The sequence below is a fragment of the Pistacia vera genome, unplaced genomic scaffold (assembly GCF_008641045.1).
Source record: "Pistacia vera cultivar Batoury unplaced genomic scaffold, PisVer_v2 Contig692, whole genome shotgun sequence".
Lineage (NCBI taxonomy): Eukaryota > Viridiplantae > Streptophyta > Magnoliopsida > Sapindales > Anacardiaceae > Pistacia > Pistacia vera.
Window position 1 is genome coordinate 722,781 of NW_022196548.1, and position 60,948 is coordinate 783,728.

General features: G+C 35.4%; 6 protein-coding genes across 6 annotated transcripts; 3 read left to right on the forward strand and 3 right to left on the reverse strand.

Moving 5' to 3' along the window:
- The first annotated feature begins 4,688 nt into the window (after nucleotides 1-4,688).
- Nucleotides 4,689-5,973, forward strand: LOC116113910 (caffeic acid 3-O-methyltransferase 3-like). Its single transcript, XM_031400066.1, has 4 exons — nucleotides 4,689-4,774; nucleotides 5,110-5,423; nucleotides 5,507-5,571; nucleotides 5,719-5,973. Exons 1-4 carry the CDS (start codon nucleotides 4,689-4,691, stop codon nucleotides 5,971-5,973), a joined length of 720 nt encoding a protein of 239 aa, XP_031255926.1.
- A 4,536-nt stretch (nucleotides 5,974-10,509) lies between these two features.
- On the reverse strand, nucleotides 10,510-11,449 carry LOC116113925 (protein LIM1). Its single transcript, XM_031400081.1, has 2 exons — nucleotides 10,844-11,449; nucleotides 10,510-10,749 (listed from the first exon to the last, which is right to left on the reverse strand). Exons 1-2 carry the CDS (start codon nucleotides 11,151-11,153, stop codon nucleotides 10,733-10,735), a joined length of 327 nt encoding a protein of 108 aa, XP_031255941.1. The 5' UTR covers nucleotides 11,154-11,449; the 3' UTR covers nucleotides 10,510-10,732.
- Nucleotides 11,450-11,569: 120 nt separating this feature from the next.
- Nucleotides 11,570-15,801, reverse strand: LOC116113924. Its single transcript, XM_031400080.1, has 7 exons — nucleotides 15,423-15,801; nucleotides 14,166-14,339; nucleotides 13,997-14,089; nucleotides 13,847-13,915; nucleotides 12,701-12,907; nucleotides 12,066-12,191; nucleotides 11,570-11,927 (listed from the first exon to the last, which is right to left on the reverse strand). Exons 1-7 carry the CDS (start codon nucleotides 15,687-15,689, stop codon nucleotides 11,763-11,765), a joined length of 1,101 nt encoding a protein of 366 aa, XP_031255940.1. The 5' UTR covers nucleotides 15,690-15,801; the 3' UTR covers nucleotides 11,570-11,762.
- A 1,937-nt stretch (nucleotides 15,802-17,738) lies between these two features.
- Nucleotides 17,739-32,908, forward strand: LOC116113932 (clustered mitochondria protein). The gene is given in 29 exon segments (XM_031400089.1): nucleotides 17,739-17,877; nucleotides 18,282-18,540; nucleotides 19,526-19,587; nucleotides 19,862-20,051; nucleotides 20,130-20,270; nucleotides 20,362-20,518; nucleotides 20,652-20,845; nucleotides 20,944-21,045; nucleotides 21,796-21,931; nucleotides 22,075-22,203; nucleotides 22,682-23,060; nucleotides 23,216-23,320; nucleotides 23,464-23,582; nucleotides 25,102-25,210; nucleotides 25,333-25,428; nucleotides 26,285-26,419; nucleotides 26,510-26,680; nucleotides 26,839-26,925; nucleotides 27,382-27,516; nucleotides 27,830-27,985; nucleotides 28,312-28,380; nucleotides 29,079-29,237; nucleotides 29,699-29,755; nucleotides 29,839-29,879; nucleotides 30,712-30,831; nucleotides 31,195-31,504; nucleotides 31,590-31,697; nucleotides 32,153-32,224; nucleotides 32,367-32,908. Coding segments are annotated over 28 exon segments (4,242 nt in total). The 5' UTR covers nucleotides 17,739-17,877; nucleotides 18,282-18,311; the 3' UTR covers nucleotides 32,841-32,908.
- A 5,253-nt stretch (nucleotides 32,909-38,161) lies between these two features.
- Nucleotides 38,162-42,653, reverse strand: LOC116113933 (chaperone protein dnaJ GFA2, mitochondrial-like). The gene is made up of 18 exons (XM_031400091.1): nucleotides 42,582-42,653; nucleotides 42,389-42,482; nucleotides 42,150-42,227; nucleotides 41,951-42,036; nucleotides 41,768-41,851; nucleotides 41,625-41,663; nucleotides 41,291-41,389; nucleotides 41,044-41,097; nucleotides 40,872-40,959; nucleotides 40,715-40,779; nucleotides 40,474-40,548; nucleotides 39,616-39,688; nucleotides 39,250-39,341; nucleotides 39,069-39,140; nucleotides 38,780-38,836; nucleotides 38,627-38,675; nucleotides 38,381-38,447; nucleotides 38,162-38,258 (listed from the first exon to the last, which is right to left on the reverse strand). The coding sequence occupies exons 1-18, from the start codon at nucleotides 42,645-42,647 to the stop codon at nucleotides 38,162-38,164; spliced, it is 1,335 nt and encodes a 444-aa protein (XP_031255951.1). The 5' UTR covers nucleotides 42,648-42,653.
- A 10,458-nt stretch (nucleotides 42,654-53,111) lies between these two features.
- On the forward strand, nucleotides 53,112-60,726 carry LOC116113911 (clustered mitochondria protein-like). Its single transcript, XM_031400068.1, has 15 exons — nucleotides 53,112-53,177; nucleotides 53,909-54,043; nucleotides 54,134-54,304; nucleotides 54,463-54,549; nucleotides 55,006-55,140; nucleotides 55,454-55,609; nucleotides 55,936-56,004; nucleotides 56,703-56,861; nucleotides 57,323-57,379; nucleotides 57,463-57,503; nucleotides 58,336-58,455; nucleotides 58,819-59,128; nucleotides 59,214-59,321; nucleotides 59,777-59,848; nucleotides 59,991-60,726. Exons 1-15 carry the CDS (start codon nucleotides 53,112-53,114, stop codon nucleotides 60,462-60,464), a joined length of 2,160 nt encoding a protein of 719 aa, XP_031255928.1. The 3' UTR covers nucleotides 60,465-60,726.
- Nucleotides 60,727-60,948: the final 222 nt, after the last annotated feature.

A 60,948-nucleotide genomic window follows, 5' to 3' on the forward strand; every position in this document is an offset into this window, starting at 1 on the left:
TTGCTTTCGTAGGAAACCTTTTTGATAATTCATTTATCGATTAAATGAATCATCTGAACAATTCATATACATACTTTATTTTAAATGCATTACTGAATAAAGGAAGCAATTTATATATATGAATTGAAGAACTCTTTCTTTTATTATTTATGATATATTGATACAAGATAAAAATGCTCTGAAACCGACAACATGAACGGTTTCTAGGGCATATAGCAATATATACTAACACCTTAAGTGTTGAATGCTATGTAGATGCGAATTGGGGAAGTAATTTGGATGACAGAAGGTCAACAAGTAGTTACTGCATTTACCTAGGACCTAATCTGATACAGTGGAGCTCTCGCAAGCAAAAAATTGTTGCTCTCAGTTCTACTTAAGTTGAGTATAGAGCCTTAGCCCACACAGCCACTAAAATTGGTTGGCTGCAAAGTGTATTTTCAGAATTGGGGTTGAAAATGCCTATTGTTCCAGTGATATGGTGTGATAATGTGAATGCATGAGCCTTGGCAACAAATTCTGTTTTTCATGCAAGAACAAAACATATCAAAATCGATCGATGCTCACTACATAAGAGATCAGGTTCTATCAAAACAAATCGTTGTTCAGTATATTCCTTCAAAACTACAAATTGCAAATGTTTTGACTAAAGCATTGTCTGCTGCTTAGTTTCATGAGTTAAAGGGTAAACTCACTATTGTTGTAGTGACTGAAAGTGAGGGAAATTCGAGCTATACAGAGGCCTCTTGTTCTGCTAATATGAGTTCATCTTAATAGTTGCAATTTTCTTCATAGCATGTTCTAAGTTTCTACTAGATTAGTTTTAACTGCTGCAGGTTTGAGATAAGCTGCAGATTTTGGTGTTTCTAGAAATTGGTTGGTGAGCTATAGATTAGTTTTAACTACTACAGGTTTGAGATGAGCTGTAGATTTGCTCCAAGTATTAATGTAGAGCTACAGGTTTAATGGTTGTAGTTGATTTGCACTGTAGATTAATACAGGTTGATTTGAGGAGTTGATTGTTGCAAGTTTAATGTGCAATTTTGAAGTTTAACGTGCATTTTTTAAGTTGATTTGGGGTGATCTAGGAAGTTTATTTGAGGGGGAACATTGAGATAGTTGAAAAGTAAACCAATTTTGCTTAGGGGGAAATATTAGCAAAAGATTAAAACGATGCCGTTTTTGCTTGGCATTTTAGTAAACCAAAAGTGACGTCGTTTTTACTCATCGTTTACTTGACTCTTTCTCAATTGTATGAGATCAATGGTGCTTGTACTCTCATTGCTCCATTAGAAACAAAGCTACTGAAATTTTGTTTCTTTGTATTCTCTCTAGAAACTTCAGTTTATCTTTCTCAAGCTATCAATTCTCTCTGGTGTTTTCTCTGTTCTCTCTGTTATTTGCTCTTGTTCTAGCTTTGGTGAATCTTACAAACGCATTTTGTCAATTTCTCATTTCGGCCAAAGTCAGTTTATATATGGAGATAAAATACTCTTTGGAGAGACTCAGGGTTGTCGCTGTCCCATATGCAGATCGGTGGAAATTCATGAAACGTGAGGTGGTAGATGATGGGTGGTGAGTTTAATTTTATTTTTATCCAAAATTTGCTGGTAAAAACGTAAGAATCGATATAAGAACAAATTTCAATGCAAAAATTGTTAGGCAGAAATACTTTATACAACAGTAGAGAGTGCAATCGGATAAGACCTTAATTTACAGAGTAATTCTTTATTTCCTTTATTAATTTGCTATGAGCAGCAGTTAAACAAATGCTATTTGCTTCAATATACATTTGCCCATGCACTGCATACTTGATAACATATTTAAGCAAATGGGTTGAAGAGAACCTCAACCTTTGCTAAGCAATGAAGGGTTTAGTTTGAAATCAAATAAATATATAATAAAAATTGTTCTAGTCATTGCACCAACAGGATGGTGGTCTGGTCAATCGTGAGAACGTATTGGCTACTTTGATCTATCAGATAAGCAAATTGTTCAAAACAATTCACTCCGACTGAGGGGTGGTATGGTCAATCGTGAGATGAGCAACACATTTGAGATCAATCAGGTAACGAAAGGGCATAACTGGTGACTATAGTCGTGTGCTAAAATGTGGAGAGGCGAGGAGGTGAACCACCATATCGTCAGCTGATATTAGTCTTTTTAATGGGTACAATTTGCTAATTAATTTTCACAATCCTTTCTGATAATACTTGTGATATATATGCACACTACAAGCAGGGGCAGGCCGAGGCCGTTTGAGGCCTACCCTCAAATAAGTAAATAAAATTTTAAAAGTTTTACTTCTTATTTTATGGGATAACCAAATAATAAGTGTGAAGAATCCAAGAACAGAGGCCATTTTCATTTTTCATTACCAAATTTTATGCAACAAAAACCACCCCAACTTTAATGATGCAAAAATGCCTCTGCAATACACCATCTCTTCCTCCTAACTCAAAAGCTTTTGCAGAAACAATTTCCTGGCATGTCCTCTGAAATTTAGTAAAAACATTCAGTTTCGACAAGAATTCTCCTAAAGTTTTACAGATTATCATAAAGTTCTCCTAAAATTCATCAAGAGTATTAATCAAAAACCACTTTTACAGGTGACCTTTACAAATTTTCTGAAATAAAAAAAAGGCAAAAACTCATACAAATAATTGAAAGAATGATCATTCTTTCAAAACCGATAATTGTTACTTTTGTGCAACGATTCAAGACTTAACCTCTGAACTTAAACTCACGCTTGCTTTTCTTTTCAATTTCAACCTCTGAATTCTAAAGTATTCGCTCTTTTCAACTGTTTCTTGCATGTTTGGTTGCCGAGAAAATGAGGTTGATTTTTCTACTTTTTTTTTTTTTTTTAATGTGTTAGGTTATTTTATTTTATTTTTGTGCTCCGAATTCTTAGTTATTTTTTGTTCGACTTTTGTTATGTGTTTCCTTGATGAGAAAATGAGGCAAAGCTTTGTTCATTATTTATTTTTATTTTTTTTAATGTCTTTATCTTTGGTAATATTCTCTGAATTTTACGGTTTTTATTTTATTTTATTAAGTTATTTTTAGTTTGTTAGGTTGATGAGAAAATGATGCTAAGTTTTGTTCACTTTTTTTTACTGTCTTTTTGTTTTGTATTTTGCTCTAAATACTACGGTTTTTTTCTTTTAATTTATTAAGGTGGTTTTAGTTGGTTAGATTGATGAGAAAATGAGGCAAAGTTTTGTTGTTTTTTTGCGTCCTTTTCGTTTAGTAATATTGCTCTAAATTCTAATTATTTTTTTTATTTAAGTATATTTTTTGTAGTATGTTTGGTGCTGAGCAAATGAGACAAAGTTTTGTTAAATTTTTAATCTCGATGGTTAAGTTTTGATTTTAATAGTTGGATTTGGAGTTATATAGCTTAAAGTTTGACTACTTCTCTAATGATTTTAATTTAATTCTTTGTAAACATTTATGTATTTTACTTGTGTTAGAGTTGTGATTGGACTTCAAATTTTTATAAAATATTTTTGGTGGATTGTGGTTCCTATGAACTCTTTTGATTATACTGGATTTAAGTGGGTTGTTAGATTATCGTGGTTTTTTGCTCTTTTCACATTTAAGAGGTTTTTTCACATCAAAATTTTTTTGTGTTTTCTTGTGAGTTGGATGTGATTTTTAACATATTTGCTCAAAGTTTTGCTTCTCATGACATTATTTAAGTAGAAAAGTATTGTGTTATTACATCATTTCTTTTTAGCTTCTTAATATTATATTATTTTCTTTGCTTAAGGTTTAATGATTCTTTTAAAGTTTTTACTAGCTGGTTAACAAACAATGAAGGAGCCGCGAAGGCCTCCTCTCAACAAAAATCTTGGATCCACCACTAACTACAAGTGGATGTGATACTGTATTAGATGTATCACATTCACCAACATTTATTATTATTATTTTAATAGAAGAGTTTACACTTCAAAGTACTACATTGAATATCATATATATAGATTGATGAAGTGGATAAAAGTTTAGTAGACTTAAAAGAGCTGAAGTCTCCATGAAGACATTGAAGGCTTTCCTTGAGGGAAACTGATCTCTATATATTATCTTCGTCAGTTTGTACAGCTAGCTCTAGGGGTCACCAGTTCAGAGAGACTTGCTCCCTATATACAAGCAAGCATTATCACAATACTTTGCCCTAAACATTTGTCGAAACGCGTAAGTTTCTTGGCCTCAATCTTCGTGGTTTCGTGGCCGCGTGCAGTTTTTCAAAGAATAATATCTTTATGCTTGTGTTGTTCATGTTACCAAGTGCGTATATACATTGTAAAACTTCAGCCATCATAAAGTGCAGAAAATAAGAAAGTGGATAAAATCAAAATTTTCTAAAATCAAGATATACAAAATAAAAAAGTAAAATAATGCAATAACTTTATTTCCTATACACAAATGTTCTGGGTAGAAATTCATAAAACATGTAAATTACACTGAAAATTCATCCTTTATTTCCTATATTTGCTATTATAAGCACTTAAGCAAAAGTTATTTTATTCATTAAAATTATATACTTGTCCCTGCACTGCGTGCTTGATATCATTTTTTATCAAACGGGCTGCAGTGAACCACTGGGCGACACTGAAGTTGCGGAGACAAGGTCATTGAATTGCCTGATCCAACTTCAAGTGTAATCTTATTGCGCACCTTCGAAGATGGCAGCATTGAGAAACTTTACGCTCTTACACCAGCCTCTCAACTCTTTGTCAACAACAATGATGAACTCATCAGCTTATCTGACGTATCGGCCCTTCGTTACCACCCAACTGCGCTGCCAGTTTGGTATGGATCAGGATCCTTTTCTTATCTGGGGTTTTTACTTGAACAAATAAATGCTTGGGATTGGCAATTACTAAATAGAAATGTAATAACTAAATATATTTGAACAATTGAAAAGTGAAAATTCACGCATACCATGAAATTCTTAAAATTTCACGAAAGCTCAAATTAGGAGAGGATCCAAATTCATTGGTATATGCATCGAAATGAAATGTATTCAAAACTTAATTTCGTAGTTTTCTTATTTTTTTTCTTTTTTCTATTGACTTATTAATCTCTTATTTGTAAAATGTACAGGTTGAATATGAATGAAGGGATTCTCGAAGGAGCTGGGGATTTGTTCAAGAAAGTTCATGGTATTAACATGTTTGAGTACATGAGCAATGATCCAACTTTCAGCAATATTTTTAATAAGGCGATGGTTGGTATTTCCCAATTTAAGCTGAAGGGGATTCTAGAGGCATACAGAGGATATGAGGGACTTGCATCATTGGTTGACGTTGGTGGTGGAACCGGCAAATGCCTCCACATGATCACCTCTATGTACCCTCACATTAAGGTCATTAATTATGATTTGCCTCATGTTATACAAAATGCACCAACTTTTCCTGGTATTCATTTATATATATAGATACTCCCAGATACCTAATCAGAGTTATGTACAATTTTAAAACAGAGTAAAACTTTTGTGCAGGTATCGAACATGTTGGAGGAGATATGTTTTCAAGTGTCCCAACCGCAGAGGCAATTATGTTACAGGTTTGTTTGCAAATTAACTATTATTTCACTAGAATTTGACATGCAACATTCAATGACTTAATTGGTTCACTTCCTCTTTCTTTTACAATTGTTCTCTTTTTTTCAGAGTATAGTTCACAATTGGAGCGATGAAAACTGCATATAAAGCTGCTAAAGAATTGTTACACAGCACTGCCAAAACATGGAAAACTGATTATTATAACTGTAGTATTGCTAGAAGAACCTGAGTCAAACAAGTATTCTATGTATACTTCTAGAATTGACACGGCAATGATTGCGCATTTTTCATCTGGGAAAGAAAGGACAACAAAAGAACTTGAGAGCTTGTGCCGAAAAGCCGGATTTTCCAACTTTCAAGTAGCTTTTCAGGGCTTTGAAGCCGTTATAGAATCTTATAAGTAAGGGTGTGTGCGATCAACCTACGAGCGTATTTTCTTTCTTTTGAAATAAAATCAAATACCTCAATGCCGATGGGTATGTCATATTGTACTGCATAACGTGTATAGTACTAAATAAAACTGTACAAGGTTTGGTGTTAACTTTGTATTGTATTAGCTAATAATACAAGTACTTAACCAATACTTCTTGTACTATTTAGTACTCTTAAGTTATCATCTACTTAAAAGTTTAAACTATTAGGTGAGAGCTCAATATAATATTAGTAGGCTACCGCATTAAGAAACTGTTAAAATCAGTCGTGTATCTCAACATTATTTGTGTTTATGAAATTTTATGGCATATATTAGTTATGGTGTTCTGATCTTGAGATTGATTCAATCTTCATATTATGTTATGTATATATTAGCCTTTAAGTCTCTACTTACGCAAAACCTCATTTACTGGAAAACTGTACTGAATTATTGTTGACCGGAATAAAAAACAAAATAACATAATATGTCATATATGTTATTTTGGATAGGATTTTAGAAATAATATTGGGTAATTGGATAGGGGAGTATTACGAGGTAAAATTTAAAAATTAATGAAAAAGCCCCTAGGTTTGCTAATTTAATTAAACACCCTAATATATAAAATAACAAAAACACCCCACCTACCTACAGTGCCAGATTCCGGCCACCACCGCCAAAATCTGGCCTGAAAATTTCGTTGTGACACAGACCGATAGGATCTATGTCGTAACGCGTCGCTATGGCCTTTTCCGGCCAGATCCACCACGGGCTAAATATTGCCATCAATAGTCGAAAAACGTCAAAAGAAGTCAATCTTTGGCCGTCAGTGATAGCCAAAGATATGACCGTTGTTTTCGATCAACGATGGCCAAGATTTGGCCGTCGTTGACAGTCAACGACGGCCATTTCTTTGGCCATTGCTGACGCCCAGATCTAGCCTTTTTCGGTCAGATCGGTGAACTTCCGGCCATTTCTGGTCGACAAGTAGGCCATTGTATAGACTCCGGCTACCACCGACGATGGTTGCCGGAATCTGGCAAGTATGGGTTAATAGGGGTGTTTTTGTTGATTTTTAAACTTTTTTCTGGGGGTATTTATTGAAATTAATAAGCTTAAGGAGTCTAAAGTAATTAAAAAATATATAGTAATATCTTTGGAATAATGTACCAAACAATATTTGGAGAATAAGATTGGGAATATGGATATAACTACGTGCCAAACAATATTTGGAAAATAGAATTAGGAATATGAATATAAATACTGAACCAAACGCACCCATAGAAGTTGATTCAACAAAATCTGTCAGTATCTTTTCAAATTAATTATTTATATTTTTTTGAACATCAAAACAGGTTTATTCAACTTTTTCTCTGTTAATTTCTTAAATCATTCTGACATTGAAGGTATTAAATAGTTTTTCCAATTGTCAAAACTACAGGCTCCGTTTGGTTCAAAATTTGGGGGTTTTGGGAAAAGTTTTTTGAAAAAAGTTAAAAAAAAATTGAATTGGGCGGGTATTACGATGTAGAATTTATAAATTAATAAAATACCCTTTATGTTTGTTTTTTTACAAAATACCCCCTATAATAAAACATTAAAAGTTAACAAAAATACCCCTAACCCACCCTCAAACACCCCCAGCCGGCGACCACCACCGGAGGTGGCCGGAGTCACCGTATGGGCGCATGACCGGTTGGATCTTGCCGGTCATGCGTCGCTATGGCCTTTTCCGGCCAGATCCACGGTGGATCTGGCCGGAAAAGGCCAGATCTACGGTCAGATCTGGCCGTCAACGGCCAGATCTGGCCGTATTTACTCTCAACGACGGCCAACAAACGGTCGTCGTTGATGGTCAACGACGACCGTTTGTTGGCCGTCGTGACCGAGTGTTACGGCCAAAGATCTGGCCGTCAACGGCCAGATCTTTGGCCTTAGATCTGGCCTTTTCCGGCCAGATCCACCGTGGATCTGGCCGGAAAAGGCTAGATCGGCGCACTGCCGGCCAGATTCAGCCGGTAGTGCGCCATTCTACCAGATTCCGGCCATTTTCCGGTGGTGGTGGCCGGAATCTGGTAAATTTGGATTATTGGGGTGTTTTTGTAATTTAAAAAAAAATATTTAGGGGTATTTAATTAAATTATCAAATTTAAAGGGTTTAAAAAAAGTTGAATAATTTTGGGAGTAGTATTCCCAAAAATCTGAAATTTTGGGTAATTTACTGTTTAACTTTTTTGGGAATACTAAAAGTAGTGGCTCCGTTTGGTTCACAATTTTGTGTTTTTGGGAAAAGTTTTTTGAAAAAAGTTAAAAAAAAAGTTGAATTGGGCGGGTATTACGATGTAGGATTTACAAATTGCGAAATACCCCCTATGTTTGTTTTTTTACAAAACACCCCTTATAATAAAATATTAAAAGTTAACAAAAACACCCCCAATCCACCCTCAAATACGGACAGCCGGCCACCACCGCCGGAGGGTGGTCGGAGTCGTCGTAACAAAAATATTAAAAATATTTAGGGGTATTTAATTGAATTAACAAATTTAGGGGGTTTAAAAAATGTTGAATAAAGTTGAATAATATTATGAGTTTTTGGGTATTTTACTGTTTAACTTTTTTGGGAATACTAAAAGTAGTATTCCCAAAATCCAACCAAACGAAGCCAGTATTCCCAAAACTAAAACAAACGCAGCCACAGAATTTCATTATTGGCTCTAATCTTCCTCAAAGAAAGTATATCCCAAAAATCCGCTAATTTCTAAACATAAACATTCATTTTTCCTTCAGATCCTGAAAGAACAAGAATAATATCTTATCTCGTTATTATTCTATTTATTGGCTTTCCTGGACCAAAAACGCTTCGAAAAGGGAGCCGAAGGATTGGACTCCATTAGACATAATCTGGAAAGCTTCGTCTCGTAAAATCCGCTACAGGTTTGGCCTCAAAGTCCAGCCTGAAACGCCAGTGGGAGATATATTGATTCAAAGGATCCTAGCACATGTAAACAATGCGACAATTACAATTCCAAGATAGAGAAAGTGTTAATAATTACATGGAGAGTGCGTGGCCATAAAACTTGGCGTAGGAAGATCTTGAAGACCAGGAGATTTGATCACTTTGCACGTAAATATTATTCTCAAGATCAGATACAAATTCAATGGAATTGTTTGATCATTTTTCATGTTGACCTTAAGCTATAGTTTTATAACCCTGAGCACATGACATATTTATTTATATTGGGGGGAAAAAAAGCGATAGTGTTATAATTGTCTAATAAGTCTTTCTGTAAACTTAAGCTAGTGACGTCGTATATTACAAATAGGCAGATTTTCATATCATGTGATATATTATTTTATTATAGTTTATACTGTAGAAGACCTAAGGTTAAGTTTCATGGTTATTTACGAGTCAACGGGAGTTTTGTGAAATTGTATTCTAACAAACTCGAGAAAAAGAGAAAGTGAGAGAGACCCTTATCTTTCCTAAGAGATTAATTAAGAGGAATGGTTTTTTAGACCCCATTTAATAAAAGAATAAAATTCCATCTCTCAGTTTACCAGTAACCTTGGCCTACCTCTCACTTTTCCATGACCATGATCTTTGAATATACAATTATATTGAAATTTCTTAGATTTTATTCAAACATTTGAACTAAAAAGCAGATACATGGTAGCACAAGAAAAAGCTATGTGAATTCAAATCTATTTGCACATAATCGTGTAGTTTAGTTTGCAAATGAAGTGCCACAAAACAGAAAAAAAGCTAGCTTTTATCTACTGGTCCAAAGGCTGTAATTTTCGAGAGCCAAATCCAGGAGATTTCCAGAGAAACAGGCATGCAATGAGCTTGCCTCAACAACTTCTGTGTCGTCCTGTGGTTCACTTCAACCCATTTGCTCAAAATATGACATGGTTTAGGTATTATTAACTAAAAGAAATAACATAAATTAGAATCCGTGAGGTCTTTTTCCTCGTAGTGATCGATCTATATAAAATGTGAAATAACGTACTTACAAAAAGTTCAATCCTCAATAATAAAAGCTTCCAATTGTCATGTTACTGCTCGGATTAATCATGGGATATGCCTACATTCTAATCCAATAACTCAATTGATTCTGAATAAGTTTATCTTTTATGTTCGAGAAATATGCTTAAAAAAGTAGTTGAGATTAATTTCTAATTATCAAGGACGGACATAATTAAGAAGATGCTATCTTTATTGTTCTGGTTCAACTGGTGAGCTCCTTGAAGAAGAGAAGGGTGGAGATGGATAATGCAGACGAATAAAAGGATCCTGAAGGGATCTCGCATTTCAACGTTAATGGTGACCAATTGCAGGAGATTAGATTTGCCAGTATACTGCAGAGTCTCACTATGGTGCTAGCTAGATTATATTTTCTCGAATCAGCACTTGTGTTAGAAGAAAGTCTGTTTAATAAGAGTAGTCAGATCTCATGAATTAGGATTCTTTTATGTATTTCCTTAGATGGTATCAATTATAGATAAGAAGCATAAGCATACTCTTGGTGGTAATAGTACTAATTATATATATAATTAACAATAACAATGAAAATCAGAAGACACAAACCCCCATAATTTAGTACATAATTAACCCTAATATTATCATACTGTCATAGCCCTAACATCCATAATTAGTGGGACGAAAGCTTCTTGGAGCCCTCCACACACTTATTCTTCAAACTTCCCCTGCCACACTGAAATCTTCTTCTCTTTCTTACTTTCTACTTCTACTTCTACTTCATAATATCACCTGCAACACATATTTGAATTAGTCATAATTTCATTTGTATCAATCTGTGTTTGTTTGTGTGTGTGCTTGAGAGAGAGAGAAAGAGAGAGAGTACATGGTTCAAAGTTGGCAGTGCACTTGTCAGGGAGCTGCATGGCCATGTTTCGGTCGATGCCAGCGATGGGAGGGCCATTGACGAGAGTACACAAACAAGGCTGGCCGAGAGTTTTGACAGCGTTGCAGCAAGCATCACTTGGAGGAATGGGGCTGAAGGGAGCAACTGCTGCCCTACAAGGAATCAGCTGGACAAGTGCAGAGAAAAATGTGTTACCGCAAGGATGGCTCTGCCCTTGCTGCACCAAACATGTCATCACCAGAACAAACACCAGCATAATTGGCAGAGCCTTAGAGTTAAAACCCTTCATGTTCGAATCAATTACTTCAATTTTTTTTCAGTGGTGAAGGCTTAAGTCTGTGAGAATCACATATATAGGAAAACAGAGGCCAATGCCATATTGCACCTCCTTCCTAACTCTTAACCTAAAACCATTTTGATCATGCCACCCACAAGTTTAACTTGACAGATTGGTTGCACAGTTGGTGAACTCAAATTTCATGATACCTCGCAGCCCTGATATTTATTTTGAATAAAAATGCTCACCAGTAATCAGCTTTCCCAAGCTCACAAAAAAAAAAAAAAAAAAAAATCAATTTGTCCATGGTTAACTGCTTCAAAAACATGATTACGGAATGTTATGAGGGATAAAAAATTTCTTTATGGCTCATAACCAATGAAAAAAACACGAATAACTCCATCATAAGCTTCTACAAGAACTTAATGTGTTCACTTTCTATCAAAGATTCATATAATTCAGCACATTTATGCAGTTCTTAATTAATCTGCAAGAATATGCAGTAATATAATAAATGAAATATCAGTATCATTTTCTTCTTTATTGTGTAAGTCATTTCAACCCGACAAACTTGGGGTGCTGTTAATGTCTTTGATAAACAGCAAAGCAAATTTGTACATATTATAAGTTATCAAGACTCCCTTTACTTCCTTTTAAATTGATTACGGCGAGCTCTTGTTCAACAAACTCTCCTGCACAAATAGGAGGATACTTGCTGGCAAGAGGGGATTCCGCAAAGTGGCCTAAAGGCTTCAACACAGCATCTGATGCGATGTGGGCAAACAGCTACATATGACAAAAAATAACCATAAATAAGCATCTTGGGAGTTAAGAAAAGTCCATTACAACGAACTCTGAAAATGCCACTTAATGAAAATAAACAATGAGCTAACAGAATTGATAATACGTGTTGGCAACACTCACCGTTGAGGATACTCTCCATAGGCTGCGGTTTTGCTCTGATGCTAGTTTGATTGCATTGATTGTCCTGCTCATGACAATAACTTCATGCATGCCGGCAATGCAGTCTCCAGCAGTCAACCATTCTATCTGCACATATACATATACCCAGTACAAAGAGAAACAACTCAAGTTAAATTAAAAACATAATGGATCATTAGTGTATCAGTCTAAGCACTCAATTAATGAGGTGTGAGGAATCAAAATACAAGCAGTGAAAATCCATGTTGCAGAAGAAAGGAAGAATTTCTAGCACCCCCAATTAAGACATAATTCATTATGGTATACATATGTATAACTACTTATTTAATCTGTAGCATTATGGCTAAGTAAATGAGCCTCAATATACACCATATGCAAGTAACTAGATAAAACTCTGACATCTTAAAGTAATTGGGCAAAGCATAACTTCCATGATGGTAAAGGTATCAGTCTTTAAGATTGTCAAAATCCGACATCTAAGAATGTGACATTACTGTTTTCTTAAACATTTAGATTAATTGCTTTCTGTAAAAGCCAGCACATTCAGGTGGTGAACTAGTTTCTGCAACCAGCATCCTAGCAATTCATCAACAGAAAAGCAAAGATCATGCTCTTACCTGCTTTCCTGTCTGAATCAAAAGGCATCCTACAGGAACCTTCACTTCAACTTTTTGCCCATTCCTTAGCCAAATGTTTAGACCAGGGAATCTACTTCTGCCATGAATTGTTAGAAAGTTAAGGTCATAATGATATCCTGCAAACACAGTGCCCTCCTGACCATAACGACTGAGGTCACTCCCAGTTGGAGCAAGTAGATGTGGTCCCTGCATTTGAAAGGAAATAATATCAGCAGCTATAAAGTGCATAAAGTAGATAAGGACAGAAAGTTCTTTGATAGATATGAAAGCAATGTAGAGATAGAAATAAAAGTAATGTAGTGATATTAAGTGCCACTTGCAGACAACAGTAAGAAGGCAAATAATTCTGGGATAGAGAATTTATTGAGTAGAGAACCGAAAATACTAGTGAAGGCAACATCTAAAAACAGCTAAACTCTTAACAGAAACTGAAGCATCCAATCAAGTTATCAAATTGTTAGAAACTTTCAAAATATGGTCAGACCAGATTATCACGGAGGTTCCATTATCTATTTAATCCAGCATCAAATCATTTTCACTTATTCAATATTACCTTTTTTATCCATAAGATGTGGGCCTCTCAGCCTGGCCTATGAGATACAAAAATCTCATCTGGCTAGTTGTGACAAGGCATGAACAAGAATTCATATGCAACAGATTAAAATAGTTGATTCTAATTGCTGAATAACTTGATAATTTTTCTGGAAAACAAAAGGAGGAGAAAGATAAAAAGAAAGAACCAGAAACAAAAAGGTCAAAAGGAAATAACACAGTACTTCAGTTCTGGCATTTTATTGTAAAATCATATATAATCAGAAAATGGAATTAGAATCCACTTTGTAAGGATCCATGTGCCATCATTTAAAATTACAAAAGCCAAAGGAAATTGCGTATTCCCACTTCTCGGATAAAGTAGAGAAATACAAGCAGTGTGATAGAATAAAGTAAACTTGCAATCAAAGCTCTTTTAATAGCTGTTTGATTAGACCATTGACAACATAAAAACCTTTCTTATTATATTCTGATTTTAGTCTCAAAAACAAATTAGCAGCAAAGAGTTTGAGATAGACTTGAAGACACTAAATGATACAACTAGTTGAAATAGAACTGGTAAACATTTTTCACCTGCTTCATAAGAGAAGTGAATGCATCCTTTGGCAAGCCAAAACCAATAGCTGCCATTTCAGCAACAACCTGAGCCAAGAATTAAGGTACAAGAAATCATTAAATAATACTAATCAGCTTTACATAAACCAAACTGCAGAATTAACTCACCTCTATGGCAGATATCATTTTGTATCCCCAGGAGTCCATGGTATCTTTCCACTCAGGAAAGCCTTCAGGTATGACAGGCTCTGAATTAAGTTCCTGCACAAGAGAGATGGAAATTAGAATACAGTAGGCAAATTATATGAATATAACTGAAACAGCAGCAAGGTGAAACCTGAAAGCGGGTGTTTGACGGCCGAGGACCAACTCTCCACATGTATCGCCACTTTGGATCTGGTCCCCTTGGCAAGGATGGCTGAGACTCTTTGGGCATTACTTTTAGTTTCTCTTGCATTTCCTCATCAACCAGGCTTCTTGGAACTTCTACTCCTTCTGGAGTCACCCCAACCTATTAACTCCATAACACCAGAAACCTATTTAACATACTTATGCCACATACATCAATTTGAACTTACAAGATGAACATTAGCAACTAGAAAAGCTGTTTCATTTCCATCTATTCTTGTGAAAATTCATTCCTGTTAAATAAAATTTAAGCATCTTTATCCAGTTTCCAACAACATTTCTCACTTTCTGCTAGACTATTAAAAGAAAGCGACTTCAACTCCTTCTATATATGCATCAAACCCCATCAATAGTTAAATACAAAAGGGAAAGAACTCTTTACTTTATTTTAAACGATCACAAACAAGCCAAAATATAACTAAGACAATCTTTGTACATTAGGTACTAAACTTACATAATTACTCCACTGTTTAGGAACTAAGTGTGATCAATACATTCAAGACAAAAATTGAAAATTTCTCATCAACATGCCACTGGTTATATTGATTATTAACATATACCCATTAGAATATGTTCTGCCTACAACCAAAGATAGTCAATCAATATTTTCGATTTTTAAAGTAACCGAGCCATTTCATGTAAAATACTGCAAGGATATTCCTTACTTCTTCCAAAGCTTTCTCATCTCCAAAAGAAACATAAAATAAAAAATAAAAAAACATAGTTCCTAATTCAACTCGTGCCATGCGAATTCTATCAAATTTCCAAAAAGACCACTACATCAGATTTTGTTAATTTTTTTTCTGAACCTTACAATGTTCTTTTGCTAATCATGTTACAAATCTTCCTTCATTTCCCACACTTTCACAGCAACCAAACAGAAACCAAGAAAAATTCCATTAATAGTATATTCCCACATTGCAACGCAAATTCAAGTTCACAAAGAAAGAATCAAGATTTTCTATTTCCTCCACATTTATTCAATTGAACCTTCCTCTCTTACCCCACATCTCCTCAATAACCAAACAAAAACATTAAAAGTTCAACTTTTTAAATGTATTTTTTTTCCTCCCCACTCAGTTTAGTCAAAATTCACTCAACTTTCTCACTTCTTAACAAATCTAAAACCAGAAACATAAAAAGCTGAAAGAAAATAAAATCTAAAATAAAATTATAAGTCTCAGACCTGGTAATGCAAATTGGGCCTCTCCTGCAACAGCTTGAACTCCTTAGGACTCTCGAAGTACTTCTCCATCATATCGATGAACCGATCGTTGTCCTCCACCGTACATCTCGGATCCTTCACCAACAGAGCCCCCGTTTCTCTCAGAATCCGACTAACTTCCCGGCACAACTGACCGAGTTCACTTGACACTTTCGCCACGTCATCGTCTCCGCTCGGTTTGCCGCCGGCTGACAAATACGGAGCTAGATCTATCACCGGTAGATCCATCTTTGTTTTCTTTTTTTTTCTTTTTTCAAATTAATTAATTTTTGCTTTCGGAGATTTTAAAAAAGTCAGAACTCGGAAAGTGAGAAGAAAAGCTTGTGGTGATGGCGGGAGATTAATCTATTGCTTTTATATGGTAACTGATTAAGCCTCGGGAGACGCGCGATTCTCCTTTTTCAATTTAATTTTGATTTTGTAATAAATGCAAATTTTCTATTTCGATATAATTTTATTTTATTATACATTTTCCAAATTATTTATAATGTAACGTACACGTATACTTTTATTCTATTATAAAGTATCACGCAAAGGGTTATAATAAAATTATTTATAATATAATAAATTCTGTATATACTTTTTTAAATTATGAAAAAAAAAAATTCTGGGTCGAGACCCGCCTTCGTGACCATTTTTCTTGCTAAACTAAACCCTTCATTGTATTTCCTTTTTTTTTTTTTTTTTAATCAAGGTATTCCGTTAACTTATGTATATATCAACTAATTCATCAATTAATCTTTCACTTAAATTATGAATACTCATATGAGGTCTCGCATCGACTAATCTCTCCACTTATCCCTACTTAAATTATAGATGTTCAAATAAGGTCTTGTATCGACTAATCCTCCCACTTATCTCCACTTAAATCGTGAATGCTTAAATGAGGTCGAGAGATTGTATTTCTTTTTTCTTTTTTTTTTAATCAATGTATTTGGGTCAGCTTATGTACATATCAACTAATTCATCAATTAATCTTTCACTTAAATTACGAATGCTCATACGAGATCTCGCATCTGCTAATCCCTCCATTTATTCCTACTTAAATCGTAGATGTTCAAATGGGGTCTTACATCGACTAATCCTCCCACTTATCTCCACTTAAATCGTGAATGCTTAAATGAGATTAAGGGAAACTAAGCGTAGCAATCCACCGTCACAACCGTCCAATTATCATTAGAAAAGACTAGTATAACAACCTTACATCACGACCCCTCACTTATCCTCACTTAATTAGATAAGGAATCGAATTTGAAATTGTATACATATTCACACTATTTCCAATCCACCTTAGCCATATGGACAATCAACAAATGGGTCCTAATCGTATTTCATATCAAGCAATCTCACAAAAAGATAAATAAAAATAGATTTTGTGTGGAAAAAAAATGGTGAGTTTGTTGAGATAAATCATAAATGTATTAAGTTCGGGCTTTAATAAGGGAAAGCGTTATTTTCCTTTAAAAGCGGGCAAAATTTTACGTTAACCAGGTATACTAATTATACGTAAGCTCAAGTATTTAGTAATATGTTAATCCGTGCAATCTTTAAAATCTGAATACAAATATTATTTCTAGGTTAAACCATCCCACTACGTCAAGTAACAATGCTTTTCTTTTCATTGATAAATTGGTCATTTTCCTGACTTAAAGCCGTAAATAATATAAATATTTATTTATAATCAAAAGTAAATCACCTTTATTATTAACAACTCATCAATTTTTTGCACCATTAGATTAAGCGAATGCATGGCTAAAGAAAGGTAATATAGGCTGTCTCCAATTTATTAATTAATGTTGTACATAATTCTTCAATTTAAATATGGTAATATTTTGCTTCTCTAAGTTGGATTCGCATATTACATGGTCAAGCATTTACATGACATTTTTTTTTTTAAATTAAAGTATACAATATAGGAAACAACACTATAAACAAAATATTTAACAAAAATAATTTCTTCCCTTTTTAGCAGAATTATTAGAATATAATTGTAATGCATATGAAAAATCGAGAATCGTAACGGGAGGCGACAAAGAAGAAGTATGAGTTGATAATCCGTGAGACAAAAAAAAAATTATCAACAGAAAAAATAATGATAATAAAGTATTTAAAAACGATCATAATTCAGAGTAAGATAATAAAATTCAAATTAATTTAAAATTTAAAATCTAAAATTAGATGATGGGTATTGAATCGGGTCCAAGCTCAATACGAAGCCCAAAACCAAGCCCAAATAATTAGAAGTTTGGCACCCCTCGTTATGATATTAAAGAAAATCGCCGCCTCACACTGCTTCTCCGTCTCGTTGCTCCTCCCTTTTACCCTCCTAAAACCCTCACCAGCTATTTATATTTTCATTTATCGGCTCTTTATAATACTCTCATACATTCCTGATTTAATTCCGAGCTCCCGATTGGTAATATATTTACAAGCTTCATCTCCTTTTCCATATTGAAATTTTTAATCAGCTAACCGGTTTGTTAAGCTTGTTAGAGTTTGTTCTGATTGTATAAGTTTTAAGATAAATTTATGTTCTGATTAGTTTCTTTGTAGAGTCTTTTTGGCTGTGAATTTGAGCAACGTGAATTTGTGATGCTCAGTATTTGTTTTCAATGTATTAAGTTTTATATGATTTGTTTTTTTTTTTTATATATTTATTCTATGAAGAGGAGGAAACTACTGTGTTTGTTTGTTTACTTTTCATTATAATGTATATTGATTTGAAGTTGAGAAATATCTCATTCGAAATTGTATTTTATATTTGAATGAAATATTTGGACTTCTTGATTGTAATACTTATTTTTAACTTCTATTTGATAGTTAGAAGTTCTTGATTGGGAGAGTTGAAAGATGGCGGGGAAATCTAACAAAGGGAGGAATCGGAAAGGCGCACATGCTGCTGCTACCATTTCTTCAGAACAGGTAGTGTCATCAGATGCTCCTGTTAAAGATAACATGACTGTTGTGGAGTCTGCAGACATTGAGGCTAATGGAGTTCAAGCTGTGAGTGAAACAACTGATGCTCATCCGGAGGTCAAGGAGGCTGAAACAGAAAATTCAGCTAACGAACCAAAACAAGGTGAAGTTAATTGCATGTTTATGTAAAACAAAAATGTAGGTTAGCATTTTGAGAAATATATAATGGTCCCTAATGGCTAACCTTCAATGAGTTTGGGATTGTACTATTATTAAAAAAAAAAAAACTTATTAATAGAAGAATAAGGAAGTTCTAGTTTAATTTTCATTTGCTTTACGCTAGCTTCAAACAGTTAAATTCATGTTTATCTTCTTATGCTGCATCTATTTTATAGCTGACAAAATTGATAGAAGGATACAATTAGGTTAATGAGAGAGCTGTTTCATTATTTTGATGATGGAAAGGAAAGACACGTCTCTATATGTGCAAATATTATTTATTCATAAGTTAACAATTTGGCTATTCTAGCATATAAATTTCCTTTTCATAATTACATATCTAATATATTAGGCCTGTCTTAGTTTCATTTCTGAGACTTCTAATCTCACTGTCTCATTGCAAGTTTGCTGCCTCTTCGAGTTTGTCTTTGTGGTATTCAACCTGAAGTATATTTATGTTAAAATTCTATTGGAAGGTATTGTTCGTGCATATGACTAAAGGTTAGAGTTAATTGAATTAGGTACTTATGTTCATAACTCAACTGAACTCAACTATTGCAGAGTTCCTTTTTTTTTTTTTTTTTTTTTTTTTTTTTTTAATCTGCTATTTTGAGTGCTTTTTTTCATTTCCATTTCAGCATTATGGCTTTTTGCTGCTAGCATCTAACACTTAACTTTATTTGAGGGTTTTCTCAGAGAGATGACCTCTTATTTCTGGCACTTAGCTTGAGGATATTTTTTCTTAGATGCATAAACATGAATTTGTTTCACAAGTTCTAATCAACTCACTGTGCCTTGTGATAATTTATATTTGTCCATCTTGACCCTGTTTTGTGGTTTATGAGATCTGATTTTTATTTTTATTTATTTATTTATTTTTTGGGTATCTATTGGACATCATATATGTGATTTCCTTTATGCGATTGCAGGTGATATTAATCTCTATCCTGTATCTGTCAAAACACAAAGTGGTGAGAAGCTGGAACTACAAGTAAGCTAACTTATTCAGGAATCAGTACCTGTTAGTTATACGGCCTTTTGGAAATTATTATAAAATGAAGAACAACACAGCACAAGCATCTGCAGCTTAATTTTGTTCGATGGCTTTATTTTTTCCATTTACCATTGTGGAGGTTGTTTAGATTCTTCATTTTTGGCATATGACTTGTTTGTTTCCTAGTTATCCACCAATTACCATATTCTTGAATCCACTTTTGGCAGCCTACTTAAAACTTCTCAGTTGTTGAATCAATTTATATTCGCAGTTGAACCCAGGAGATTCTGTCATGGATATAAGACAATTTCTTCTTGATGCCCCAGAGACATGTTTCTTCACATGTTATGACTTATTGCTGCAAACAAAAGATGGCTCAACTCATCATCTGGAAGATTACAATGAAATATCTGAAGTAGCTGATATCACTACTGGCGGTTGCTCCTTGGAGATGGTTGCTGGTATACTGACATTTCTTCTCATTTATTTTTGTTTGTAACATCTACTTGTGGACTCTAACATGTTAGTTACTTTGGCAGCATTATATGATGATAGATCTATCAGGGCTCATGTTCACCGCACAAGGGATTTGCTTTCCCTCTCAACACTTCATGCCTCACTGTCCACATCACTTGCATTACAGTATGACCTGTCACAGAAAAAAACTTCAAGTTCAGGAGGTTTGCGATATTAAGCATTTAGCGCCCCTCTTTTGATATTCATTGTATCTGAGCTCATCTCTAGAATGATTGGATTTTTGCTATAATCCAGATACTGTTAAAACTGATGTCCCGGAGCTTGATGGTCTGGGTTTTATGGAGGATGTTTCTAGCTCACTTGGTAAATTGCTGTCATCTTCTACACAAGAGATCAAATGTGTGGAGAGCATTGTATTTTCCTCCTTTAATCCTCCCCCAAGCTATAGAAGGTAGATATGAAACTTTGAGGCACATGTAAAAATGTTTATTTATTTACTTACTTACTTTCTATACTTGCATTTCTTAAAAGAATTGTGAAATAGGTATTAGAAAAATAATGTGTGGTGTTTTTCTTGTCTTCAGGCTTGTTGGGGATTTGATTTATTTGGATGTAGTAACATTGGAGGGAAACAAATATTGCATAACTGGAACCACAAAAATGTTTTATGTTAATTCAAGTACAGCAAATGTCCTTGACCCTCGGCCAAGTAAAGCTACTTCTGAAGCAACTACCCTTATTGGGCTCTTGCAAAAGATTAGCCCCAAGTTCAAAAAGGGTAACTAAACATGTTCTGTAACTTGTTAAAGCTTTGAGGTATCAGGTGTTATTATATTTGTCTCTAATTTTTATTTCCTTGTGTGTTGTTATTTGAAGCATTCCGTGAAATCCTTGAGAGGAAAGCCTCTGCACATCCGTTTGAAAATGTTCAATCTCTGTTGCCTCCAAATTCATGGCTGGGGTTATATCCAGTTCCTGGTAAGTTAATTGTTTTAGAAGTTTATTTGATGTTCTTTATGCGGGGATACAATCTTGCCCCTTGGAGTTGTGAATAGCATGCTTCACAAACCAACATAAGACCCTGTACACAGGATGGTATAATATTAGCTGAAGAGAGTACATGTATGATCATTTCAGTCATTTCCTGAAGTTTCCATTTTACTTGGCTATGATGCTTTTTCTGTTGCTGATTTGTAACAATCACTGCAACCGTATAATTCACTATTTCCAATGACCAATATGCATTTGTAAATGAGCATATTTATCATTAATTACTATAAGAAGTTCAGAGTTTATTCTTCTCTCTTGTAATATGAGTATGTTATGTGATTTTATATGGTAAAGTCTGCTTTGAGGACATGTATTATGGTTAAATTGTGTTGAAATGTGCAGTCTTGTTTAGTTTATTTGAAAAATTGGTTAGTTTTATTAAAGGTTTTGAATCAATGACGGTGATGATTCTAACTGATGCTTACACTTCTTAGTTGTTGTCTTGATTTATTTGTTTGTTTGTTCTAGTGAATTTTGGATTACATGTGTGCATTGAGTTTAGTTTGTTGATGCAATGGGCATGTATATTCCATACAGCAAATCAATTGTTTTTGAGATGTTTGATAGTTTAGTATTGATACAGCAATACAGGGGTGCTGATTTGCATGCATGTTTGGCAATTTCATGCATCCATGAGGTTTGTATCATATGATTGTTTTGGCATTGTTCTGTTGTCAGATCACAAGCGTGATGCAGCTAGGGCAGAGGATGCACTGACTCTTTCATATGGTAGTGAGCTAATTGGCATGCAAAGAGATTGGAATGAAGAATTGCAATCTTGTCGGGAATTTCCCCATACAAATCCCCAGGAAAGGTATATTTGATTATTTATCAAGTGTTTTTTTTCCACATATAAAATTCATTTAGTAGCTTTAATTTGACTATGGCTTCCATAATATAAGAGTTAATTGTTTCTTTTAGAGGATCTCCTCCCTTCTGAAGATGATTTTGTTGCAGGGTTTTGCGGGACAGGGCTCTGTAAAAAGTGACTTCTGATTTTGTTGATGCAGCAGTCAGTGGTGCTGTTGGAGTCATAAGCAGATGTATACCCCCTATAAATCCAACTGATCCAGAGTGCTTTCACATGTTAGTGTACCTGAAGAAATTCTGTAATCAATTTATAGGTTCTTTTTGCTTTTGGTTTGTTTACAATGCTTTATTTATCCAAAAAAAGAAGTAAATCTATTGTATTGACTGCTTTTCAATCTTCATTATATATAGGTTTATTCAACACTCATGCATATATATGCATATAGGTGTATGAATGTTTTTGCTTGATTGGATGAATGCTTTAATTAAATGTTTATAAAGGTGACAACTGCTTACACCTGTTACCATTCTAGCCCCCTGTTATTACTTTTATGGATTACATTATACCACTTTTTCACATATGGAAACACTACTTTTTGCAATGTGTTATTTCCATTTTATACTGTTTGATGTGCTCTTTGTTGTATACTATTTTTTTTTTTTTTGGAGTGATTTTTTAAATACATCATATTATTTATTTTCATTATTATGTCTATTGTGGAGCTAAAACTGTCATATTACCTGTGGATTTTAGGTATGTTCACAACAATATATTCTTTAGTTTTGCGCTGGATGCGGACCTTGAACAGCTGTCAAGGAAATGCTCATCTGTTACCAAGTTAAATATTGAGGGCATTGGTGCTTCAACCAATTTGTCTGAAAAGGTTTCCAATGATGTTGTACAAGGGGTTGGGGGAATTTCCAAAGGTGAGAGTACGGGGGAACCCAATGGCGTTGTGGAGTTGACTCAAGTACCTGCTGAAACCCAGTTGGCTGAGAGTGAGCAGGCTACATATGCTTCTGCAAATAACGATTTGAAAGGCACCAAGGCATACCAGGAAGCTGATGTCCCTGGACTTTATAATCTTGCTATGGCTATAATTGATTACAGGGGTCATAGAGTTGTAGCTCAGGTGTGTATAAACCATGAGTTTACCTTCCTTTTATTGGAAGGTAATGATCATTTTAGTAGTCAACTTCTTGAACAGTTCTTTTGACCATGTGCCTTTTCAAATTTACTTAAATGCAACACAGTATCTTATATGTTTCTGTGACCATTCTTTTGTAGAGTGTTTTACCTGGCATTCTTCAAGGTGACAAATCAGACTCCCTTTTGTATGGTTCTGTTGACAATGGCAAGAAAATATGCTGGAATGAAGATTTCCATTCCAAGGTTAGGTGGAATATGAAATTTCACTGACTTACTGTTGTGAAGTTCCTCATTTACATTTGTTAATCTTCATTTGAAATTTGTGTTCCTTTGGGTCTCAACCCTTATATTTGCTATATAAAGTTTCGAGAGGTATGTTTCTTCAGGTTCTTGAGGCTGCTAAACGCCTTCATTTGAAGGAACACACAGTCCTTGATGGATCTGGAAATGTTTTCAAATTAGCTGCTCCTGTGGAATGCAAGGGCATTGTTGGGAGTGATGACAGGTGATTAATCTCCTGAGTTGGTTTATCTCTAATCAAAGAGAATTTTGATTATTGCTTCACAACTTTGCTGGAATTATTGCCCTTCTTTGTGGTGGTTACCTATTTTTATAATATGATTTTCAACTTTTGAGTAAATTAGTTTTGGTTATGAAGGTCTTTATTTGGATTTTAAAAAATTGTTTCATAGCCCGATTTTGTTGCTAAAAGATTAACATTTTATTTTTTGTATCTATTAAACCTCAATTTCGTGCTCGTATACAGCTTTATTGCTTGTATTTGGGATGTTACAGTTTACATGCTTAATGATAAATGAATAGAATCAACTGCTTATCATGTTTTCTTAAAGCAGCTAGGTTTCTGTGTTTTTTTTTTTTTTTTCTCTCATTTCAGGCATTATCTTCTGGACTTGATGAGAGTAACTCCTCGTGATTCGAACTACTCTGGACCTGGGTCCAGATTTTGTATTTTGAGGCCAGAATTAATTACTGCCTTTTGCCAGGTATGAAATATATATTATTTGAAAATAGAAACATTATATTTGGTCATTCTATACATATATATATATATTATGCCACGTATNATAATTGATTACAGGGGTCATAGAGTTGTAGCTCAGGTGTGTATAAACCATGAGTTTACCTTCCTTTTATTGGAAGGTAATGATCATTTTAGTAGTCAACTTCTTGAACAGTTCTTTTGACCATGTGCCTTTTCAAATTTACTTAAATGCAACACAGTATCTTATATGTTTCTGTGACCATTCTTTTGTAGAGTGTTTTACCTGGCATTCTTCAAGGTGACAAATCAGACTCCCTTTTGTATGGTTCTGTTGACAATGGCAAGAAAATATGCTGGAATGAAGATTTCCATTCCAAGGTTAGGCGGAATATGAAATTTCACTGACTTACTGTTGTGAAGTTCCTCATTTACATTTGTTAATCTTCATTTGAAATTTGTGTTCCTTTGGGTCTCAACCCTTATATTTGCTATATAAAGTTTCGAGAGGTATGTTTCTTCAGGTTCTTGAGGCTGCTAAACGCCTTCATTTGAAGGAACACACAGTCCTTGATGGATCTGGAAATGTTTTCAAATTAGCTGCTCCTGTGGAATGTAAGGGCATTGTTGGGAGTGATGACAGGTGATTAATCTCCTCAGTTGGTTTATCTCTAATCAAAGGGAATTTTGATTATTGCTTCACAACTTTGCTGGAATTATTGCCCTTCTTTGTGGTGGTTACCTACTTTTATAATATGATTTTCAACTTTTGATTAAATTAGTTTTGGTTATGAAGGTCTTTATTTGGATTTTAAAAAATTGTTTCATAGCCCGATTTTGTTGCTTAAAGATTAACATTTTATTTTTTGTATCTATTAAACCTCAATTTCGTGCTCGTATATAGCTTTATTGATTGTATTTGGGATGTTACAGTTTACATGCTCAATGATAAATGAATAGAATCAACTGCTTATTGTGTTTTCTTAAAGCAGTTAGGTTTCTGTGTTTTTTTCTTTTTTTTCAGGCATTATCTTCTGGACTTGATGAGAGTAACTCCTCGTGATGCGAACTACTCTGGACCTGGGTCCCGATTTTGTATTTTGAGGCCAGAATTAATTACTGCCTTTTGCCAGGTATGGAATATATATTATTTGAAAATAGAAACATTATATTTGGTCATTCTATACATATATATATATATTATGCCACGTATCTTATGCTCCATTCTTGTGCTATTTTGGTATTATGGGAGAAGGCTGAAGCTGCTGGAAAATTGAAATCTGTGTTTAAATCTGAGGGCAAGGCTGATGCGACATCTGATTCTATAAAAGTGGCTGGTGCTGAAGAGCCAGTAAGGATTTTCCCTTTATGAACTTAGCACTTGTTTTGTAGAATGTTCTTTAGATAATTGCATTATAACATATGCTGTGTAACTGTCATTCATGTTACTAAGTGCACATTGTTGTGCATTCATGTCACGTCTCTATGTTTCACTTCATTTTTTCCCACCAATGAGCAAAATAGGAAACTCTTATCTCTGTTATAGTGTCAGTTGGCATGCTAATAGCATGGCGTTTTACGTTGTAATAGAAGTCATGAATTCCTCACTGCCAAATTTCTCTTTAGTTATTTGCATTGAAAAAAATAAATACGCAGGACTTAAAATTCTGGATTCTGGTGAGGTCAACTGACATGGAGTAAGAAGACACCCTCCTGCTTATGTAATTGGTTTCATTTTTCCACATGAATACACTTATGATAAAGAGATATTCATGTAAATTATTATTACTTTTTTGGGTCATGGCATTTTTGCTTAAAAAGTTATCCTTACTCTTGGATTAGCAAGTCACATTTAGTGATTGCAACTGTTATTTATCTTCCTCTTGGTCTAAAATATTGGCAGTAACTAGACGATGAAATTATTGGAAGAATTATGAGCTCAATGTCCATCCGATGTTTCATCCTGATTGGATTTAAGCAGCAAAAGAAAATGTGGAAAATTATATTGCAAATATTATGTGCATTTATTGTATTCTAGATATTATGCGCATTTGTTCTTTCTTTGGAATTATAAATATTCATTTTTTTAGCAAGAAACGCACAGTAACGGAAAGTAATCATCTGCATTTTTTTATGTCTACTCAAGATATATTTGTTAAGTGAATCCAAATAAATTGATTCATGTGGCTCATCTTGTTGATCCTTAGGATACAACAAAAGAGGAGAAGATTGAGGCTGTCCAAGAATGTGCTTCTACACCTATAGAAAGTTCTGAATCATGCGAGGAGATACAATTTAACCCCAATGTTTTAACTGAATTTAAGTTGGCTGGGAGTCAAGAGGTGTGTTTAAAAACTTAAAATGTTCTTTTCTATTCAATGGTTTGATATGCTGAAGTTCTTTTATGTTGCTCGTTTCCTTTGTTTTTCCAGGAGATAACAGGAGATGAAGAAAATGTAAGGAAAGTTAGTTCTTACCTTGCAAATGTTGTGCTTCCAAAATTTATACAAGACCTTTGCACACTTGAAGCTTCACCAATGGATGGCCAGACACTGACTGAAGCACTGCATGCTCATGGAATTAATATTCGATATATTGGGAAAGTAAGTTTTATATGTTTTAGTTGATGCTTTGAAACCCTAAACCCTTGAGCTATTTATTTTACCCTACAAAAAGGAATCTAGTTGATGGCACACAGGTAAGCTCTTTCCTTTTCCGTTTGATTTTTCTGCATGTGTTTTAACACGAGTAATTTTGCCAGGTAGCTGATGGGACCAAGCATTTACCACATCTATGGGATCTCTGTTCTAACGAAATTGTAGTCAGGTCCGCAAAGCATATCATCAAGGTGATTTCATTTCTTATCTACTTCAACATTAGTTGATCCTTGGAAGGGTTTTAGTATCTGTTTTTATTTATTTTTATAATTTTTAATGAAGTTTTTGTGAAAGTAATTGGAGGTTGAGGTGTGGCGTTGATCTATATACTGAAATTGTTAAATATGTGTGTAGTTTAAATATAGACATGGATTTTGAATCAAGTGTGAGCCATTTCTTGTTCGTATCATTTTTCACAAACTACACAGTTGTTGGAGGTTTTGGTTTTAGCACTTTGAAGTCCCAAGTAAAATAGTTAAAGAAACAGTTTGATTTTGTTGCTTACTTGAACTTGAAACTATTATTCTGTTCTTTTGGCATGTAGAATTGATTAATATTGAACAGTTATTGTGCAGACCCCGTCTTCGATTTTATTTTGTTTGTTTACCGGGGGTTTACCTTTTTGCTACCCATTTCTGGTTATGCAGGATGTTTTAAGAGATATAGAGGATCATGATCTTGGCCCAGCACTTGCACATTTTTTCAACTGTTTCTTTGGAAGTTGTCAAACTGTTGGGGGCAAAGTTGCTGCTAATAGTATGCAGTCCAAAACCCAAAAGAAAGTATGTGACTTGTATCCTTCCTTTTGTAGTTTTCTCCATATATGTTTTTGTGCTAAGCTCTTATATGCAGATTTGGGGTTCCGTACTTTTTTCTCTTTATAATGACTCTGTAGTATTACACCAAACTGTATACCGAAGCTTTTTCATGGTAAAAGAAGTGTTTTGTTGAACCAGCATATTTATCGGAAAAATGTTCAGTATGCTCAATTTTTATTTTTATTTTTTTGAATTAGTTTTATATCTATTTTTTCAATTTCATTTTCTAGGTTAACCTTAAGACTGGACTTTGTAATTTATTTTCAAGTATTTACAGGACCAGGCGAGCCATCAGTCTGCAGGCAAGTCCTCTAAGGGCCAAGCCAGGTGGAAATCTAAAGCTTCTGCTACAAAGCATCATTCCTCTTATATGAATATTAGCTCAGAAAGTCTATGGTCTGACCTCAAAGAATTTGCGAAGTCGAAATATCAGGTATTAAATTCTTATTTCTAAAAGATGCTTATAGGAGTATGAGACATCCTTTGGAAGTTGGAAGCTGTTTAAATTCATTTGGTTAAGAATGAGTTCATTTCTTTCCACCTTGCTTATCTTAAGTTTTGAAAATTATGATTGCATGGGGAGATGTTCTTTCAAAAATGTCAAGTTTGGATTAGGGATGAAGGATGAATGTTTGTTAGACTGGCATGTTCCTTGTAATCTTGATCTCTGGGAATCTCTGCCATGTACACTTTGTGATGTTATTGCTGGTTATGTGTTTGATTTATGTTTCAAACTAAACGAATCTCTGTTTGGTGTAGTTTGAGTTGCCTGAGGATGCAAGATTGCGAGTAAAGAAAGTCTCAGTTATGCGTAATCTTTGCCAAAAGGTATTTTGATAACTCTGTAATATTCGGGTTACAAACTTTGTTTTTACAATCGGGCTTCTCTGTTCTTTCAGAATATTATATAATTGCTGTTCACATGCTATTATTTTCCCTTGGTGAATGGAATGGTCTTGAGACCCATCAGGGCAGGCCTGATATGTATGAGAGTCAAGAGATAAATTTTTTTATTTTTTTTCAATTGTAACAAAGAAGCCTCTAGAAATTAAAAGATTGTAAAAGATGCTTTTTCAATCTTGATTAATGTAATGATTGGATCATTATGGTGACACTTTGCTGAACATTAAAAATATCTGCATGGTTGAACATGCTGAAACATTAGTTGGGCTGTCTGCCTCCCGGCAATTCTTTTGCCAAATATTTTAAGCACTTCTTTACTAAATTTTCCTTTAGATGATTTCTTGATCAATGGTTGTGGATTGAGCCAATATAATTTTGCCTTTGCCACAAGCTGTTGGTTTCTTCATATTTAATGCATGTTGTGTTGCATCTCTATTAACTTGTCAGTATTAGCTATAGTTGCAATATAGCATGAGCTTCACATACTTTTTAATACCTTGGTATCTGCCTTCTGTCTACTACTTATGTTTCGTATACTTAAATTTATGTTCTAATTTGTTTTGTCTTGAATGTGCTTCTGGACTTGAGTTTGAGCTTCTATCTTAAATATGGTTCTTTAATAGGTGGGCATAAGCATTGCAGCTCGCAAATATGATTTCAATGCTGCAACACCTTTCCAAACTTCAGATATCCTTAATCTCCAGCCAGTAGTGAAGCATTCAGTTCCTGTATGTTCTGAAGCTAAGAACCTTGTTGAAATGGGGAAAGCTCAATTATCTGAGGTAATTGTGCTCTGTTACGTTATTCATGACCCTCGGCAAGGGATCCATAATTTGGAGTTATCAACTTTGTCAAATTTAGAAATTGAAGAATACTTGATTTCAGAAGTATATTAAAGTAACTGAGGGAACTCCTGAACATTGTTCTAGTAGTGGAATTAAGCCATATATTTCTTATAGCTGGCATAATACATGTTTGGATCAGATTGCTGACATATCATTATTTGTTAAATTAATAAGCATACATTTGAAATTCTGAATTATATCAATAGTGTGGAAGTTAATGATATTTAGTAATATGTTAATTGTACATAATGGTTTCAGTCACGTGAATTATGTGCTATATTAAGATTTGCTACTGCATGGTGATATGTAGAACTCTGATCCAAGCGCTGCTAGCCGAACATGATCTGATAATCTTTTTGGAGATAAATGTGGTTAACTTCTGCCACTTTCTGTCTCAGGGTCTGCTTAGTGAAGCCTACACATTGTTTTCTGAGGCATTTTCAATACTTCAACAGGTATGTTCATCACTTTTTGTTATGTGCTTTTTCAAAGATTATTGTGTGTGTATATTCTCATTTCTTTCTTGAATGGATTTCAGGTGACTGGTCCAATGCATCGGGAGGTTGCCAACTGCTGTCGGTAGTTACCTCACTTCAATCATTATGCAATTTTTTTTTACCTCTACACATGCTAGCTTCATATTAGAATCATCATAATCATGCTTGTTTACCCATACTTTCTATTGTAGCTAGGACTGCAGGTGAGTTGAACTTAGTAACCTGAATATCTTAATTATTAGAGCCTGGAGCTTTAGCTCAACTCATGGGCTTGAAATTTACAGCTGAAAGCTAGGATGCCTGTATGCTAGGTTTATGTTTAAGACAAATGGAGCATAAAATCCCCTGGTCTTCACATCCGATGAAGAATTTTGAAAATAATATGATGTAACCAATATAATTATTGAAAACAAAATTGTTCCAGAAACCTGGGAACAAGGTAGCCCCCATGCTGTTGCATGCCGTTAAATGACTGCTTCAAATTATGAGAATGAGTGAAGGACCATTTTTATAGAGCCATGTCTTCCCATCCCTTATATTTTTTATGTTCAAAAGAGTCATTTTAAAAATTCAGAAAGTGGCATTATTATTTTCAATGAAATATGATTTGCTTGGATCCTACTGAGTAGAATTAAAACACTAGCAGTACTATAGATAACTAAGCCGGCTTGTGAAGGGAAGCAGGAGTTTAGGTTTGGGATCATTTATTTAGATGAGCTTGATGCTGAGTTCAGGCTTAGATTTTATGCATCAATGAGCAAACTGGGCTAAGTTTTTCAAAAATCCAAGGTTGTCATGTTGAAAAAGTCAACTATTGTAACTGTTTATGTTAACACTGTTGCTTTCATAGTTAATAAACTGTGCTGCTTGATGTATCTGTGGCAGTGTGCTGAAACTCTTTCTCAAATGTTCAGGTACCTTGCCATGGTTTTGTATCACGCAGGAGACATGGCTGGAGCCATTATGCAACAGCACAAGGAACTAATTATAAATGAACGTTGCTTGGGTCTTGACCACCCTGATACTGCTCACAGGTACTAGTCATTATGTTTGCTATCTTCATTTTGTTTACTATCCTCATATTGTTTAGTGAGTTTTTAGCCATGTACTATCTTCTTTAATATTAACTTCAGAATGGAGTTACTTTAGATCTTGAAATTTTTATGCCTATGATTAATTATTATGAACTAAATGAAGTTGTAAGTTCATAAATGGAGGCAAACATCTGATAAAATTTTACATGTATCCTTTAAATTGTGTAAAATGTGAGGCATTTTCATGTCAGTTGTGATAGAATGATTTTGAACTTCACTTCCAACCATCAGCATAACTTTCCTCTCATTTCATCTTTTCTGGGCAAATTGTCAACTCATTTTGGTCTTTGATATGTTCTGCAGCTATGGCAATATGGCTCTTTTCTATCATGGACTTAACCAAACAGAGCTTGCACTACGGCACATGTCCCGGGCATTGCTCTTGCTGAGTCTTTCATCTGGCCCAGATCATCCTGATGTGGCTGCAACTTTCATTAATGTTGCAATGATGTACCAGGACATTGGGAAGATGGACACAGCTCTCCGTTATTTGCAAGAGGCCTTGAAAAAGAATGAGAGGCTTCTAGGTGAGGAGCATATACAGACCGCTGTGTGCTATCATGCCCTTGCCATCGCATTCAACTGCATGGGTGCCTTCAAACTGTCTCACCAGGTTTGTCTTATAGGAATTATTTGTCTGGTTTATAGTGAACTGCTATCAAATGCAGCTGACTGATTTGAGCTTTTGTTATTATCAGCATGAAAAGAAAACCTATGATATACTTGTCAAACAACTTGGTGAGGAGGATTCCAGAACAAAAGACTCACAAAATTGGATGAAGACATTTAAGATGCGGGAAGTTCAGGTAATAGCATCTTAGAGCAACAGAAATGAGAAAGATGAACCCCTAGTCTCTGTCCGTATATATATGAATATTTGTTGTTTTTTTTCCTTATTCAGCCTCTGTTTTTATAGTAGTTTTTGTTTTCAGAAGTAAAGAAACTGTGTCAGTTGGAAAACATGCAGTGCCTGCCTTTTCAGCAAGGATATCCATATTTTGTTTGCGGAAGTGTTTCTAGAAATTATTAGGAATGATTACATTATAATTTGCTTTGCATTTCTTTTTTCTAATTTTTTAAAATTCATCATTTCATGTGTTATGAAAACCCCTACTTGACTACTTGGAGAATAGTTATTAATTCTGGCATTCTAAACAGATCCCAGCTCCAAAACCATTGATTTTTGAGGATAGAGAATGGATAGTGCTCCCTCTCCTCTTATCGTTTTTTGGTTTTTGAATTCTTAAATTTCTTGTCTCAGATGAATGTACAAAAACAGAAAGGACAGGCGTTTAATACAGCTTCGACACAAAAGGCTATTGATATCTTGAAGGTATTATTTACCTACTTGATCCCATGCTGGCATCCCTCTTCATTTATTTATTTTTTTGTTTCTTATCAATAATTAAATCTTTATCTTAAGAAATGTTGTGATCAGTTGTGGCCATGTTGATTTGAGAACTTTGCATTGACAGGCCAATCCTGATTTGATACATGCTTTCCAAGCTGTAGCCGCGGCTGGAGGGTCTGGAGGTTCTGGTACTACTGTCAACAATTCACTTAATGCAGCAGTACTTGGTGAGACCATTCCTCGAGGAAGGGGATTTGATGAAAGGGCTGCTCGTGCAGCAGCTGAAGTAAGAAAAAAAGCTGCAGCAAAGGGTCTCTTGATTCGCCCACATGGTCTTCCAGCCCAAGCTTTACCGCCACTTACTCAGCTCCTTAACATCATAAACTCGGGAATTACCCCTGATGCCAATGGTAGTGGGGCCACTGATGTCCCAAAGAAGGAAGCCAACGGCGATCCTTCGAATGACCCAGCAGCAGCAGATGCCAAAAAGGATATATCATCATCAGAGCAAGGTGGTCAACCTCCTGCCGGGTTGGGCAAGGGTTTAACATCCTTAGATTCCAAGAAGAAGAAAACAAAAGCAGAAAACAAAAACTAAATTAACATCCTGAAGTTTTGAAAGGTAGAGATTCAATTATTTGGCTAAAAGATCCGGAAATTTTAACAAAGCTTGGAAGTAATTTTTTTTCTTTTGCCATATGTTGTGGAAGTAGCAATTTTTTTTTTTTTTTTTGGGTTTCTGAAAACAGTCTTAAGAGAGAGGAGCCACCCCATCTTACAAGGTAGAAGGGAATATTGAAATGTGGTAGTGAATCAATCTGTATCTTAAATTTTTGCCAATAATCTGGGTCTTCCTGATAGATTCATAAACTGCCATGCACTCGATGCATGTGATTCGAATAGTTTGATATAATATATTTATTTTTATTTATTGAATCTCATCATTCCCTCGTTGGGGGATTTGATTTAACACAAGAGTTTTGCAATTTTCACATGACTTTGAGAACAACATTCTAAAAATGAAAGTATTCAAATATTATGTATAGAAAAATTGCATTACCATTACCATTCTTAACAACCTTCAAGAATTAATAAGAAGGGTATATTTGTTCAACATAATTATTGTTAAGACGTTTCAAATCAATAAGGTTTTTTAAATAAGCTCATTTAAATTCCTTTAACCCCATTCAAACTTGAATTTTCATCAACAATCATGGGTTATGGAAGAAATGGATGTCGAAGAAAAATGAAATTGTGGAAAGATTTGGAGTGTGGTGGAGTGTAGGGGTGTCAAACGAGCTGAGTTGCAAGACGAGCGGCTCGGCTCATGCAGGCAAGCTGAGTTTGTACAGTCAATGCTCAGCTTGCCAGGCTCGTACGTTTCAGGGAGTTCGAGGGTATATGTGATTTTTGAACTAATAGGGGACGATAGTTATTTTATAGTTTTTAAAATTGACAAACACACCCTGAACAATCAACACTAAAACCTAAACCCATCTGTCTTTTACACCAAGCCATTGCTCCAACCCTCTTCTCCTTCATGCCGTGAAGCCTCGTGATTGTGCGACCAACTGCACCTAGCCACCCCACCATCTACTGCCACCTCCATCTACCCCCAATCATCCATCACTTGTCGATCCCCATCATCTCTGTTTTGGGTTTAGAAGCTACAACGATTTTTTATCTTATTAATTAACTTACACAAATTGCATGACTGCCCTTTTTTGTGCCCACCGAAAGATTCTAGAATCGTTGCAACCCCCTGTCACCATCATGTGCTTCCTCGATCTTCCCTAACCAAACCCCTTCTTCCATTGTTCTCATTGAACCCACAAATCGTCGACAATCAAGTAATTACTGGAGCGCGCGATTGTTCCCCTCAAGTCAAATTCCGACCAACTGTCACCACCAAATTCCAACCTACCACCACCAAAAGATTTATTGGCCTCCCCTCTTCAAAACCCTAACAACCTGGACCCAGTTTGCTCTTCGATCGTCGTTGGTTACTTCTAGGAGTCTTGTGTGATTTTGTGTTTGGGTTTTGATTGGAGTAATTTTGAAGTTATTGGGGCGAAACGGTTTGTTTCTTTGGAGTGTTTTTGTGTTGATTGAGTGATTTTTTCTGACCCATTTTTCCTACTGCTCTGTGCACACCAGGTGTTCGAAGAATTGCCCCAACGAACACCCAACTTTATGCATGCACGAGCTTCTGCTGAGCTCGAGCCCCCTCGACCTAGAGCTTGCTTTGCTTGCTTTTACTGTGTCGAGCTCAACAATGTGGGAGCTGAGACGAGTTTGAACAACCAAAGCTCAGCTTGGCTCATTTCCACCCCTAGTGGAATGTGGATTTGAGCTTAAAATGGGTACAATTGAAAACACAAAGGTTTTTTTTTTTCCCCATTTCTTTGCGCTTAATGCATTGTTTTAAAACCTGGACCAGAGGGCAACCCATTCTGCTATTCGGGTCATGGGTCAACTGGTCCAACCGGTTGGACCAGTGATGTCAGCAATAATTTTATTTTTTAAAAATTGCATATCAATCCCTTAAATTTTATATATTGCAAAAATACCTCTAAAAATTTTCAAATTAGTCCCTAAATTTTTTATTTATTTTAAAATACCCCAAAAGATTACCAATTAATCCCTAACTTTTGACATATCTCCAAAACACCCCTAAAAATTACAATGAGTCCCTATAAATTTGAAACATTACAAAAAAACCCCTAAAACCTAAACCGAACCAGAGAAGCTGCTGGGTCCCGGTCAGATCGATCCGACTAGTCGGTCTGATCCAGGTTTTAAAACAAAGCTTTAATGTCAAAGACTCGAGAGTAAAGTGAATTTTTTGTTTTTTAGGAACAAAAAATGTTAAAGATTGTCATACAAAGATGTGCTCACTAAAACTTCTGATAAATGAGCCAATGTTTAAAAACCCGGCCCGACCTGACCGATTTAACCGATTCAGCCGAGACCCGAAAGCTTCAACGGGTTGGGTTTATATTTTTCCTATTCACCCAAAACCCTAGGATTTTAGAGGATGATTGACAAACAATTGACGGCCGGGATGTTGGGGCTTTTGAAGAAAAAGTGTCAGTGAATGCAATGGTGGTGACGAAATTGATTTCTGGTGAGTAAATCGACCGAAATCGAACAAAATTGGCAGCGACAACAACCGGCTTTTGCCGGCGATTGGCAAGGCTAACGAGGGGTGAGGTGGGTTTTGGTTGGGAGGAAGAGGGGAGTAATTTCTGGGTGATGGGGAGGGTTGTCAACGTCGGCGTCAATGAGATCTGGCCTTCTGTTTTAAAACCTGGATCGGATCGATCAGTCCGACCAGGACCCGGCCTTAACTCTGGTCTGAGTTAACATGAAAACCGTAAAAGGCATAAAACCCACTTTAAACCGGTGGAACAGTACAAAACCGCGAGTAAAACCGGTCTGGATTTTAAAACGATTCACTATTTTGGGGTAATATGATCCCTAATTCCTAAACCAAATTTGCAGCACCGTTTCATTCTCGATTTCATTACGCCAGCAAACATTCTCCATTTTATTTCAATATCATTTTCATCTCCAAAGACCAAATTACATCTTCTATTTTCGTCTTCTATTCTTCTTCACTTACTCTAAAATCTATCGTTTAAAGAAGAAGAAGTAAGGGGAAGGGAAGGAAGAAGAAAGAGAAGAGCAGACGAAGAAGAATAGAGGAAGGAAGAAGATTAGAAGAAAGAGAAGAGGAGACGAAGAGAAAGAGGAAGGAAGAAGAAAGAAGAAAGAGAAGAGAAAAAAAAATTACCAGAGAAAGAGGGGAAATGGATAGAAGAAAGAAGCAAGTGACGGGGAGAGAAAAAAAAAAGGAGAAAGAAGAAATTTATGGGGAGAGAGAAAAAAAGGACAAAGGTGAAAGTGATAGGGAGAGAGAAAAAAATAATTAATAATAAAAGCTGCAGGATATTTCATACATACAGGGACTCATGCGCCAATTTTAGGGGTACATTTGCAAGTTTCAAACTTATAAGGACTGAAAAATTATTCAGAGATGTGTATGTTGTATATCGATCAGACTGGCCGGTCCAACCGGTTGGACCAGTCAACCCGAGAACCAGCCCCTTGACCGGGTTAAGGAGCGGTCCGATTTTTAAAACAATTATCTAGCTTGGAATGCCAACGCTGGCGTCGATGAGATGAGATCTAGCCAAAATCGAATCTATTTCGATCAGGTCTTAGATATATTTTAAGGGAAATTGACTCAAAGGACGATTGAAATTGCATCTGGGGTGTTGCCACCGCCAACCAATCACTGACCGATTTGTTTTTAGAGCGTGTTTGCTAAATTTCAAACTTATAGAAACTTGATTATAATTTTTAGAGGTGTATTTGCTAAATTTTAGAAGTTTTTGTCAATCGATCAACCCAAGACCCAGCAACTTTGCCTGAGTTTCACCCCAAGTTGGGTTTTAAAACATTGAAATGAGATTGCCTTCAGGTAATGACCAAATACAATTTAGGGGGTGTTTGGTTCAGGAATGTTAGATTACTGGGAATGTTGGATTACTGGAAAGATAGATTACTTTGAAAGATTACTAAGAATCTTTAAGAAAATGTGTTTGGTTAGTTGGTGGGTATGTTATATTAATATGTTTGGTTATGGGGAATAAATTGGTGGGTATGTTATTTAAATTACTAAATTGTCCTATTTATAAATATTAATATAATATTATTTTTAATATTCATTTTTGAATAATTTCTTTTAACCCCCAATATTTCAGATTTGGTTAAACAATAATATTATGCGTACTCACGAATCTTACTAACCTTTGTAAATATAAAGCATAGTACGAGTATCATAAGCATAATACGAGTACCATATGTAATTTTAACAAAGGTTAGTAAGATCGTGAGTACGTATAGCATTACTCTTAGTTAAAATACCCCTGCTTATGTAAAACTTTAATTTATTACGAAATCACCCCCATCTCCTGCCGCCACCGCAGACCACCACTGTAAGTCTCCGAAAGTCCCCATTAACAACTCACCGTGACCAAGAGGCTTCGATATGGCAGTTAATGGCCAGAATAGATTTGGCCATTTCCGGCTAAATCTGGCTTGATATGGCCGGAAACGGCCATATCGAAGCCTCCCATCGAAACTCGTTCTTTTTCAGAGACTCCGACGAGTTTTCAACGACAGTCCGTGGTGGTTGTCCGCTGTCGACGGTGATGGCTGGGTGACAGTGGTGGCTGAGTGACAGTGGTGGTATGTAAATTGTTTTAAATATAAGGACATTATTGTCCAAAATTTTAGTTAAATAAGGGTAAAATTAAAATAAGATATTAATGTAAATTTATTTTAAAATGAGGACATTATTGTCCAAAATTTTCATTAATAAGAAATAAAATTATAATAAAAAATGATAACCCTAGTAATCTCTGAATACCTAAGAAAATGAAGATAATCAGATTACCTCCAATATTACCAATAGTAATTACTATTGATATTTGAAGATTACCGGAATCTTATATTACTTGACAACCAAACGTAGTAATCAAATAATATAAGATGACATTACCCTAATAATCTGACATTACCGCGAACCCAATGCCCCCTTAAGACTAAATTATCCCCTTGGCCTTCAGGTTTTCAGTACTACATTTATGATAAATTATGTACAAAAGCCCACTGGGTGCAAATTGATCGAGTGTTGGAACTCAAAATAATTTGTATTATCTGTTTTGGGAATAAATATTACATGCGTTACAAATAAAAAATAGGTCAAATCCAACTCAAAATTTCTCCTATAAAACTTTCAAAGCAGGTGGATTACTCATGAGGTTACTTTGCTTTTCCTCCTATTCCTTTTTGTTCCACAAAACGGGACTAAAATGACACCCAAAGAATTTGATCGATTGGATTGGTGTTTCATCTGGATGCTCCAGCAGCAGCATGCCTATCGTATTCACCTTGCTCTTCTTTGGCAAACTCTTCAATCAATTGACGTTGTCTCTGGGTCAGATTCCTACATGGAAACGCTTACAAAATAAGACATTGACACAGAAGCAAATATGATGTCCAGCTAAATTTGGGGATGGGTACAGATACTATCAAAGTGTAAAATACTGTCTGAAAACATAGACTTACGTTGGAATGCTGACATTGTAGTGCACATATTGATCGCCAAATGCAAAAGAGTTTCTTGTTTTAATCCCTGAAAGACAAAACAATCATAAATATAGTCAGATAATTGGCGTATTGCATTTGATATAACATCCTGAAGCAGAGAAAATAAACACATTATCAGAAACGATCTTCAAAAGGACAAAATACGCATGAGAAACCATGTAAAGAAATAAATAATAAAAGGAAGCATTAATGTAATATTCAAACCTTTGCTCTTCAGAACCACCTTCTGACCTGGTTGGGTGCCAGGGCGTACCTGCAGATATAATATAAATTTTATTTTACCGCAACAGATGGAAGAAAAAAGTATCTACAGAAACCAGTCATATAAGATGGTCAATCCATAAGATTTCAACAAACCTTAAGTACAACATCTCCGGTTAGAGTTGGGACCTGAATGGTTCCTCCCAAAATCGCCTGTACAATAACAATCCAATGGACTTCAATAAATATTAAAGAGATTATAGGACACATAATTAAAAAAAAAAAAAAAGCACACTGTTTTAAGTTAAGAAGGAAATCCACAGGCTTCAGTACAAGAAGGAAGACAAAATTTTATGAAGAACTAGATATCACACACTCTTGAGATCTTCATAGATTAGCATCTCATTCTTTGTAAAGCCAAGAAAAATACAAGAAAACAGTTTACCTGAGTGACACTCAAAACAGCATCTACATGAATGTTAGCACCTTCTCTACGGAAAACAGGATCTTCCCTGACCTGCAGGATTAAAAAGAATACAACAAAGGTTTGCAATTTAACAAGTAACAAAATAAACTCACTCTAACTGTATGACATAATACATAACATAAGAAGCTAAGAGATTAACCTTGATGGTAACATAAAGATCCCCAGGTTGATTTCCATCAGGATCTGCTCCGCCGCTTCTGAAGACCTTTAAAGTTTCGTTGTTGTCAACTCCTGAAGATACATTCAAGTAAACTCGCATAACCAAAGTAAGAAAAGAACAGAAAACATTCCAGGATGCATTGCACACTCAGATCTCTGACATAAAACTCACAACAGAAAAAACTTGGGTGTATATTAGACAATCATGCATAAGAAGATGCAGATACAAACATTCGTTTGCAAGCAGGCAAGAGATGGACCCAGTATCTAAACGTATTGAAACAAAAATGATGAACTTCTAGGCTCTAGTAAAGCAACCATCAGTGCTTCAAGATTTAAAAAGTACCCGGCATAATATCCAATTTCACTGCCTTTGATCCTTTCACCACTCTAGTTCCTTTGCAAGCTTTACACAAGCTCTGATACCAACAACAATAATAGAGTTAAAAAGATGCGGATAAAGGGCATAAAGAAAACACTTACACTAATGTCTTACAAGAATAGATGTTGTTCAGTATAGTATTTGACCCATTTGATGTGGAAAATTAGTTTTTCACACAGCAACCACCTTAACATAATTAAATTATCAATTTTAAAACTCTCTATAATCTTAAAAAGTAAGTTCAAGCCATAAAGCAGTCTCCAGCACAATATGCACAGTGAAGCCACAAGCTTCAATTAAGTAACTTATTAGCATAACAAGATTGCAATATACAATGCTAAATATATTAAATATGTAATTAACCAAATCTTTTAAAATGGTTACTTACCATTAAAAGCATTAATTTTCCAAATCAGTAATATGTATCACACTGCTTTCTACATTAATTGCTTAGCCCAGTGGATTAATTTTTTTTTTTTTTTTTTCACCCACACATGTATATGAGTATAGGTTTCCTTTAATTCCAACACCATTTACCCTTCTCAGATTAAGACATGATGTACTTTATTTTACAAAAATCTGATCCAAAATGATAAATGTCACCTCTAACCCGCATTTATGAGATAGGCAAGTGGCAAATAACTAACAAGATAACTACTGCTCCTCATGTACCAAATAGCAGCATCAAATAATTTATGCAATCATGCCAAGAAAACAAAACCAGTTTAATTGATGGTCACATGGAGGCAGATCATATTTGTTCATATATGTTTTAACAAAAAAATTTACTGAACATGAGATCACAAAGCAGGTGTAACATACCGTTACAATTTGACCCCTTCCACCACACTGTCGACAAGTTTGATTAATGGTAATAAAGCCATTTTGTATAAACTCCTGCAATGTAACAAGCATATAACAAGCAACACAAATTTGTTATATCTGCCTTAACAGTTATAATCATCATTTATAAATATTATAAAAAAAATAATACAGACAATAAATGTGAGGTGTATGCACATATGTCGGTTTGCACGTTATCTGTAACTCTAGTAAGACTCACCATGCCTGAGCCCTTACACCGCCTACATTTTTCAGGTTTAACTCCAGGAGGGACACCTTCTCCACCTGCAAAATGCCAAAACAGTATAAGAAAACAAAACTAAATTGGGAACCTTTCTTTCTAATCTAAATTAGGATCTAACAGATAATATGCATACCGCAAGCTTCACAAGGCAACTCTGTTTCAAATGTGACAGTTTTGGAACACCCCTGTACAGCTTCCATGAAAGATAGCTCAACTGCAACCTATTCATTGATGACATGTCAGTGATTCAACTTTCAAGCACAAAACAAAGCACTGAATACGGGAAAATAAATAAGAATGATCACCTTGACATCTTGGCCACTCATTCTGTTGCTGAAAAAATCTTTCATGTTGAAGATCTGGCCATTATAGACAAATAAACACCATAAGCATGAAAATCGTATTAGACTTCAACAATTTAACTCTGAACAAACGAATCATTAAATGTTAACTTCAAATAAAATATGCACAAAATATTAGGTTTCTAAGTAGAAAGAGGAAGGGAAATAATTTGACACAATAAAGAAAAAAAGCTTCAGAAGAAGTTGTTACATTCTCCATATTGAAGATGTCCTCGAACGGATTCCCAAAACCACCATTATGCCCTGGACCACCATTAGTTTCTTGGTGCACAAATGCTTCATGACCAACCTATATGACACACACACAAGCAATGCTAATAATTGCTAATAAGGTCTTTGAGTAAAGGAATACGGAAAATCATGAAATATTATAAAATCTAACATAAGAAATATAAATGAAAAAATTAGCTGAGTAACAAAGTCTATTTCTAAATTGAACTTAAGAAAAAAATATTTTAGCCAAAATGTTGTAAACAATAATTTGCAACTTAACCAAAGGTAAAACAAAAATTAAGATGAGCTACCTGATCATAGATGCCACGCTTCTCCTCATCTTTCAAAACCTAGAACAAAACAAAAATAAAGGTTTCAGTAAGTCAATCATGTAAATGCAAAATAGGCTAGGGCAATGTTTCCAATTTCCATGATCCTAATTAAGCAAACTCACCTCGTATGCCTTTGAAACTTCTTGAAACTTCTTTTCAGCTTCAGGGTCATCTTTGTTTGTATCCGGATGGAGCTTCTTTGCTAGCTGCAAATAATAACAAAATAAACAATAATTAAGTTCATGAAACACAAGAGAGTAAACTAATTGTGCAAGTCAGCCCTTAGCCTGGAAGCAAAAACATACCCCATAGTAAGCTTTCTTTATTTCAGATGCAGTTGCATTCTTGCTCACACCAAGCATATCATAATAATCTCTTGCAGACATAGAAGCTAAACAAGCACGAAAACCAGTAAAAACTTTCAGTAATTTTGTTTCTAACAATTCCATTATGCAGAATAGAAAAACAAAGACTAAACAAAAAACAATAGAAGCTACTAATTACCAGTGCCATGGATTGACCTCGTTGCACCCAAATTGCTATTCAGAAGACCAAACAGCAAGCAGTTTCGATGATTATTAACTGCAATTAGCACAAAGTCAGAAGAAAACAAAGATTACTGTTTTAACAATACTTCAATCCAACACAAGGCCTTCCTTCACCAAAAAACACACACACGCATACAACACTATACAATATTTCAACTTTCATTTAAAAAAAGAACGAAAAATTTGAAAGATAACCGTTTTTAAAAGCGGAATTTCCCGTAACCCAAACTGGGTTACAAGCACCAGTATTGAAGCTCCTGTGACTGCCGCCAATTACATTCTTCAATACCTAGAACCAATCAAAACGTTAACTTCCATATAAAAAAAAAAAATTAAAAAACAAATCTAAAACTGGAAAAGAGTGAAGAAGGGAAAGAAGGGCACATACTGAATAATTTCGAGAATCCTCAAAAAGTCTCCGAGAGAATGAGTGAAGAAGTCTAGTTCGAACCATCTGTGAATGAGTCTCTGGCACCTGTTCTCCACGTGGATGTTAAAAAACATGCTGAAAATTAGTTGGGCTGTCTGCCTCGGCAATTCTTTTGCCAAATATTTTAAGCACTTCTTTACTAAATTTTCCTTTAGATGATTCTTGATCAATGGTTGTGGATTGGCCAATATATTTTGCCTTGCCACAGCTGTTGGTTTCTTCATATTAATGCATGGGTGTTGCATCTCTATTAACTTGTCAGATTAGCTATAGTTGAATTTAGCATGAGTTCACAACTTTTTAATACCTTGGTATCTGCCTTCTGTCTACTACTTATGTTTCGTATACTTAATTATGTTCTAATTTGTTTGTCTTAATGTGTTCTGGACTTGAGTTTGAGCTTCTATCTAAATATGGTTCTTTAATAGGTGGGCATAAGCATTGCAGCCGCAATATGATTTCAATGCTGAACACCTTTCCAAACTTCAGATATCCTTAATCTCCAGCCAGTAGTGAAGCATTCAGTCCTGTATGTTCTGAAGCTAAGAACCTTGTTGAAATGGGGAAAGCTCAATTATCTGAGGTAATTGTGCTCTTACGTACTCATGACCCTCGGCAAGGGATCCATAATTTGGAGTTATCAACTTTGTCAAATTTAGAAATGAAAATACTTGATTTCAGAAGTTATTAAAGTAACTGAGGGAACTCCTGAACATTGTTCTAGTAGTGGAATTAAGCCATATATTTCTTATAGCTGGCATAATATATGTTTGGATCAGATTGCTGACATATCATTATTTGTTAAATTAATAAGCATACATTTGAAATTTGAATTATATCAATAGTGTGGAAGTTAATGATATTAGTAATATGTTAATGTACATAATGGTTTCAGTCACTGAATTATGTGCTATATAAGATTTGCTACTGCATTGGATTGTAGAACTCTGATCCAAGGCTGCTAGACGAACATGATCTGATAATCTTTTTGGAGATAAATGTGGTTAACTTCTGCCACTTTCTGTCTCAGGGTCTGCTTAGTGAAGCCTACACATTGTTTTCTGAGGCATTTTCAATACTTCAACAGGTATGTTCATCACTTTTGTTATGTGCTTTTCAAAGATTATTGTGTGTGTATATCTCATTCTTTCTTGAATGGATTTCAGGTGAATGGTCCAATGCATCGGGAGGTTGCCAACTGCTGTCGGTAGTTACCTCACTTCAATCATTATGCAATTTTTTTTACCTCTACACATGCTGGCTTATATTAGTGTCATCAAATCATGTTGTTTACCAGTACTTTCTATTGTAGCTAGGACTGCGGTGAGTTGAACTTAGTACCTGAATATCTTAATTATTAGAGCCTGGAGCTTTAGCTCAACTCAGGGCTTGAAATTTACAGCTGAAAGTAGGATGCCTATGCTAGGTTTATGTTTAAGACAAATGGAGCATAAAATCCCTGGTCTTCACATCCGATGAAAATTTTGAAAATATATGATGTAACCAATATAATTATTAAACAAAATTGTTCCAGAAACCTGGGAACAAGGTAGCCCCATGCTGTTGCATGCCGTTAAATGACTGCTTCAAATTATGGGAATGAGTGAAGGACCATTTTTATAGAGCCATGTCTTCCATCCCTTATATTTTTATGTTCAAAAAGATCATTTAAAAATCAGAAAGTGGCATTATTATTTTCAATGAAATATGATTTGTTGGATCCTCTGAGTAGAATTAAAACACTAGCAGTATATAGATAATAAGGCTTGTGAAGGGAAGCAGGAGTTTAGGTTTGGGATCATTATTTAGATGAGCTTGATGGTGAGTTCAGGCTTAGATTTTATGCATCAATGAGCAAACTGGGCTAAGTTTTTCAAAAATCCAAGGTTGTCATGTTGAAAAGTCAACTATTGTAACTGTTATGTTAACACTGTTGCTTTCATAATTAATAAACTGTGCTGCTTGATGTATGGTATCAGTGTGCTGAAACTCTTTCTCAAATGTTCAGGTACCTTGCCATGGTTTTGTATCACGCAGGAGACATGGCTGGAGCCATTATGCAACACGCACAAGGAACTAATTATAAATGAACGTTGCTTGGGTCTTGACCACCCTGATACTGCTCACAGGTACAGTCATTATGTTTGCTATCTTCATTTTGTTTACTATCCTCATATTGTTTAGTGAGTTTTTACCATGTACTATCTTTAATATTAACTTCAGAATGGAGTTTCTTAGATCTTGAAATTTTTATGCCTATGATTAATTATATGAACTAAATGAAGTGTGCAAGTCATAAATGGAGGCAAACATCTGATAAAATTTACAGTATCCTTTAAATTGTGTAAAATGTGAGGCATTTCATGTCAGTTGTGATAGAATGATTTTGAACTTCACTTCCAACATCAGCATAACTTTCCTTCATTTCATCTTTTCTGGGCAAATTGTCAACTCATTTTGGTCTTTGATATGTTCGCAGCTATGGCAATATGGCTCTTTCTATCATGGACTTAACCAAACAGAGCTGCACTACGGCACATGTCCGGGCATTGCTCTTGGAGTCTTCATCGGCCCAGATCATCCTGATGTGGCTGCAACTTTCATTAATGTTGCAATGATGTACCAGGACATTGGGAAGATGGACACAAGCTCCGTTATTTGCAAGAGGCCTTGAAAAAGAATGAGAGGCTTCTAGGTGAGGAGCATATACAGACCGCTGTTGCTATCATGCCCTTGCCATCGCATTCAAATGCATGGGTGCCTTCAAACTGTCTCACCAGGTTTGTCTTATAGGAATTATTTGTCTGGTGTATAGTGAACTGCTATCAAATGAGCTGACTGATTTGAGCTTTTGTTATTATCAGCATGAAAAAGAAAACCTATGTATACTTGTCAAACAACTTGGTGAGGAGGATTCCAGGACAAAAGACTCACAAAATTGGATGAAGACATTTAAGAGCGGGAAGTTCAGGTAATAGCATCTTAAGCAACAGAATGAGAAAGATGAACCCTCTCGTCTCTGTCCGTATATATAGAATATTTGTGTTTTTCCTTATTCAGCCTCTGTTTTAAGTAGTTTTGTTTTCAGAAGTAAAGAAACTGTGTCAGTTGGAAAACATGCAGTGCTGCCTTTTCAGCAGGATATCCATATTTGTGTTGCGGAAGTGTTTCTAGAAATTATTAGGAATGATTACATTATAATTGCTTGCATTTCTTTTTCTAATTTTTAAAATTCACATTTCATGTGGTATGAAAACCCCTACTTGACTACTGGAGAATAGTTATTAATTCTGGTTCTAAACAGATCCCAGTCCAAAACCATTGTTTTGAGGATAGAGAATGGATAGTGCTCCTCTCCTCTTATCGTTTTTTGGTTTTGAATTCTTAAATTCTTGTCTCAGATGAATGTACAAAAAACGAAAGGACAGGCGTTTAATACAGCTTCGACACAAAAGGCTATTGATATCTTGAAGGATTATTAACCTACTTGATCCCAGTGTCACATCCCTCCATTATTTATTTTTTTGTTTCTTATCATAATAAATCTTTATCTTAAGAAATGTTGTGTTCAGTTGTGGCATGTTGATTTGAGAACTTTGCATTGACAGGCCAATCCTGATTTGAACATGCTTTCCAAGCTGTAGCCGCGGCTGGAGGGTCTGGAGGTTTGGTACTCTGTCAACAATCACTTAATGCAGCAGTACTTGGTGAGACATTCTCGGGAAGGGGATTTGATGAAAGGCAGCTCGTGCAGCAGCTGAAGTAAGAAAAAAAGCTGCAGCAAAGGGTCTCTTGATTCGCCCACATGGTCTTCCAGCCCAAGCTTTACCGCCACTTACTCAGCTCCTTAACATCATAAACTCGGGAATTACCCCTGATGCCAATGGTAGTGGGGCACTGATGTCCCAAAGAAGGAAGCCAACGGCGATCCTTCGAAGACCCAGCAGCAGCAGATGCCAAAAAGGATATATCATCATCAGAGCAAGGTGGTCAACCTCTGCCGGGTTGGGCAAGGGTTTAACATCCTTAGATTCCAAGAAGAAAAAACAAAAGCAGAAAACAAAACTAAATTAACATCCTGAAGTTTTGAAAGGTAGAGATTCAATTATTTGGCTTAAAGATCCGGAAATTTTAACAAAGCTTGGAAGTAATTTTTTTTTGCATATGTTGTGGAAGTAGCATTTTTTTTTTTTTTTTTTTTTTTTGGGTTTCTGAAAAGTCTTTAGAGAGAGGAGCCACCCCATCTTACAAGGTAGAAGGGAATATTGAAAGTGGTAGTGAATCAATCTGTATCTAAATTTTTGCCAAAATCTGGGTCTCCTGATAGATCATAAACTGCCATGCACTGATGCATGTGATTCGAATAGTTTGATATAATATATTTATTTTTATTTATTGAACTCATCATTCCTCGTTGGGGGATTGATTTTATTACCACAAGTTTTGCAATTTTTTTCACATGACTTGAGAAAACATTCTAAAAAGAAAGTATTCAAATATTATGTATAGAAAAATTGCATTACCATTACCATTCTTAACAACCTTCAAGAATTAATAGAAGGGTATATGTTCAACATAATTATTGTTACGACGTTTCAAATCAATAAGGGTTTTTAAAATAAGCTCATTTAAATTCCTTTAACCCCATTCAAACTTGAATTTCATCAACAATCATGGGTTATGGAAGAAATGGATGTCGAGAAAAATGAAATTGTGGAAAGATTGGAGTGTGGTGGAGTGTAGGGGTGTCAAAGAGTGAGTTGCAAGACGAGCGACTCGGTCATGCAGGAAGCTGATTTGTACAGTCAATGCTCAGTTGCCAGGCTCGTACGTTTCAGGGAGTTCGAGGGTATATGTGATTTTTGAACTAATAGGGGACGATAGTTATTTTTATAGTTTTTAAAATTGACAAACACCCCTGAACAATCAACACTAAAAACTAAACCCATCTGTCTTTTACACCAAGCCATTGCTCCAACCCTCTTCTCCTCATGCCGTGAAGCCTCGTGATTGTGCGACCAATGCACCTAGCCACCCCACATCTATGCCACCTCATTACCCCCAATCATCCATCATTGTCGATCCCACATCTCTGTTTTGGTTTAGAAGCTACAACGATTTTTTATATTATTAATTAACTTACACAAATTCATGACTGCCTTTTTGTGCCCACGAAGATTCTAGAATCGTTGAACCCCCGTCACCATCATGTGCTTCCTCGATCTTCCCTACCAAACCCCTTCTTCCATGTTCTCATTGAACCCACAAATCGTCGACAATCAAGTAATTACTGGAGCGAGGCGGATGTTCCCCTCAAGTCAAATCCGACCAACTGTCACACCAAATTCCAACCTCCACCACCAAAAGATTATTGGCCTCCCCTTTCAAAACCTAAACAACCGGACCCAGTTTGTCTTCGATCGTCGTTGGGTTCTAGGAGTCTTGTGTGATTTGTGTTGGGTTTTGATTGGAGTAATTTTGAAGTTTTGGGGCGAAAACGGTTTGTTTTCTTTGGAGTGTTTTGTGTTGATTGAGTGATTTTTTCTGACCCATTTTTCCTACTGCTTGTGCACCAGGTGTTCGAAGAATCCCAACGAACACCCAACTTTATGCATGCGAGCTTCTGCTGAGCTCGAGCCCGACCTAGAGCTGCTTGCTTGCTTTTACTGTGTCGAGCTCAACAATGTGGGAGCTGAGCGAGTTTGAACAACCAAAGCTCAGCTTGGCTCATTCCACCCCTTGGAATGTGGTATTGAGTTAAATGGGTACAATGAAAACACAAAGGTTTTTTTTTCCCATTCTTTGCTAATGCATTGTTTAAAACCTGGACCAGAGGGCAACCCATTCTGCTATGGGTCATGGGTCAACTGGTCAACCGGTGGACCAGTGATGTCAGCAAAATTTTATTTTTTAAAATTGATATCAATCCCTAAATTTTTATATATGCAAAAATACCTCTAAAATTTTCAAATTAGTCCCTAAATTTTTTATTATTTTAAATACCCAAAAATTACCAAAACCTAACTTTTGACATATCTCCAAAACACCCCTAAAAATTACAATGAGTCCCTATAAATTTGAAACATTACAAAAAAACCCCTAAAACCTAAACCGAACCAGAGAAGTGCTGGGTCCCGGCAGATCGATCCGACAGTCGGTCTGATCCAGGTTTTAAAACAAAGCTTTAATGTCAAAGACTCGAGAGTAAAGTGAATTTTTGTTTTTTAGGAACAAAAAATGTTAAAGATTGTCATACAAAGATGTGCTCACTAAAACTTCTGATAAATGAGCCAATGTTTAAAAACCGGCCCGACCTGACGATTTAACCGATTCAGCCGAGACCCGAAAGCTTCAACGGGTTGGTTTATATTTTCCTATTCACCCAAAACCCTAGGATTTTAGAGGATGATTGACAAACAATTGACGGCGGGATGTTGGGGCTTTTGAAGAAAAAGTGTCAGTGAATGCAATGGTGGTGACGAAATTGATTTCTGGTGAGTAAATCGACAGAAATCGAACAAAATTGGCAGCGACAACAACCGGCTTTGCCGGCTTGGCAAGGCTAACGGGGGTGAGGTGGGTTTTGGGTGGGGAAGAGGGGAGTAATTTCTGGGTGATGGGGAGGGTTGTCAACGTCGGGTCAATGAGATCTGGCCTTCGTTTTAAAACCTGGATCGGATCGATCATGACGCAGGACCCGGCCTTAACTCTGGTCTGAGTTAACATGAAAACCGTAAAAGGCATAAAACCCACTTTAAACCGGTGGAACAGTACAAAACCGCGAGTAAAACCGGTCTGGATTTTAAAACGATTCACTTTGGGGTAATATGATCCCAATTCCTAAACCAAATTGCAGCACCGTTTCATTCTCGATTTCATTACGCCAGCAAACATTCTCCATTTTATTTCAATACATTTCATCTCCAAAGACCAAATTACATCTTCTATTTTCGTCTTCATTTTCTTTCACTACTCTAAAATCTACGTTTAAAGAAGAAGAAGTAAGGGAAGGGAAGGGAGAAGAAAGAGAAGAGCAGACGAAGAGAATAGAGGAAAGAAGATTAGAAGAAAGAGAAGAGGAGACGAAGAGAAAGAGGAAGGAAGAAGAAAGAAGAAAGAGAAGAGAAAAAAAAATTACCAGAGAAAGAGGGAAATGGATAGAGAAAGAAGCAAGTGACGGGGAGAGAAAAAAAAGGAGAAAGAAGAAAATTTATGGGGAGAGAGAAAAAAAGGACAAAGGTGAAAGTGATAGGGAGAGAGAAAAAAATAATAATAATAAAAGCTGCAGGATATTTCATACATACAGGGACCATGCGCCATTTTAGGGTACATTTGCAAGTTTCAAACTTATAAGGACTGAAAAATTATTCAGAGATGTGTATGTTGTATATCGATCAGACTGGCCGGTCCAACCGGTTGGACCAGTCAACGAGAACCAGCCTTGACCGGGTTAAGGAGCGGTCCAGTTTAAAACAATTATCTACTTGGAATGCCAACGCTGGCGTCGATGAGATGAGATCTAGCCAAAATCGAATCTATTTCGATCAGGTCTTAGATATATTTTAAGGGAAATTGACTCAAAGGACGATTGAAATTGCATCTGGGGTGTTGCCACCGCCAACCATCACGACCGATTTGTTTTTAGAGGTGTTTGCTAAATTTCAAACTTATAGAACTTGATTATAATTTTTAGAGGTGTTTTTGCTAATTTTAGAAGTTTTTGTCAATCGATCAACCCAAGACCCAGCAACTTTGCCTGAGTTTCACCAAGTGGGGTTTAAAACATTGAAATGAGATTGCTTCAGGTAATGACCAAATACAATTTAGGGGGTGTTTGTTCAGGAATGTTAGATTACTGGGAAGTGTGGATTACTGGAAAGATAGATTACTTTGAAAGATTACTAAGAATCTTTAAAGAAATGTGTTTGTTAGTTGGTGGGTATGTTATATTAATATGTTGGTTATGGGAATAAATTGGTGGGTATGTTATTTAAATTACTAATTGTCCTATTTATAATATTAATATATATTTTTTTAATATTCATTTTTGAATAATTTCTTTTAACCCCCAATATTTCAGATTTGGTTAAACAAAATATTATGCGTAATCACGACTCTACTAACCTTTGTAAATATAAAGCATAGTACGAGTATCATAAGCATAATACGAGTACCCTATGTAATTTTAACAAAGGTAGTAAGATCGTGAGTACGTATAGCATTACTCTTAGTTAAAATACCCTGCTTATGTAAAACTTTAATTTTTACGAAATCACCCCCATCTCTGCCGCCCACGCAGACCACCACTGTAAGTCTCCGAAAGTCCCCATTAACAACTCACCGTGACCAAGAGGCTTCGAATGGCAGTTAATGGCCAGAATAGATTTGGCCATTTCCGGCTAAATCTGGCTTGATAGGCCGGAAACGGCCATATCGAAGCCTCCCATCGAAACTCGTTTTTTTCAGAGACTCCGACGAGTTTTCAACGACAGTCCGTGGTGGTGTGTCCGCTGTCGACGGTGATGGCTGGGGGACAGTGGTGGCTGAGTGACAGTGGTGGTATGTAAATTGTTAATATAAGGACATTATTGTCCAAAATTTTAGTTAAATAAGGGTAAAATTAAAATAAGATATTAATGTAAATTTATTTTAAAATGAGGACATTTTGTCCAAAATTTATTAATAAGAAATAAATTATAATAAAAAATGAACCCTAGTAATCTCTGAATACTTAAGAAAATGAAGATAATCAGATTACCTCCAAATATACCAATAGTAATTATATGATATTTGAAGATTACCGGAATCTTATATTACTTGACAACCAAACGTAGTAATCAAATAATATAAGATGACATTACCCTAATAATCTGACATTACCGCGAACCCAATGCCCCTTAAGACTAAATTACCCCTTGGCCTTAGGTTTTCAGTACTACATTTATGATAAATTTGTACAAAGCCCACTGGGTGCAATTGATCGAGTGTTGGAACTCAAAATAATTTGTATTATCTGTTTTGGGAATAAATATTACATGCGTTACAAATAAAAAATAGGTCAAATCCAACTCAAATTTCTCCTATAAAACTTTCAAAGCAGGTGGATTACCATGAGGTTACTTGCTTTTCCTCCTATTCCTTTTGTTCCACAAAACGGGACTAAAATGACACCAAAGAATTTGATCGATTGGATTGGTGTTTCATCTGGATGCTCCAGCAGCAGCATGCCTATCGTATTCACCTTGCTCTTTTTGGCAAACTCTTCAATCAATTGACGTTGTCTCTGGGTCAGATTCCTACATGGAAACGCTTACAAATAAGACATTGACACAGAAGCAAATATGATGTCAGCTAAATTTGGGGATGGGTACAGATACTATCAAAGTGTAAAATACTGTCTGAAAACATAGACTTACGTGGAATGCTGACATTGTAGTGCACATATGATCGCCAAATGCAAAAGAGTTTCTTGTTTTAATCCCTGAAAGACAAAAACAATCATAAAATAGTCAGATAATTGGCGTATTGCATTTGATAACATCCTGAAGCAGAGAAAATAAACACATTATCAGAAACGATCTTCAAAAGGACAAAATACGCATGAGAAACCATGTAAAGAATAAATAATAAAAGGAAGCATTAATGTAATATTACAACCTTTGCTCTTCAGAACCACCTTCTGACCTGGTGGGTGCCAGGGCGTACGCAGATATAATATAAATTTTATTTTACCACAACAACAGATGGAAGAAAAAAGTATCTTACAGAAACCAGTCATATAAGATGGTCAATCCATAAGATTTCAACAAACCTTAGTACAACATCTCCGGTTAGGTTGGGACTGAATGGTTCCTCCCAAAATCGCCTGTACAATAACAATCCAATGGACTTCAATATATTAAAGAGATTATAGGACACATAATTAAAAAAAAAAAAAGCACACTGTTTAAGTTAAGAAGGAAATCCCACGGCTTCAGTACAAGAAGGAAGACAAAATTTATGAAGAACTAGATATCACACACTCTTGAGATCTTCATAGATAGCATCTCATTCTTTGTAAAGCCAAGAAAATACAAGAAAACAGTTTACCTGAGTGACACTCCAAACGCATCTACATGAATGTAGCACCTTCTCTACGGAAAACAGGATCTTCCCTGAACTGCAGGATTAAAAAGAATACCACAAAGGTTTGCAATTTAACAAGTAACAAAAAAACTCACTCTAACTGTATGACATAATACAAACATAAGAAGCTAAGAGATTAACCTTGATGGTAACATAAAGATCCAGGTTGATTTCCATCAGACTGCTCCGCCGCTTCTGAAGACCTTTAAAGTTTCGTTGTTTGTCAACTCCTGAAGATACATTAAAGTAAACTCGCATAACCAAAGTAAGAAAAGAACAGTAAACATTCCAGGATGCATGCACACTCGGATCTCTGACATAAAAACTCACAACTGAAAAAACTTGGGTGTATGTTAGACAATCATGCATAAGAAGATGCAGATACAACATTCGTTTGCAAGCAGGCAAGAGATGGACCCAGATCTAAACGTATTGAAACAAAAATGATGAACTTCTAGGCTCTAGTAAAGCAACCATCAGTGCTTCAAGATTTAAAAAGTACCCGGCATATATCCAATTTCACGACTTTGATCCTTCACCACTCTAGTTCTTGCAAGCTTTACACAAGCTCTGATACCAACAACATATATAGAGTTAAAAAGATGCGGAATAAAGGGCATAAAGAAAACACTTACACTAATGTCTTACAAGAATAGATGTTGTTCAGTATAGTATTTGACCCATTTGATGTGGAAAATTAGTTTTTCACACAGCAACCACCTTAACAATAATTAAATTATCAATTTTAAAACTATCTATAAATTCTTAAAAAGTAAGTTAAGCCATAAAGCAGTCTCCAGCACAATATGCACAGTGAACCACAGCTTCAATTAAGAACTTATTAGCATAACAAGATTGCAATATACAATGCTAAATATATTAAATATGTAATTAACCAAATCTTTTAATGGTTACTTACCATTAAAAGCATAATTTCCAAATCAGTAATATGTATCACACTGCTTTCTACATAATTGCTTAGCCCAGGGATTTTTTTTTTTCACCCACATGTATATGAGTATAGGTTTCCTTTATTCCAACACCATTTACCCTTCTCAGATTAAGACATGATGTACTTTATTTACAATGTCTACTCAAGATATATTTGTTAAGTGAATCCAAATAAATTGATTCATGTGGCTCATCTTGTTGATCCTTAGGATACAACAAAAGAGGAGAAGATTGAGGCTGTCCAAGAATGTGCTTCTACACCTATAGAAAGTTCTGAATCATGCGAGGAGATACAATTTAACCCCAATGTTTTAACTGAATTTAAGTTGGCTGGGAGTCAAGAGGTGTGTTTAAAAACTTAAAATGTTCTTTTCTATTCAATGGTTTGATATGCTGAAGTTCTTTTATGTTGCTCGTTTCCTTTGTTTTTCCAGGAGATAACAGGAGATGAAGAAAATGTAAGGAAAGTTAGTTCTTACCTTGCAAATGTTGTGCTTCCAAAATTTATACAAGACCTTTGCACACTTGAAGCTTCACCAATGGATGGCCAGACACTGACTGAAGCACTGCATGCTCATGGAATTAATATTCGATATATTGGGAAAGTAAGTTTTATATGTTTTAGTTGATGCTTTGAAACCCTAAACCCTTGAGCTATTTATTTTACCCTACAAAAAGGAATCTAGTTGATGGCACACAGGTAAGCTCTTTCCTTTTCCGTTTGATTTTTCTGCATGTGTTTTAACACGAGTAATTTTGCCAGGTAGCTGATGGGACCAAGCATTTACCACATCTATGGGATCTCTGTTCTAACGAAATTGTAGTCAGGTCCGCAAAGCATATCATCAAGGTGATTTCATTTCTTATCTACTTCAACATTAGTTGATCCTTGGAAGGGTTTTAGTATCTGTTTTTATTTATTTTTATAATTTTTAATGAAGTTTTTGTGAAAGTAATTGGAGGTTGAGGTGTGGCGTTGATCTATATACTGAAATTGTTAAATATGTGTGTAGTTTAAATATAGACATGGATTTTGAATCAAGTGTGAGCCATTTCTTGTTCGTATCATTTTTCACAAACTACACAGTTGTTGGAGGTTTTGGTTTTAGCACTTTGAAGTCCCAAGTAAAATAGTTAAAGAAACAGTTTGATTTTGTTGCTTACTTGAACTTGAAACTATTATTCTGTTCTTTTGGCATGTAGAATTGATTAATATTGAACAGTTATTGTGCAGACCCCGTCTTCGATTTTATTTTGTTTGTTTACCGGGGGTTTACCTTTTTGCTACCCATTTCTGGTTATGCAGGATGTTTTAAGAGATATAGAGGATCATGATCTTGGCCCAGCACTTGCACATTTTTTCAACTGTTTCTTTGGAAGTTGTCAAACTGTTGGGGGCAAAGTTGCTGCTAATAGTATGCAGTCCAAAACCCAAAAGAAAGTATGTGACTTGTATCCTTCCTTTTGTAGTTTTCTCCATATATGTTTTTGTGCTAAGCTCTTATATGCAGATTTGGGGTTCCGTACTTTTTTCTCTTTATAATGACTCTGTAGTATTACACCAAACTGTATACCGAAGCTTTTTCATGGTAAAAGAAGTGTTTTGTTGAACCAGCATATTTATCGGAAAAATGTTCAGTATGCTCAATTTTTATTTTTATTTTTTTGAATTAGTTTTATATCTATTTTTTCAATTTCATTTTCTAGGTTAACCTTAAGACTGGACTTTGTAATTTATTTTCAAGTATTTACAGGACCAGGCGAGCCATCAGTCTGCAGGCAAGTCCTCTAAGGGCCAAGCCAGGTGGAAATCTAAAGCTTCTGCTACAAAGCATCATTCCTCTTATATGAATATTAGCTCAGAAAGTCTATGGTCTGACCTCAAAGAATTTGCGAAGTCGAAATATCAGGTATTAAATTCTTATTTCTAAAAGATGCTTATAGGAGTATGAGACATCCTTTGGAAGTTGGAAGCTGTTTAAATTCATTTGGTTAAGAATGAGTTCATTTCTTTCCACCTTGCTTATCTTAAGTTTTGAAAATTATGATTGCATGGGGAGATGTTCTTTCAAAAATGTCAAGTTTGGATTAGGGATGAAGGATGAATGTTTGTTAGACTGGCATGTTCCTTGTAATCTTGATCTCTGGGAATCTCTGCCATGTACACTTTGTGATGTTATTGCTGGTTATGTGTTTGATTTATGTTTCAAACTAAACGAATCTCTGTTTGGTGTAGTTTGAGTTGCCTGAGGATGCAAGATTGCGAGTAAAGAAAGTCTCAGTTATGCGTAATCTTTGCCAAAAGGTATTTTGATAACTCTGTAATATTCGGGTTACAAACTTTGTTTTTACAATCGGGCTTCTCTGTTCTTTCAGAATATTATATAATTGCTGTTCACATGCTATTATTTTCCCTTGGTGAATGGAATGGTCTTGAGACCCATCAGGGCAGGCCTGATATGTATGAGAGTCAAGAGATAAATTTTTTTATTTTTTTTCAATTGTAACAAAGAAGCCTCTAGAAATTAAAAGATTGTAAAAGATGCTTTTTCAATCTTGATTAATGTAATGATTGGATCATTATGGTGACACTTTGCTGAACATTAAAAATATCTGCATGGTTGAACATGCTGAAACATTAGTTGGGCTGTCTGCCTCCCGGCAATTCTTTTGCCAAATATTTTAAGCACTTCTTTACTAAATTTTCCTTTAGATGATTTCTTGATCAATGGTTGTGGATTGAGCCAATATAATTTTGCCTTTGCCACAAGCTGTTGGTTTCTTCATATTTAATGCATGTTGTGTTGCATCTCTATTAACTTGTCAGTATTAGCTATAGTTGCAATATAGCATGAGCTTCACATACTTTTTAATACCTTGGTATCTGCCTTCTGTCTACTACTTATGTTTCGTATACTTAAATTTATGTTCTAATTTGTTTTGTCTTGAATGTGCTTCTGGACTTGAGTTTGAGCTTCTATCTTAAATATGGTTCTTTAATAGGTGGGCATAAGCATTGCAGCTCGCAAATATGATTTCAATGCTGCAACACCTTTCCAAACTTCAGATATCCTTAATCTCCAGCCAGTAGTGAAGCATTCAGTTCCTGTATGTTCTGAAGCTAAGAACCTTGTTGAAATGGGGAAAGCTCAATTATCTGAGGTAATTGTGCTCTGTTACGTTATTCATGACCCTCGGCAAGGGATCCATAATTTGGAGTTATCAACTTTGTCAAATTTAGAAATTGAAGAATACTTGATTTCAGAAGTATATTAAAGTAACTGAGGGAACTCCTGAACATTGTTCTAGTAGTGGAATTAAGCCATATATTTCTTATAGCTGGCATAATACATGTTTGGATCAGATTGCTGACATATCATTATTTGTTAAATTAATAAGCATACATTTGAAATTCTGAATTATATCAATAGTGTGGAAGTTAATGATATTTAGTAATATGTTAATTGTACATAATGGTTTCAGTCACGTGAATTATGTGCTATATTAAGATTTGCTACTGCATGGTGATATGTAGAACTCTGATCCAAGCGCTGCTAGCCGAACATGATCTGATAATCTTTTTGGAGATAAATGTGGTTAACTTCTGCCACTTTCTGTCTCAGGGTCTGCTTAGTGAAGCCTACACATTGTTTTCTGAGGCATTTTCAATACTTCAACAGGTATGTTCATCACTTTTTGTTATGTGCTTTTTCAAAGATTATTGTGTGTGTATATTCTCATTTCTTTCTTGAATGGATTTCAGGTGACTGGTCCAATGCATCGGGAGGTTGCCAACTGCTGTCGGTAGTTACCTCACTTCAATCATTATGCAATTTTTTTTTACCTCTACACATGCTAGCTTCATATTAGAATCATCATAATCATGCTTGTTTACCCATACTTTCTATTGTAGCTAGGACTGCAGGTGAGTTGAACTTAGTAACCTGAATATCTTAATTATTAGAGCCTGGAGCTTTAGCTCAACTCATGGGCTTGAAATTTACAGCTGAAAGCTAGGATGCCTGTATGCTAGGTTTATGTTTAAGACAAATGGAGCATAAAATCCCCTGGTCTTCACATCCGATGAAGAATTTTGAAAATAATATGATGTAACCAATATAATTATTGAAAACAAAATTGTTCCAGAAACCTGGGAACAAGGTAGCCCCCATGCTGTTGCATGCCGTTAAATGACTGCTTCAAATTATGAGAATGAGTGAAGGACCATTTTTATAGAGCCATGTCTTCCCATCCCTTATATTTTTTATGTTCAAAAGAGTCATTTTAAAAATTCAGAAAGTGGCATTATTATTTTCAATGAAATATGATTTGCTTGGATCCTACTGAGTAGAATTAAAACACTAGCAGTACTATAGATAACTAAGCCGGCTTGTGAAGGGAAGCAGGAGTTTAGGTTTGGGATCATTTATTTAGATGAGCTTGATGCTGAGTTCAGGCTTAGATTTTATGCATCAATGAGCAAACTGGGCTAAGTTTTTCAAAAATCCAAGGTTGTCATGTTGAAAAAGTCAACTATTGTAACTGTTTATGTTAACACTGTTGCTTTCATAGTTAATAAACTGTGCTGCTTGATGTATCTGTGGCAGTGTGCTGAAACTCTTTCTCAAATGTTCAGGTACCTTGCCATGGTTTTGTATCACGCAGGAGACATGGCTGGAGCCATTATGCAACAGCACAAGGAACTAATTATAAATGAACGTTGCTTGGGTCTTGACCACCCTGATACTGCTCACAGGTACTAGTCATTATGTTTGCTATCTTCATTTTGTTTACTATCCTCATATTGTTTAGTGAGTTTTTAGCCATGTACTATCTTCTTTAATATTAACTTCAGAATGGAGTTACTTTAGATCTTGAAATTTTTATGCCTATGATTAATTATTATGAACTAAATGAAGTTGTAAGTTCATAAATGGAGGCAAACATCTGATAAAATTTTACATGTATCCTTTAAATTGTGTAAAATGTGAGGCATTTTCATGTCAGTTGTGATAGAATGATTTTGAACTTCACTTCCAACCATCAGCATAACTTTCCTCTCATTTCATCTTTTCTGGGCAAATTGTCAACTCATTTTGGTCTTTGATATGTTCTGCAGCTATGGCAATATGGCTCTTTTCTATCATGGACTTAACCAAACAGAGCTTGCACTACGGCACATGTCCCGGGCATTGCTCTTGCTGAGTCTTTCATCTGGCCCAGATCATCCTGATGTGGCTGCAACTTTCATTAATGTTGCAATGATGTACCAGGACATTGGGAAGATGGACACAGCTCTCCGTTATTTGCAAGAGGCCTTGAAAAAGAATGAGAGGCTTCTAGGTGAGGAGCATATACAGACCGCTGTGTGCTATCATGCCCTTGCCATCGCATTCAACTGCATGGGTGCCTTCAAACTGTCTCACCAGGTTTGTCTTATAGGAATTATTTGTCTGGTTTATAGTGAACTGCTATCAAATGCAGCTGACTGATTTGAGCTTTTGTTATTATCAGCATGAAAAGAAAACCTATGATATACTTGTCAAACAACTTGGTGAGGAGGATTCCAGAACAAAAGACTCACAAAATTGGATGAAGACATTTAAGATGCGGGAAGTTCAGGTAATAGCATCTTAGAGCAACAGAAATGAGAAAGATGAACCCCTAGTCTCTGTCCGTATATATATGAATATTTGTTGTTTTTTTTCCTTATTCAGCCTCTGTTTTTATAGTAGTTTTTGTTTTCAGAAGTAAAGAAACTGTGTCAGTTGGAAAACATGCAGTGCCTGCCTTTTCAGCAAGGATATCCATATTTTGTTTGCGGAAGTGTTTCTAGAAATTATTAGGAATGATTACATTATAATTTGCTTTGCATTTCTTTTTTCTAATTTTTTAAAATTCATCATTTCATGTGTTATGAAAACCCCTACTTGACTACTTGGAGAATAGTTATTAATTCTGGCATTCTAAACAGATCCCAGCTCCAAAACCATTGATTTTTGAGGATAGAGAATGGATAGTGCTCCCTCTCCTCTTATCGTTTTTTGGTTTTTGAATTCTTAAATTTCTTGTCTCAGATGAATGTACAAAAACAGAAAGGACAGGCGTTTAATACAGCTTCGACACAAAAGGCTATTGATATCTTGAAGGTATTATTTACCTACTTGATCCCATGCTGGCATCCCTCTTCATTTATTTATTTTTTTGTTTCTTATCAATAATTAAATCTTTATCTTAAGAAATGTTGTGATCAGTTGTGGCCATGTTGATTTGAGAACTTTGCATTGACAGGCCAATCCTGATTTGATACATGCTTTCCAAGCTGTAGCCGCGGCTGGAGGGTCTGGAGGTTCTGGTACTACTGTCAACAATTCACTTAATGCAGCAGTACTTGGTGAGACCATTCCTCGAGGAAGGGGATTTGATGAAAGGGCTGCTCGTGCAGCAGCTGAAGTAAGAAAAAAAGCTGCAGCAAAGGGTCTCTTGATTCGCCCACATGGTCTTCCAGCCCAAGCTTTACCGCCACTTACTCAGCTCCTTAACATCATAAACTCGGGAATTACCCCTGATGCCAATGGTAGTGGGGCCACTGATGTCCCAAAGAAGGAAGCCAACGGCGATCCTTCGAATGACCCAGCAGCAGCAGATGCCAAAAAGGATATATCATCATCAGAGCAAGGTGGTCAACCTCCTGCCGGGTTGGGCAAGGGTTTAACATCCTTAGATTCCAAGAAGAAGAAAACAAAAGCAGAAAACAAAAACTAAATTAACATCCTGAAGTTTTGAAAGGTAGAGATTCAATTATTTGGCTAAAAGATCCGGAAATTTTAACAAAGCTTGGAAGTAAATTTTTTTCTTTTGCCATATGTTGTGGAAGTAGCAATTTTTTTTTTTTTTTTTGGGTTTCTGAAAACAGTCTTGAGAGAGAGGAGCCACCCCATCTTACAAGGTAGAAGGGAATATTGAAATGTGGTAGTGAATCAACCTGTATCTTAAATTTTTGCCAATAATCTGGGTCTTCCTGATAGATTCATAAACTGTCATGCACTCCATGCATGTGGTTCGAATAGTTTGATATAATATATTTATTTTTATTTATTGAATCTCATCATTCCTTCTTTGGGGGATTTGATTTAACGTAAGAGTTTTGCAATTTTCACATGATTTTGAGAACAACGCTCTAAAAATGAAAGTATTCAAATATGAGTAATATTACACTTAAAAAGAAATTTTATAAAGATCTCCATAT

Excerpts from the sequence above, each read along its gene's own strand:
- LOC116113933 (XM_031400091.1), bottom strand. The coding sequence starts at position 42,647 with ATGGTTCGAACTAGACTTCTTCACTCATTCTCTCGGAGACTTTTTGAG. Across the intron at positions 41,852-41,950 it reads TAAAGAAAGCTTACTATGGG|CTAGCAAAGAAGCTCCATCC; the intron begins GTATGTTTTTGC and ends TATTATTTGCAG. Across the intron at positions 39,689-40,473 it reads GAAGGGGTCAAATTGTAACG|AGCTTGTGTAAAGCTTGCAA; the intron begins GTATGTTACACC and ends TGTTGGTATCAG.
- LOC116113910 (XM_031400066.1), top strand. The coding sequence starts at position 4,689 with ATGGCAGCATTGAGAAACTTTACGCTCTTACACCAGCCTCTCAACTCT. Across the intron at positions 4,775-5,109 it reads AACTCATCAGCTTATCTGAC|GTTGAATATGAATGAAGGGA; the intron begins GTATCGGCCCTT and ends TAAAATGTACAG. Across the intron at positions 5,424-5,506 it reads AAATGCACCAACTTTTCCTG|GTATCGAACATGTTGGAGGA; the intron begins GTATTCATTTAT and ends ACTTTTGTGCAG.
- LOC116113924 (XM_031400080.1), bottom strand. The coding sequence starts at position 15,689 with ATGGATCTACCGGTGATAGATCTAGCTCCGTATTTGTCAGCCGGCGGC. Across the intron at positions 12,908-13,846 it reads TCACTTCTCTTATGAAGCAG|GGACCACATCTACTTGCTCC; the intron begins GTGAAAAATGTT and ends TTTCAAATGCAG. Across the intron at positions 11,928-12,065 it reads TATGGAGAGTATCCTCAACG|CTGTTTGCCCACATCGCATC; the intron begins GTGAGTGTTGCC and ends TGTCATATGTAG.
- LOC116113925 (XM_031400081.1), bottom strand. The coding sequence starts at position 11,153 with ATGAAGGGTTTTAACTCTAAGGCTCTGCCAATTATGCTGGTGTTTGTT.
- LOC116113911 (XM_031400068.1), top strand. The coding sequence starts at position 53,112 with ATGCATAAGAAGATGCAGATACAACATTCGTTTGCAAGCAGGCAAGAG. Across the intron at positions 55,610-55,935 it reads TTGCGAAGTCGAAATATCAG|TTTGAGTTGCCTGAGGATGC; the intron begins GTATTAAATTCT and ends TGTTTGGTGTAG. Across the intron at positions 56,862-57,322 it reads GGAAAGCTCAATTATCTGAG|GGTCTGCTTAGTGAAGCCTA; the intron begins GTAATTGTGCTC and ends TTTCTGTCTCAG.